Source organism: Apteryx mantelli, chromosome 4, assembly GCF_036417845.1.
Source record: "Apteryx mantelli isolate bAptMan1 chromosome 4, bAptMan1.hap1, whole genome shotgun sequence".
NCBI classification, from domain to species: Eukaryota; Metazoa; Chordata; class Aves; order Apterygiformes; family Apterygidae; genus Apteryx; species Apteryx mantelli.
The window spans coordinates 1,054,875-1,123,027 of record NC_089981.1 but is presented as its reverse complement, the minus strand read 5'-3'; the positions used below and the strand labels follow the sequence as shown (position 1 = coordinate 1,123,027).

General features: G+C 64.1%; 1 protein-coding gene and 1 long non-coding RNA gene across 3 annotated transcripts; one reads left to right on the top strand and one right to left on the bottom strand.

Annotated features, from left to right (window-relative positions):
- Nucleotides 1–16,352: 16,352 nt before the first annotated feature.
- Nucleotides 16,353–17,128, bottom strand: LOC136991880 (uncharacterized). Its single transcript, XR_010883987.1, has 3 exons — nucleotides 17,087–17,128; nucleotides 16,716–16,986; nucleotides 16,353–16,547 (listed from the first exon to the last, which is right to left on the bottom strand). It is a non-coding gene; the product is annotated as an uncharacterized lncRNA (long non-coding RNA).
- Nucleotides 17,129–32,268: 15,140 nt separating this feature from the next.
- SYT7 (synaptotagmin 7) lies at nucleotides 32,269–64,784 on the top strand. Of its 2 annotated transcripts, XM_067295374.1 has the most exons (13): nucleotides 32,269–32,338; nucleotides 44,147–44,250; nucleotides 45,313–45,392; nucleotides 47,183–47,314; nucleotides 47,891–48,106; nucleotides 50,377–50,745; nucleotides 53,624–53,749; nucleotides 57,363–57,501; nucleotides 58,574–58,844; nucleotides 59,460–59,629; nucleotides 60,247–60,361; nucleotides 60,534–60,733; nucleotides 63,473–64,784. In XM_067295374.1, exons 1-13 carry the CDS (start codon nucleotides 32,308–32,310, stop codon nucleotides 63,575–63,577), a joined length of 2,058 nt encoding a protein of 685 aa, XP_067151475.1. In that variant the 5' UTR covers nucleotides 32,269–32,307; the 3' UTR covers nucleotides 63,578–64,784. The 2 variants fall into 2 exon arrangements, with proteins under 2 accessions (XP_067151475.1, XP_067151476.1); XM_067295375.1 differs by lacking the exon at nucleotides 47,891–48,106.
- The last annotated feature ends 3,369 nt before the right edge of the window (nucleotides 64,785–68,153 follow it).

The following is a 68,153-nucleotide window of genomic DNA, read 5'->3' as shown; positions in this document are numbered from 1 at the left end:
AAAACCACTCAGCCTGACCACACAAGCTCAGACACTTCTCCCTGCCCTACCAGAAAATGACAGTCAGCAAGAGGTAGCAACTCACCACCAGGTAACACGAGGTTTTATCCTCAAGGGCAAGTAATCTCCTTCCAACCTTGGCAGTGGTTACACTTTCCCATAGAACCATTTGAATAAACCAGCTAAGCCACAGAAGAGAGATTTATAACTTAATTGGCAACACTCATAAACATTCCAGCATCAGATAAGCTGCATACACTCTATATCTCATACCTGTATCTGTTTAGCAATCGCTGCGCTGTTTTCTACCTGGTACTGGGTTAGGCACCATGCTGCATATGAGGACCTGCGGACTCAACAAGCGCTCTTTCTATATTCCAAGTGACAACTGAAAGATGTCCCAAGCGCACTGCGAGGTAACAGATCCCAGAATGGGCCCAGCATGAATTTTGGCTGAGGAGAGTCTGCCAATGTCTCGACTGTAAGATTTCAGAGCGATACAACCCTCGCTTTTAGAAGCGCACAGGTCTCTGTTGCCCTAAATGTGGATTTTTAAGGCCAGGGCTCATCACCTGCTATTGGCAGATACTTGTGGCATTAGTCCTTTCAGCATCAGCTAATTTTCTCAGACACTGGTCCCCGCGGAGAAGTGCTGAAGGCTGAGAGAAAGAAGCCTTGTGTCACACCCACCTCCAGCACACCCTCAGTTCCTCCCTGCACAACCAGGCAGCGACACATCTCTCCCCCACAGCGGGCTCGCGTTGACAGGCACAGCCAGCCGGGATGGCCTCACCGGGGACTCGGGCCCCGGCCCTGCCGTCGGTCCCGGGCGTCCCCCCTCCTGCACACCTGCCTGCGGGCCAAGGAGGGCCTCCCACCGCGCCGCACACGGCACACGCGGCAACGGGGTCTTTCCCGGGGCCTCTAGAAGCTCCCGCCGGAGCGGGAAAGCGCCGAGGGAGGCGGCAGCCCCCTCAGCCGGCCGGCACCTCGCCGCAGCACCGCTGCCCGCCGGCTCGGGCCCTCCTCGCTCGCACCTGCCGCCGCCTCCCGCGCAGGGCAGGCGACGGCGGCAGAAGGCACCAGGACGGGGCAGAGCCGGCCGCACCGGCAGGACCCCTGCCCTGCCCTGCCCTGCCCTGCCCTGCCCCGCCGCCGGGGCCGCCCCCGCGGCGCCCCTCCGCGCCCTGCGGCCCGCCCGGCCCCCACCTGCCGCAGCCCCCGCCACCCGCCCTTCCCTCAGCGGCGAAGGCCCCGCCGGCCCCGGCCCGCGGCGGCCGCCCCCGCCGCCGCCCCTCACCTCGCCGCCGCCGCCGCCGCCGCCCGCGACGCAGGCCCAGGGCCGCCGCCGCCACCTCCATCCCGGGGGCCTCGCGGCCCCCCGATTCTCTAACGCCGCCTCCGCCCGTGCCGGGGCCGCCCCCGCCCGTGCCGGGCCGCCCACTGCGTCAGCTTCGTAAGGGCCGCTACGCACCCAGCGGTCGCCATGGCGACGGCGGGCGGCGCGCGGGGACGGGAGCGGGAGCGGGAGCGGGCTGGCGCGCCCCCTGGCGGGCCACTACGGCGGCGGCGGCGGCTGAGGCGGCGCTGAGGCGGCGCTGAGGCGCCGCGACACGACAGGGCAGGGCAGGGCAGGGCCGCCCTGACGGCGGAGGTGCCCGCGTCGCCCAGCGCGGGGCCTGCGCGACGGACAGGCCTGCGTGTGGGGCGGCGGCGACCGATCAGCCCCCCCCACCCCCCGGCTTCGCCGGCAGCGGTTTCCCTGAGGAAAGCCCCCCCACCCCGGCACCGAACAAAACCTTCCTTCGTGGCCGCCTCCATCCCGGGACTCGGCCCTCACCCTGCGGCCCGTTTTGGGGGCCAGAGCCGCAACCCAGCGCGCGAACGCTCGATGCGCCTCTCCCTTTTAAACATCCAGCACGGATAACCAGCCGCCTTTCGACCAAAACGCTTTGAATCACGCTGCCCCGCTGCCCGCGCGCGGACGCGCTCGCCCCAGGCGGCCTGCTCCCGGCCGCGGCGCTGGGCGCGAGGAAGGGCGGCGTCGGCCGGCGTCGCGCGCGGCGATGGCCTCGGCGCGGCACGTAGCAAAGCGTCCGCCGTTGCTGGTTTCTCCGGGCTTCGGAGCAGAAGTGCCGCAAAGCCTTTCCCGGCGGGAGCCAGCCACGTTCCCGCAGAGTTTCGGATTTGACGAGTCAACGCGTCTGAACGAAGCCTGCCGGAAAATTCTGGTACCAGCTGCGGTTTGCAGCAAAAAGATAGGCATTCCCGTCAACCCCGTCATCCACTCCAGCAGCCAAGGACAGGACTTAGCGGGTCGTATCACAGAAGTCTAGGAAAGGCAGCAAGACCAGCCTCCTGCGGCTGCGGATACAGGTCCTAGGAAACAGCTACGTTCACCCGGCAGGGCACAGCGGCATCTGCACTCGTGCCCATTCCTCATTAGAGCAAATAGGACACTGGTCTTCAAACAGCCAGCTCAGTGAATATCGCTGTACCTTAAAATAAAATAACCCAGCAGGACTATAGGTAGTAGAAAAATATATTCTGCAAAAACTGCTTTGAAGCTCTGGTATTCATTTATGCTGAGGTCTTTGTATACTGCTCAGGCATGAAATTACGCTTATGCTCTTTTTAAGTCCTTTTATCTTGTCAAACAGGTGTAAAGTGGCTTTGGTTTAGATGAAAAGCTGGTGTAAATATACTATTTAGACAAATCATTTTATCCCATATGTGGCACTTCCAAGGTCTTCCATCAGCACAAACCCTTCTCAGCAGACCCGTACCAGTCTGGTGGTCAGAGGCCCCCCCAAAAGCTCTGAAATGTAGAACAGATGGAAGCGACGTCTCATGAAAACTGACTAAAAATGACTATTTTATTAATGAAAATACAATCTGTAGCTGTTCAAGACTTCTAAATTCAAATAGTGGTATAGAGTATATACCATCCCAGATCCTGCAAACACTGTGCCAATTAATATACACAAGTCATCACATGCAATTAGTCTCATACAGTTCAAGCTTTCCACTTGTGAATGGTCCCAGCTGTCCATATCTGTAACTCAGCTCCATGAAAGAATTGCTGGTAAAAAGGACCAGACCATATTTATAGCACAGCTAGAGCAGCAGAGTACATTACAGCTATTGACATTTCTTTCTTTCAAGACACCTGAGGTAGTGACAACTTACAAGCTCAGGCTTCATTTTATGCAGTTCCATTTCCTTTATGCTCCCTCAAATATCCTCCGTCTCCGCCCGTACATGTAGGGCATTGCCTTCTACTGAATCCATGTGATGGCAGCTGGCAGAGCGCTTGGGGTACTAACTACTGCCAAAGGCAAAGCAGGAGGGGGAAAAAAAAAAGCCACTTGATTAAGAGATTAATGGGAGTGCATGAGCAGGAGAGATGAGAAGTTTGCTAAGCCCCAGAGACCCACTTCAGACCACCTGAAATGGATCCCCACCTACGTCCTCTACAGCAAGAACATTAACTTACAAGCTTCCCAGCCCAGGAACAAGCCCTTAGCTTTGAGGGCCTAGGACAACGGTATGGCAATGCACACGCATCAGTGAGAAATCCTACATCTTAGGAGGAACACAGGAGAGGGGAGTTACAGCAGCAAAGGAAGATAGCTATACATATGTTGTCCAGGTTATCACTGCAAATAGCTTGGATACGTGCTTATTCGGGTATGCTTATACAACCTGCCTTTTCACCAGGACACCACTTTTCCTGACAGACGAGGATGGGTTCCACGGTAAAACCTTTAGCAGCAACGGTGGCTTGATAAATTGCTGATAAATTCACTGCCCCCACTCACCCCGGACTATTTGTTTGGGCAGCCAAACTCTGCTGAAAAATAACCTACAAATAAAAGAGGGCAGGGGGCATTCTTTATTTTGTTCTTTAAGTTGAATCATGTACGTGCCACGATCACCCGAACGGGTATAGCATGGAGGCAGCTGTAGCAAGCTGGTATGTCACCAAGTCCTTGGAATCACTGATAATCAGTATCCAAGACAAGTAAGTTGTGAGGAAGCTTTTGTTTATTTTTCAGTTTGTTTTAGTTGCTACCACCCCCAAGCGCAGTACATGCAATTGCACTGTTCTTCAATCACGCTCCTGCTTGCCTCCCAGGTAAAGCCAGACAGTTCATTACTCTTATGGTAACAAGCCCTTCTCCTCCTTGGTCCCAATACTGCCAGTTTCCCTGAGCTGCTCCATAAGAATTGCAATAAAATTCAAAGGAAAAAAATATTAACAAAAAATCCTACATGGGACCCCATGTCCTGAGAGCAGAGCAATCTCCTTAACAGAGTGGTTCCAATAGCCAGGCTACCCAGACCTTCTCCAGTCTCCTGTCAAGTCCTGTGTAACACCATACCAAGCTAAACCCTGTCATCTCATCTGCAGCTGCAGACTTCCCGTGCCAGGTTCACCTCTGCCTCTGAGCAGAGCCTGGAGCGTGGAGATAACTTGGGTCACCTCAGTTCCCTCAACAGCTGAGCCTCCCAGACAGGAAACCCCTTTCCTGGCCACTGCCTGTCCTAACCTGTGCTGGAGTATGTACGTTCTCGAAGGTGGAGCATGTTCTTGAAGGTGGGAGAGGCAACAGAAAACTAATGGCATTTCATATGGCTAAATTCAAAGCATTGGCTGCATGAGGTGCCCTGGCAAGACATTTTTGTAATTTTTAAAGGGAAGGTTACTAGGGACAGGGCATCACCAAAAGATGAGGGATAATATTATGTCAATACTTCCTTCAGAGGGAAATATCCCAGTACCTCACATCCATGGTCCCTCGTTCCCTAGGTCCTTCATCATCCACTGTCAGATCTCCCTAGAAATTTTCTTTGCCTTGATGTCCACAAGACATAGCTGGAATCCCAGCACACACTATGTTCCAGGCTGGCTTATGTCTCCTCCTTTCTCAACACTCACCCTTCCCTTACACTTGGACAGTAAAACTCTTAAGGGAAGGGACTAACAGGTGTTAATGCACCCCCACTAGCTGCAGCAAGACCAGCTGTTTTAGCACTGCAGAGAAAAACAGCATTGCTCAAGTCTTAAGTAAACAGCACCATCCTAAAGAAGGTGCTTTTCTTGTGCTCAGCATGTTTGCAAAGATCTCCTCCAAGCTGGGCCAGGGCCTTCTGCAGATCCTCCAGGCACTAGGACATGTCTTTGAAATATAACGTGCTGATAAACCAAGCACAAAATCACTTCTCTACTCACTTCACCCCACAGCATCTGCTCCATACTGCATTCAAGACTGGGACATAACAGAACTCTGCATCCAGCTACACCTCCTATTTAATAAATGGCTCGTTAGCATTTTTTCAGGTATGTTTACAGCTAAACTAGCTATCAGCTGTATCCATGTAAAGACCCAGAGAGTTGCGCAAATCAAAGCAGGGGTACTGCCGACCCAAATACTCCATGGGTACTGCCATCTGTCAAACCACCCCAGGGTAGATGCTCAGTTTCCACTGGGGACAGAAATACAAACTCCCACTCAGTGCCTTGCCACCATTCTTGCCTTTCAAAAGGCTAGAGGCTGGTCTAACGTGGAACACCCTGGCTGGCCCGATTTGCTCCTGTCCCATCCAGTGTGCTTGAATCTGACCCCCGAAACAAGCCCATTTCTATTGCATGCCAAAACCCATTTCAGGGATGAGAGATCTATCCAGCCTCAACCAGTCTAACTTGGAGACTGATGCTCTGGAAACATAGAAGAAAGGACAAAGTCTGCTAGATCGACACCCTGAGGTTTCTAGACTGCTCCAGGAGCTGCAATGCCTCCCAGAATCAGTCAGGACAGATCAGGAGCTCATCTACTTGCTGCAGCAAAGAATTTCTCCCATGCATGCGCTGAAGAGACAGACCTGTTACTGAGGTGTACAGCAGCAACAAGAGTGATTGCATGGGCTTGGTGAGTGGGCCTGCCCAGAGAAAGCTGTGGGCAGGTCCCAGTACATCAGGGCTAGGAGACCTAGCAGGGCTGGAGCCTGTCCCAAAGCCTTGATGAATATCTACCTTTGTAGAACTTCATCCTGCTGCCCCACAAGTGTTCAGAATAGTACCCAAGGCTCTAGCTGGACCTTCTCGTGAGTGAGAGCTGCTCTGTCACTGCTCTTTGCCACTAGGCAAGGCAAAGATCACCATCCCATTACCCATTTGAACCCTGCACCCACCTGGTGCGTGCTTGTTATCTCACACTGCTTGTGAGATGGCATATTCCCAACCAGCTTGGCAGCTCCTTGTCTGGGCCACAGCTCTTCCCTTTTGCACTGTCGCAGATACCTGCACTAGTGGGTTGCCCATCTCGTGAGCAGGCTTCCCAGCTCTCCCTTGTTGGGTGAGACTGCCTTTCTAGTCACGAAGTTGCTTTCTCTTGGGCACTGCTTTGCAAGGATCTCCACCTTCTGCAAGCAATCTCTTACACCGGGAGCCGGGGCCACACATGCCTGTACAATGCTGCGGGTTCACTTTCGGCATATAGTAAATATATAAGTGTATTCATGTGTTTATTTTACTTTTTCTAGGCTTTTTGTCAAGGCCAGTTTCCCCCTCAGGTTGCATTTGGTAATTCAGCGCAGCCCTCACTGCTAATGATTCCAAGCACAAACTCGTCCTCCAGCTGCTTTTCTAACTTTGTGCCAGATCTAACTATGGAAGCCAAGACTCAAAGACTTGCTATAAATCCCTCCAGCACTGCCCCCTCCATGAACGTTATCCAGCATTACCCAAACTGTAACTCTTCAGCCCAGAAACTTCTTGCTGGTAAATAACCTTCTCCACTGAAGGTGAACATTAAATAACATTTCACTACAGTTGTTTCACTGCTGCAAAGTCTGGTTAGCAGTGCTCGGGGCCTTTTTCCTACCTATCAGCAGCAGGTGGCCTCTCTCCATCAGAGACAAGCGAGGTGCGTGGTTAAAGCAGTGCTCCAGGCTTTAGTACCTCTGCCGTCAGCTTCTGCCTCTGTTTCACAGTCCCTCTTGGATCTTGGACAAACCTCTTGATGTCAGCAAGCCTTGCTTTGCCACATGCTGAAGTCTTCTTTTTCTCCTTGGATTGTAAAGCCTTATGGTTTTGAGGGAAAAGGAAGCAGAAAAATGATTCCTAGAGGCTCAGAGGCAAGAAGGCAAATGCAAGCCCACAGCTCACGATCCTGGGGACCTGATTCATGACTTTTTGTTTACAGTGCTGGCAACCCAGCAGAGACCCTGCCTTCCTTACAAAACTGCCTAATTCAGGTGTGATAACATATAATTCTCTTCATCTGCTCAACCTCCTTAAATTCCTGTGTGCTCTCTTACTTCTCCTCACCACCTACCTTTCGAATGCCCTTGGCTCTATCCTCATTGCTAAAACCTCATTTGAAAGAAGAGCTCTAGCCCAGAAATGAATCAGGATATTTAACAAGAGCTTTAGGAACGTGGGATGAATTCACCCCCACAAACAGGAGAGCTGGCCTTTTCCCAGGACTCTGCAGGACTTGTTCAGGTTGCACTAATATAGCTTCCATGCAGAAAAATGCTAGTCAAGATACCAAATCATGAAAAATTGCCTCATGGGATGACAGAGAAAGAGCTGTTTCTTGATTCCTAGTGGCTTGTTAACCTTCTGCTATGGGAACCACTGCAGCAGGGTAGGAAGGTTTATGGTTCAGCTGCGTTGTGCCTGTCAGTGCTGGGTCTGAGGAACACAGAAGCATCTGAGGTGGGCCCAAGAGCCAGCTACTGTTTTTCCACCGTATGCACAGGCCATGGGGACACTTCCCTTCTGAACTGGTGTTCCCCCAATGGAGGGGAAATGAAGAGAGAAGCAGTCTTAGGCTAGCACTAAGTTTGACTCTTTCTCACCAAGCAGCGCCTGCTGCCTCCCAGACTCCCTAGGAAGCAAGAGGGACAGCAAGCACCGCTGTCAGATGCAGATGCTGCACGGAGGATGCAGACACTGCACAAAGGATGCCACTCCTCCCCATTTGCTCTGTCTCCGGCCATCAGTCAGATGCAATTAAAAAGCAGCAGCTGGAGCCAGGACACTTGGATAATTTTATTAGGTCAATTGCACTACCATCTCTGTTTGCTTTGGAACCCGAGTAGTGCTTATGGAGCTTGTTTCTAGAGGTGATTCTTAACAGGGCTTCGGCAGGTGTGCTGAACCAAAAGGTTTCAGATCAAGGATTCCTCCTCCCTGGGTCTTTTTCTGCCTCCTTTTCCACACTGTTTACACAAGGCTGCAGAACAATCCCTCAGTTCTCTAGGACCTCAAAGACCTTTCTAAACACAGTTGGCTTTAGTTCAGCTCTGACCTGGCAGAGGGAGAGTCTCCGCTCTTGGCTGGAGAATGTGCTTCCCGTTGAGATCCTAATTCTCCCAACACTGTTGGTTAGAGCACAGCTCCTCCACACAGCTGTGCACAGAGGTCTTGGGATCACATCCACTCAAGCAGATGGGAGAGGAGCCTAGGGACAAAGCAGAGGTTGCTATGAAGACTGGTATCCTGGAATAATTATCCTACAAATAATTTCCCAGTTTTACATTGCAGACAGCAGTTCCCTTTTGTACAAGCCCATGAGCAGCAGGATGGTATCACATCCTCCCTCCCTCAGAAATGCAGTTTGTTGAGTACTTACAGCAGCAACAGAGACAGGTCACCACTGTGCCTTAAGTCTCCAAGATGGTCTTGGTTCTGCTAAGGCAGTTTCCCTCCTGGTGGGTCTCTCCTTCAGGACCTCTCTGGCAAAGCCCTGTTTTGCAGCAGTGAGAGCTGCAAAGCGCTGTTTAGTATCATGGTGTGCCAACAGCCTCACCCTCGTCCCCGAGGCATGAAGCAGCCCAGCTGAGATGTATGTGTCCAGGTGGCCTCTAGGAGCTTCCCTCACCGGTCAGGACCCATTTCTGATGGGAGAAGAGCAACAAAACCCAGGGTGTTCCTTCCTTATGCACCTTTGGGTGGAACCGTGGCACAGGGAAATGGTGCAAAGAGCCATAAGCAGCAAGCCACATGGGGGGAAGGTGAAGCAGCAAGGCTGTCGAGGCTAACGTGCTGCATCTCAAGGGGTGCAGAATTCCTTTGCCAGTTCGTTGCCTCGTGCCGGGAAGCAGAGACAGCATAAGGCAGGGTGAGCCTGAACAGGCGATGCTGAAAATCCAGAGCTGTATCAGCTCTGCCCAGAGCAGGGGCAGAGATGATGGGTGGGCAAGCTGCTGGCCACCTCCATGTTGAGAGGATGAGGTTATGACCCCCTGAGCCTCCAGCTGTGCCCTGTTCACCTCAGTTGCTGTAGTTCAAGCTGTTTTGTTCTGGAAGTCACCCATTTCGTACCCACATCATTAGCCAAAACAGCAGCCATCAAATTAACACATGCCCACAGCTCCAGTTCCACCTCTCCAGTCCTTACCTTCCAAAGCCACTTCCCCAAGAATTATTATTTAAATCTTTACCCTGCTGCAGCAGTAGGCGAACAAATGGGTCAGGGCCCAGCCGTGCTGCAGAGACATGAGTAGTGCCAGTTCATATTACCAGACCTGTGCATGCTGGAAAACAAGACACAGGCTGAGGAGGCAGCACTTGGATCAACATGAGGCCAAGAGAGAGGGAACTGGAAAAGAACGGGCTATAAAGAAATACTCAGCAGCTCAGGCTCAGCTGGTACCCGGGGAGGCAGGAACAGCAACCAGAACCTGCCCAGAACGTGAGCAAACACGGAGACCATCAAAATACGAACACAGATGTCCCTGTGCAGGGGAGCGTTGTGTTTCTAGGTAAGAAACCGTGCAATACCGACAAATGAGAGGGATCCAGAGAGCCAGACACAAGAGAACAAAGGGAAACGAGAGAGGGTCCGACAGCCAGGATCTGCTTTAGATACCTAATGAACAAGAAGGAAAGGATGAGTGGTTGCTAAGGGAAATGGGACAGATGGCTGGCACAGAGAACTTGCTGACTCTTGGAGAGTCAAAACTCTGATTTTGGGGGGGGGGTGGTGGTGTTTGGGGGGAGAACAGGCAAACACGCGGCAACAAAAGTAAAACCACCACCACTTCCTCCTTCCCCTTTGCCTCTAAGCGTTGAGATTGATCATTTCTTAATGAAAAGGTCACGCAAGCAGTGGGAGAGGAGATGGACGGAGCGCTTTAGCTCATGGAGAGCTCTCCCACCTCCAGCCCCTGCCTGCCCTTCAGCATGCTCTCCTTTTCACAAGGAGGCCACGGAAGCCAGCAGCATCGCCACCACCGCAGACCTGGCAGCTGAGGAGCGGTGGGTACGCCGCATGCGGATCACAGCACTGCTGCGCAACAGCAGGCCCTGGGACAGCGACAGGGCAAAGTCACAGCTCCGAGAGAGAGGAAAGCCAAGGGATGCTGGCTCTGGAGATCTGGCTGTCTGTAAAATAGCATACCTCCTGGACATACTGTCTCTGAGACACATTTACACCTCTCCCTGACATTTAAAACCATCTGAGCCTTTTTGGCTTCTGCTGCTGTCATCCCCGTGCCAGGTCTTTTCTGGCTCCAAAAGTCTCCAACTTGGTTTCCCTGCAAATGCAGCCCTCCCAACAGGTCTCAGATCTTGGTGGCAGAACAGGGGGAAGCAGGGAGACGGCGGGAGTTTCTGCCACCGTGTGATTTGCTAAGGGTGGGAAGGGTGCCAAGAGTCTGTCAAATCCTGATGGCCATAAACAAATCTCTGAAGGAAAGAGATAAAAAGGAAAAAAAAAAAAAAAAAAGAACTTGGCAGCAAAGAAAGCAGAGCTCACAAACCAAGACATGCACCACTGTGTAAGGCTGAACAGAGCGTCTCTGTGCTGGGGTTTGAGGGATGTGATGTCTAACAGGCAGAGCTCTGGGTCTTGGGGGACCTGTGCTCCCTTCCCAGCTCTGACCTGGCTTCTCCTGCCACCCTGGATGAGACCAGGTTGCCTCCCGTCATAACCCCCGCAGCTGGCAGCGCAGCAAGGGCCTAAAACAGAGAAACCTGCAAATTAAGGGAGGGCCCCGGGGCAGCGAGCATGGCACCGTTATCCAAACCACTGCCAGGGATGCCGCTTGGACTTAAAATCATCCCAGAAGGTTAATGAGGACCTGCAGATCTTAGCAGTTCAGCGAGCAAGTGCGCAAATGGGATCCTCGCCAGGTTCCCAGCAGGCCCATGTACACGCGCATATACACACACCGAGTACTCAGGGGAGAGTCCTGAACAGCAGGGACAAGATTAACCACTTTGCAGGATTGTTCTGTTCATGCTGCCAAGCAAGAGAAGAAGAATTTGCTCTGGCCTTCTCCGTGCTGTACACATCCAGCCGCAGAGCACCTTCACTTTCCTTCTGCATGGACCTGCAGCTGCACTAGGATCCATGCAAACAATTCTCCTGCACCGGGAATAACAGCAGACAATGCTATGGAAAACACCCTGGGATATTTTGAGGCAGCTGATGCTCAGCAGAAGAAAGATGCACCACCGACAAGGCAGGAGGTGGAACATGCCACCATCAGTCTTCAGCTTTGCTCTGCCCAGTGTGAGATATCCTCAGGCCACTGTGGATTAACAGGGCCTGTAGCAGGGAGGGGGAAGATGACATTAAGTGTGAGAGCCGGCTAGGAGCCGACTCGCTGGGACTGTTCAGCTGGCTGTGTAGGCAGCTACATCTTGGAGCTGCGCGTGAAGAAGCTGCATGTATTGCCAGCTACCATGCTGGGTGCCAAACTGCCACGGCTGCTGTTGAGATGAACCCACACAAACAAACAGACATTTGGACAAGCCAAGCAGATATATTATACCAGCATTGTTACCCTGCCATGGGCTGTCGCTGGACTGGCAGCTCTCCGGCTTGTCCTGGTGGTCCTGTAGGGGTGGAGAAGTCGTCAGCACATCTTGTCCCGGTACATCAGGGCGACGGGGGATTTGCCAGGGGCACAGTCTCCTCCCTTACAGGCTCTTTCTTTTGTGCCTGCGTGACACCAGCTTTAATTCAAGTTCAGGCCTGTAGCAGCAAACACGAAGCCAGGCACAGGCTTTGGGTCACAGAGCCAGAAGAGAGCAGAGCTTGGCAGCCAGGCTAGCTGGGACCACCCTTCCTTTCTCCTCTGGCCCCTAGGCAGTGGCAAGTCCCGTGCACGCAAGCCCCCCACCCCACCTGATTGACCGATGTCAGTCACATGGGACCTGCTGACTGCAGCATGGCCAGACTGATCTACACCACTGAGGATTTGGTCCACAGACTCCCGGCTGCTTGCTGGAGGAAACTCCTCCGGGCAGGAGCAAGGTAACACTTCCCACCCTGGTTTGGCATCACCAGCGCAGCAGAGACCTGGCTTCACAAGGCTGTGATTTCCTCCTTTCTGTCCCATCCGTGAAGACCCAGTGCCTTACCTGCAGGGCTAGGACTTGCCCAGCACTGGCTAGGTGCCCACCAGCCCACGTTTCCTGCTGGCCCTTGCCCAGCCAGAGGCACGTATTCAGGAATGTTGCTCTCCCTAAAAAGAAGGTGCCACTGAGGCTGCTTCCACTTACTCCTCCCAAAGCAGCCCCTTCAGCCCTGCCAGGTGGCCAATGCTGCATGCTTGGCAAGGAGCCACCTGCTTGACAAGGGAGCCTGGATGCTTCTGGAGCATGGGCTGCTCCAAGGAGCTCTGCAAGGAACGAGGGCTTTTGTTCAGGGCCACTGTCCTGACGGAGACCAAGAAGAGGCAGAGCCGCAGGCAGCCCCTTGGCTGCTCGCTCCCTCCAGAGCTCCTTACTGGGCTCACCGTGTCCTTCCACACACACCAGGATGGTCAAGCCTTGCCTCTTGGCTTGTTGTTCAGGGCCACCAGCTGACCACCCAGGCCTGGCTGAGGCAGCCTCCTCTGGAGCAAGCCTCCAGCACAAAGCACCAGGTGCCCACACGGCGAGGACCCCCATCCCCCCGTTCCCAATCCTGAAACCTCAGCCTAGGAGTCTGGGGCCAAGCAGATGAGATGTGCTTTTCTTGCATGCCCTCACCCCACCTCCTTCCAAGCAGGACAGCTCTGTGCGACAGGGACGACGTTTACAGGGACCAAACCAGCCTGCTGACTTGTGGGACGCGATGTCACTGAGGGCCACAGCCCAGCTCTTATGCCACCAGCCACAGCCATGCTTGGCCCTCACACTAATAGTCCAGACTACCCTGTCTCTGCCCAATTGATGATAGCTCTGGGAAGGCAGGGCTGCAACCCTATTGGGATAGCTTAGATAAGTGCAGCACAGAGACAGAGGGTGCCGACCCCAGCCCAGCACCTCACTGGCAGGAAGCTGCCTTAAAAATAAGGGCATAAGTGTTTCAGAAGACGTTGGGAGAGCCCACGCATGACCGGCTGGGCATTCAAGCACGGTAGAAGTTCACTCAAGCACAGAAAGGCTCAAGTCTCCTTTCTGCGACCTCTCCCCTCACCCCATTACCACCAAGGTACCGAAGACATGCGCAAAAATAAATGCAGAGCGGGAGGAAAAAGGTGCTTTCCCAAGCCCTTTGCTTTCCTCTGCCCACGTGTCCCAGAGCTCTCCCCCATATCCACAAGGACTTTGATGCCCTCCATCCCCTTCTGCCTGTCAAGCCCATCTCCTGCCAGCTGCCTGGGTGGTCCTTTGGGCAGCCCTTCCCCTTCCCCACCAGGCGCAGCAGCGGGAAGCAAAACCCCCTCCTCGCAGGCAGAGGGGCAGGCAGTTGTGCCCTCTCCATCTCTGGTGGCCCCATCCCCAGGGGCCAGCGGGGAGCACGGCAGCGGGGCTGCTGGCTGCCTGGATGTCGGCGCAGCAACACGGGCTGTGACAGGGTTGTCCTGCAGATGAGCCTGGCAAGACGTTAAGAGCCTGATTTTCAAAATTAGGCTCATGTAATTACTCATCCAAAAAAAAACGCCAGCCTCAGCTGCTCACAGTGACACCAGTCATGCAGCCAGCTCTGCGCGGTTGTAGCCTGCTAGAGCCGACTCGTCACCTGAGTGTTCTGTCGCTACGGCCGTTCACAGAAAAAGCGGAGCACAGCACCTGCCCTCCTGGCCTCTGCCTTAATAACCAGGTGCTAACGTTTGCCGAGGTCTTTTCGACAGCAGCTTGCTGCCGTCAGCCCGGGAGCCAGCGCAGGCACGAGGTGATACCGCACGGTGCTCCGGGGGCTTCTGGCCCAGCTGCTGCATCAGAGAGGGGCAGCCGTGCCGCACGCCGAGGAGCCGTGCAGCAGCGGCGGGGGGAGCGGGCTGGGGAGGGAGAAGGGGCCAGCCCCTCCTGGGGGGTTGCTCCGCCGACGCAGCCCCCAGTGCTGCGCGGGCACGGGAGCTCTAACGGAGTCTCCTCGAAGCAGTTTCTTGCCTGCTCGCCGGCCCCATTAACTGCGACACTGACTCATCCTCAGCACTCCTGCTGCCGGTCTCGCTCCAGATCTTATCTGCCGGTAATGTGATCGCATCTCTCTGCCTTCTACCCCGTCGTCGCTCTCTCTCTCTCCCAGCCCACTTGGGAAGCCGGAGCTGGGAACGTCGCTATTTCTGCAAGCCGGCTGCGTGCACCTCCAAGCTGGAGGCCGGCCTGGGGTACCAGAGGTGCGCCGCAAGGGCCACGTGCACCCAAAGAGTCCTCTTCCCAAATCAGAAGAGCACCCTTCCGGCGGAAGGGCCACAGCCTACCTGCAGAGGTAACGTTGCAGTGGTGCTCCAGGCAGCACAGCGGCCCTGTGCCATGGTTTGGTGTTGGGCCGCAAAAGGCATCGGCAAACGAGAGCAAAAAAAGTCCTTTACGGCAACGCAGCTGGGTTCTGCGTGCAGGGGCTGAACCTCCAGCAGTCAGGACAGGAGCGGTTTGGCTGGAGCTGGGGCTCCCACAAGAGCAAGCACCCTGAATGCTCTTTTATCCACGCGACTCCGCAGGCGCTCATCCGTACCAGGTGAGATGCTTGGTGCACACCCGGACCGGCAAGAGAGGGCAGCTGGATCTCTGCCCTCCCTTTAACGCATCACCAGCGAAAGCAGAGGGGAAAAACTCTTTACGGAAGGCTTACTGGCAGTCCGCGCAGGAGAAGTGAAATTCGGAGCGAGTAATTCTCCGTCCCGTGACTGCCAGACATGCTGGGTTTGGGAAAGGCTACGCAGCGAGCCAGTGCCGCAGGCAGGCACTAAACGTTCACATGCAGCTGCTGATTGCTCTGGTCCACGTGCAAACGGTTGCAACACGCAGGGAAGCCCCAAAACCACCAACAACCTCCCAAGCCCGTATCCAGGAGCGTTCAAAGGCCGGGGCGAGGGACGGGAGCCCCTCTGCAGAGCATGGGGGGGGGGCTGTGCCGTTCCCGTCAAGTCCCAAACCAAGCGGCTCCGCGTGGGGACGGGGGACGGGCTCAGCGAGGGCACTTGGAGGCTAATTTGCACGCCGCCGCCCCAGCCGCGCGTAGGTGCAATGCAGAGGCAGAGGCGGCTGATGAGGAAGCTCACGTAGCTGCTCGCATCTGTGACCTAGATACGCCGGCACGCTCCACTCCCCCGTTTTGCCACCTGTGTAATCCGGAGGGCACGAGCGGGGCTGCGGAGGGGCTTTCTGCCAAGGGGCCGTAGAGGCCAGCTTCTCCGTCTCCGGGCCGTCCCCGTGGCCCAGAGACCCCGGGGACCCCGCGGGGACCCCATGCCTCTCCCCTGCCTCCCGGAGGGGGCTGCTCCATCCGGCGCCCCCCCTCCCCGTCCCGGTGCTGGTGCTGGGATGGCAGCAAGGAGGGGGGGGGGGGGGAGAGTGCGGCAGCCCTCCCCAAACCCACCCCAAGGGGTTGCCCCCCACTCCTGGCAGGGGGACGAGGCCACCTGGGATCAGCCTGGCCCTGCCTGTAGGGTCTGAGGAACGCGGGACGAAGGTGGCGAAGGACGGAGTGGGCTGCGCTGGAATATTCCAGCATGGCCAAACTCGGTTCCCCTGTCTTTGCCCGCTGCTTTTTAAAGCGCGTTTCCCTTGGGATGATGCAGCTAATTTAGCCAGAGGTCGGTCTCTCCGGGTCAGGGCTGAGGAAGGATGCAAATGGGACAGCTTTCTATAAAAAGACACACACGGATATGCCTTTTTTTTCGTAGCCAGGTATTGATTTTTCCTTGCGTGTCTATAACTGGAGGTTACTGTGTTGGGGGGGGGGGGGCAGCTCTGCCCGCACGGGACCCAGCTCCCCCCCCTCTGCCCATGCCCGGGCGCGAGCCCGTGCTTGGTGCTCGTAGCGGGTGGCAAGGGTGAAGAAAGGCGGCGCGGCCACGCTGCCGGGTATCCCGCAGCGGAAGCGGCCCCCCCCCCCCCCCCCGCCTCAGTCCCCCTCCTCCCTGCTTTGCCAGCCGGCCATGCCTGGGCACGGCACAGCCCCTGCCGCCTCTGCCATCCTAGGCAGGGACGGGGGGACAGGCAGCGCGCGGAGCCGCAGCGCGCTCGGCACAGCGGCGTGAAGAAAAGGGGCACGGCACCGTGGAAATGCAGCCGCGCACAGCTCTGAGGGTCCCGGTTGCTCACGTTCCTCCTCCTCCTCTGCCCCTCTTGTTTTAAAAAGCCTTTGCTAGCAAGGAAAGAAAAAAAAGAAACTGCTGCCACTAGCAGAAGGGATTTTTCCGCTCTCGCTGCTCCTGCCCGACTCCCCAAACACGTATTCAACCAGGGGCCACGGCCTGAAATCATATTTCATGCATTAGCTTAATGCCTTACTGGAAGCAGGCAGAAATCCTACCCTGACGACGCACCACGTGGAGGGGCTATTTTGGGGTGGCTCTTGGCTCCGTTTACCAAGTGGCCCATTCCGGCAGGGCCCTTGCGGGAAGCAAACGTGGATGCAGCTCTGGCCCCATCGCAGGCAGCTGGGAGCAGCCAGCCCTGAGGACGCCGTGCCGGTGGCAAAGCCCTCCTGCTGTGCCGCACAGGCAGAGGGGATGTCCCAGGACAGCCCCGGGAACCGGCAGCCTCTCCACAACCTCCCGTGGGCCGAACGTGAAGGCAGAGAGCTGCCGGGGCGCGAATGAAGCAGCAAGTGCCGTAGCTCTGCCGCGGTGCTGTTGGGCGACAGCCCTCCTTTCCCAGGACATCAGGGTGCCAAGACCTCACCTGGGCTCCCCGAAGTCTTGGAGAGCAACTCATGAAAGGCTGCTAAGGGCAAAGGAAGATGCAACCCCCCCGGCTGCTGGAAGGGCCTGAGACAAAGCTGCCAGAAAAGGCTGGAAAAGCACGGAGCGGGCATGCCCTGCTCCTGTGCCCCCCCCCTTGGCTGCTGCGGGAGATGGGCACAGAGGCAACGCTGCTTTCCGGGTCGACCCGGGGCAGCTGCCGTCCCCTTGCTAAGGCAGCACGGTCAGGGCGGCACGCACACGGGGCTCCAGGGCCGGAGGGGACGGCACCTCCTTCCTCGCCCTTCCTCGTCCCTCGGCTCCCATCGGCGGGAATTCTCCGCGGGAGCCACCAGGAGGCGCCTTCGCACCGCGCCGGCTCCCGGCGCTCGCGGGATGCTGCCCGGGGCCGGCGGGAGCTGGGCTCCATCCCCATCCCCATCCCCATCCCCACCCCCATCCGCATCCCCATCTTCATCCCCATCCGCATCCCCATCCCCATCCCCATCCGCATCCCCATCTTCATCCCCATCCCCATCCGCATCCCCATTCCCATCCCCATCTTCATCCCCATCCGCATCCCCATCTTCATCCCCATCCCCATCCCCATCTTCATCCCCATCCGCATCCCCATCCCCATCCCCATCCGCATCCCCATCTTCATCCCCATCCCCATCCCCATCCCCATCCGCATCCCCATCTTCATCCCCATCCGCATCCCCATCCCCATCCCCATTCCCATCCCCATCTTCATCCCCATCCCCATCCCCATCTTCATCCCCATCCGCATCCCCATCCCCATCCCCATTCCCATCCCCATCTTCATCCCCATCCGCATCCCCATCTTCATCCCCATCCCCATCCCCATCTTCATCCCCATCCCCATCCCCATCCCCATCCGCATCCCCATCTTCATCCCCATCCACATCCCCATCCCCATCCCCATCCCCATTCCCATCCCCATCTTCATCCCCATCCGCATCCCCATCTTCATCCCCATCCCCATCCCCATCTTCATCCCCATCCCCATCCCCATCCCCATCCGCATCCCCATCTTCATCCCCATCCACATCCCCATCCCCATTCCCATCCCCATCTTCATCCCCATCCGCATCCCCATCTTCATCCCCATCCCCATCCCCATCTTCATCCCCATCCCCATCCCCATCCCCATCCGCATCCCCATCTTCATCCCCATCCACATCCCCATCCCCATCCCCATCCCCATCCCCATCTCCATTCCCATCCCCATCTTCATCCCCATCCGCATCCCCATCTTCATCCCCATCCCCATCCCCATCTTCATCCCCATCCGCATCCCCATCCCCATCCCCATCCACATCCCCATCTTCATCCCCATCCCCATCCCCATCCCCATTCCCATCCCCATCTTCATCCCCATCCCCATCCCCATCTTCATCCCCATCCGCATCCCCATCCCCATCCCCATCTTCATCCCCATCCGCATCCCCATCCCCACCCCGCGCCGCCCCTTCGGGTCGCCGCGCTTCCCGCCAGGCTCTCCCGCGGGAAGCCCCCGGGAAAGGCCGGATCTGGGCAAGAGCTTGCTCTCCCAGCGGGATTGCGGGGGGGGACGGGACGCGAGGGATGGCGGGCGAGAAGCAGGGGCGCGCTGGCTGCACGGGCAGCCCGAGCCGAGGCCCCCAGCCCTGCCGCCACGGGGCTGGGAACACCCTGGGCGAGGGGCAAGCGCAGCCCTGCGCCTGGGCTCGCGGCGCTGCCGTTGGGAAGCGCTGGGAGCAGCGGGGCTGGACGACGGTCCTTACCACGCCACGGGCAAAGAAAGAGATGCGTGCGGGTGTTGGAGCTAACTGGCGCAAGGACTTTGCCCCCGCTGCGGAAGCAAGTTATTCCCGGCAGCTTGCCACCCTCTTCGATGGCCGAGCGCGGGTCAGCGCTCACGCGGGCTGCTCCGCGGTGCTCCTCCTCCTCGCCGCCGGCGAGCACCCAGGAGCCCGAGCTGGCCGTGTGGGACGGCCGGGGGCCCGCCGCGTCTCGTGGCCCTGCCGTGCGCGGGCGCCTCGTCGCGCCTGGGCTCCGCAGCGCGAAAGCGCTGCTCAGCGGGCGGAGGGAGCGGGGCTGAATTACGGCTCTCACCGGCTCCCCACGAGCGAGTGAGAGGCGGGTGATCGGCCCCGTGGGAGAGGAGCCTGCACACGGGGGCGCGAGCCTGCTTCCCTCCCCCCCCCCCCCCGGGGCAGCTAACGAGGGGCCGTTCTCCGCCGCGGGGACCAGCCGGCTCTCAGGGAGCCCCGGCGAGTTCCCGGCCGCCTGCGCCGCGCCGCACCGCACCGCTCGGCCCCTGCGAGAAGGCACCCACCGGGGGGGTGGGGGGAAGCGTCGCGGAGCGAGACGGCAGCCCCCCTCTCCCCCCGGTGCCCGGGGGCATCTGATTTCTCCCTGACACCATCAGTAAAGCCCTGCTAAATCGGGCGCCCGGCTTTTGGGGGGGGGGGGGGTGGGAGGATTTGCGTCAGCGGGTGACACTTTTAGCCGGGGAGGGGGGACTCCGGGTTGGGAAGCAGCTGCCGGTTGAGTCACGCGCGCAGAGGGCTCCCCGAGGCGGCCCGGCACCGCCGGCAGCCCCCCGAGCGAGGCCCCCGGTGCCCGGGTACGTGCGGGGGGAGAGAGCGAGCGAGCACGGGAAGCACGGGAGCGTGGGGAGCTGCCCGAGCTCCCGCACCGCCGGAGGCGCTTCCCGCCAGCTCCCGGCTCCGGCGTGGGAGCCGCCAGGCTGGAGCAGCGCGTGCCGCCCCCCCCCTGCTCGGCCGCCCCCCGGGGCCGGAGCCTGGCCTGACCCCCCCCTTCCGTGCCGCCCGGCAGGGACAGTGAGCCCCAGCTACGGATGAGGCTTGGAGGGGGGGAGGAGATGGTGAAAATCCTCAGCATCCCAAACCACATGCTTGGTCTCGTTAGGCTTCGCGGAGCCTCCTGGTTAAGCACGGGGACGCAGCTCCTCGTCGCTCCCTTCCCCTCCCGCCCCATCCCCTCCCCTCCCCTCCTCTTCCATCCCATCCCCCCCACCCCATATCCCCTCCCCTCCCTTCCCCTCCCATCCCATATCCCATCCCATATCCCATCCCCTCTCATCCCATCCCACCCCATATCGCATCTCCTCCCCTGCCCTCCCCTCCCTTCCTATCCTCTCTCATTCCCTTTCATGCTGCACCCCCTCCCCACCCTTCCCCTCCCATATCCCCTTCTCTCCCATCCCCTCCCTTCCCCTCCCATCCCATCTCATGCCACCCTCCTCCATCCCATCCCATGCTATCTGCTCCCATCCCCTTCCTTCCCCTCCTATCCCATCTCGTGCCTCCCTCCTCCATCCCATCCCCTATTCCCTCCCCTCTCCTCCCCTCCCATCGCATCCCATGTCTCATCCCCTCCTCACCCCTCTCATCCCATCCCCCCCTTCATCCCATTCCACATCCTGTCCCATATCCCATCCCCCTTCCCACCCCTCCCCTCCCCTCCCTCTCATCCCACCCCTCCCCTTCCTTCCCCTCCTATCCCACCCTCTTCCATCCCATCCCATCCTGTATCCCGTCCCGTAGCCTATCGAATCCCATCCCATCGCCCGCCAGGAGGGCTTTCTTCTGAGCCGGTAGAGAAAATCGGCCTCGGGGCCAGCCCTGCCCGGAGGGGTGGAAACAAACCCCAGTCCCCGCGCCCCGAAAGCGGACGGGGCTGTTCTTCCTCCCCCCCGCCCCCCGAGTTCGGGGCAGGCTGCCTCTGACGAGGGCCAGGCGCTGCAGAGCCCGGTTAAACGCTGGCACTGCCCCAAAGCGCGCGCATCCGGGGCCCGAAGCGCCTTCTTTGGGATGCAGTCAGGAAACGGCAAGGAGTCTTCGCTGCTGCTTCAATTCCCTCCTCCAGCTCCTGCATATGTTTTCCGACACAGCCGTTGTTAGCTGCGCGACCGCGCTCCGTCTCCTCCCGCCGGCTTGCTGGCTTGCCGGGGACGCCGGCGCACGGCCCGGAGCTGGCTGCGGCCGACGCCAGGACCCGACCGCCGGCGTCCGGCTCCCTCGCGGGGAAGCAGGGAGAGTCGCGGCGCCGGGACAGGCGCTGCGTGGACGCTGCAAAGCCACGCTTAGGCCATCGGACAAACGGGCCCGTCTCGAGATACGCTCCCGGGCTCGCAAATCCGGTTGAAGCCAGCAGGCGCTCGGCGGCGCTGGCAGTCTAGGCGCCGTCTCCCGAAGCCTATTTTGGAAGTTAGGCAGCGGAACGGGTGCCAGGACCCGTCCGCCAGCGACGCACAAGGACGGCCGGCTCGCCGAGGAATGCTGGGGGGGGGGGGCAGGAGGCGCTGGGAGAGCGTCCCATCCGGCCCGCTCGGCGCCGGCGCCGGCGCCGGAGCCTCGCCCTGCGCTCCCCGCTGCGCGGGGAATTGCTTTTCTCCACCGCGCGGGAGCCCGGCAGGCCCGCTCGCTGGCAGCCCATATGGCGCGCTCGGCAGCGAGGCGCAGGCGGAGCGGCGGGGACGCGGGAGCGTGCTGCGCGAGCTGAAGGAGCCGGGATGCTGGGCATCTGTTAGGAGCCGCAGGGGCCTGGTGGGGGGGGGGGGGGCGGACGGACGGACGGACGAGCGTAACGGTGTCACGCACCGGCTCACGATCCTCGGAGCGGCGGGTTGCCAAAAGCACGCAGGGCTGTAACAGCCCCAGCATCTGGCGGGAAGCGGCTCGGCCGCTGGAGCTGCAGGAGCAATGCCGGCGCTGGGTCCCGGCCGCGGCAGCTGGGGACCCCCCGTCCCTCCGCGGCCAAGGGAGCATCCGGAGCAGGGCCGGGGGACGGACCCCCCCCCGCTCCCGCTCGCCGCTCGGGGGGCTGCCGGCGGTGCCAGGCCGCCTCGGGGAGCCCTCTGCGCGCGTGACTCAACCGGCAGCTGCTTCCCAACCCGGAGTCCCCCCTCCCCGGCTAAAAGTGTCACCCGCTGACGCAAATCCTCCCACCCCCCCAAAAGCCGGGCGCCCGATTTAGCAGGGCTTTACTGATGGTGTCAGGGAGAAATCAGACGCCCCCGGGCGCCGGGGAGAGAGGGGCTGCCGTCTCGCTCCGCGACGCCCGTCCCCGGCGCGGAGCCCCCTGCAAGGCGATGGGGGGGTGGCAGGGAGCTGCGGCACACGGTGGCACGCGGGGCAGGGTCCCTCCAGGCTCCTTGCAGCGCGCACCTGGGAGCCATCCCCGCAGTCCGGCCGCCCGGCGAGCGGAGCAGCCGGCCATAACGGGTTATTAGGGCCGCGTGAAGTGTCCGCTTCCCGGCGATTGCGCTGAGCGTGGTCATTACCATTTCACAGCTGCTAATCCCCTTGTCACCGGCTATCTCCGCTCGCTGGCTGCTCAGGCACGGTGCAAAGCTGCGGCCCCCCCCTCCCTCCTCCGCTCTGCCCCGGAGCCTGCAGCCGGAGAGCAGCCCCCAGCCCGCCGCAGGGACTCTGCCGGCTCGGGTCGTTCCCATCCAGTCCATCCCCAAAGCACGCGGGTTAGCCCGGGCATGGCAGCACAAGGCCGTGGGGCTACCATCCGCTCCTCTCCTCCCCTCCGGCTTCGGCCACCAGCTGTGGCTGTGCTCTCCACCCGTCCCCGAGCCCGGGTGCCCTTGGGCTCCCGTCTCTCCGGCTCCCCTCGTTATCCCTGTGCCCGCTGCAGCTGGTTTGGACGCCGCCGGCAGGTCTCCGCGCCGGCAGATCCCATCATTCCCAAGGGAGCTGGGTGTGACGCGAAGCTGCGGGCGTCCTGGCAGACCCTCCGCGGGCTCGGCCCTGCCTGCAGCCGCTCCTTGGGCAGAGGGCTCCCGGCGGGCGAGCGCTCTTGGCTCCACCACCGGTTGCTAATACATGCGGAGGCATCTTTATCTGCTTGGTAAGGGTCCAACTCCTTAATGTTTGTGCTACGGCACTGGAGAGCAACCGCCTGGCTGAAACGTACAGAGCCTCTTCGCCCCGTGCTCCCTTATCTCCTTCATCTGTGATTACATTTAAGGAGGCTATTAGGTGGGCTTGGCACGACCTGTTCTTAATGAACCTGGGCTGCTCGCCGGCTATTAGAAACCTTTCTCATAAGCACTTGCATTAGCGAGCACGCTCTTCCGCGGATGGTTATTTTCTGCTGGGGCTGGATGTCAAGCTAAACAGCTTGGCTGATTTCCTACCTTTGTCCTTCCGGTGCCTGGGACAGAGTGCGTCTCCTTTGTCCTCACCGTTTACTGCTTCTCCCTTCCTTCTGGGGCTGCGGCTTCCTGGATATCTGCTTCCCTTTCCCAGGCTGACGCTAGAGGCTTCTCCTGCCAGATCTGATTCAAATCTTGCAGGGACTCTGATCGTCCTGGACTTTGGTCCAGCATCTGCAGTAGTTAGTGTTCGATTTACACGCGGATGCGGTGGCAGCCAGCTGCAGGTGGCCACCGCTTCCCGGCTCTGCTAGCCGAAGGGATTACGTGAGCCCTCCCTGGCCTGCTCCCGTGCAAAGGCAGGGGAAAGCGCTCACGCTGCCGGAGAAGGTGCAGGCCCTGCTCTGCCTGCTCAGACGCACCAGCCCCTCCTCTGCCAACCCTCGTGATGGTCGTGATGGTCTGCCTCAACCAACTGAGCTGACCTGCTGCTGTGGGGGCGTTCTCCACGCTAGCAAGTTCTCAGTACGCCAACAGGTAGGTCCGGAGCCCGAGCTGTGAGCGGTGCCCGCTGGATGAACGCTGATTGCTGCGTATGCAGCACGTGCAGACTTCAGCACGATGGTTCTAGGCTCGGTTCTAGGCACCCTGGTCCCAGCAGGGCTGTGCAGCACAGCGTGTCCGGCTGAGACTCCTCCGCTTTGCTTTTCCAAGTGTCCCACCTTGTGCAACACTCAGCCAGGCAGTCTGGTCCCGTCACTTCAGTCCTGTGAACATCTCGGGTGTCTTAGCCTCTGATGGACATCCCAGGGCTCAGGAGACCCTCTGAGGAGCCCGGGTCCTACCAAGCTCCCGTACGCCAGGACCGGGCCTTCTTGCCCCCGCTCCTCTGCAGGACACGTCTGTGGTAGGGACAGGCATGGAGCAGGTGGTAAGCGAATGGGGGCTGCCTCCCGGGCTGCTCGTGGCCATCTCTGCCTTGCAGCCTTGCAAAGGCAGGCTTGTCTTGGACCTCTTCTCCCTGAGCTCCGTAGTCTTCGGTTCACTTGGAGGCCAAGGTCTCACGCAGCTTTTGCGAGCGGGAACTGCCTGCCATCGTGGCAAGAAGCGTCTCAGCTCTCAGATTGCCCTGGAGGAGCGCCGTCCCCAGCCCCAAAAATCTCCCACTGTGTCACTTCGCACATGCTCATTGCTCCAGACTTTGCAACCACCCGAGTCCCACTGTGAGGGCTCCTCGGCCGCACATGAGGCCTCCTCAGCAGCAAACGCAGCTTTAGGCTGAAAGACCGGGACCGGTTCTGCCCGACGGGCTACTGCTTTGAAAAGAGATTTCTCTGATGCTGGTGCAAAGCCGTGATGGATTGACACTGCTTGGATGTCTCACGGGGCTTTGGGGAGAGGACTCACCCCCCCCACCCCCAAGCGTGTGCTGATTTACCCCCGCTGGTGTCGTTGCTGGAGTAAGCCTCCTGGTGTCACCTCTCCCACCCTGAGCCAGCAGCCGGCACGTTCCTGCCTCCTCCCTGTCCCAACGGTGTCCTCCACGTGGGGACCCGTGGCATGCAGGACCAGGGTCCCTCGCACCGTGGCCGGTTCCTGGGTGCCAGAAGGCGAGCTGTGAGCCAGAGCGCCCGGTGCCCAGGCCGTGCCGGCGCTGTGGGAGGAAGGGCTGCTGACGGCCGACCTTCTCCCGCTGGGCTGGGCCGGGCCGCGACGACTTCGGGTGGCGTCAGGGCCGTAGCAATGAGAAAAAAAGCATCATCGCTCAAGACGCGTGCGCTCCAGGAGGGCGCGCGTGGGAGAGCGGGGGGGAGGTTCTGCTAGCTCAGCTCTAACAACAATTGCTCTCTCCAGCCCTGGGAAAGGGGGTGGAAGAACCTTAACTATCATAAAGCCAAGCAAAACTTGCGTTCCCTGCGGCAGAGGAAACCCCCCCCCGCCCGGCACAGGAAACAAGGCGACACGACGTGCTCAGGCCGGACGCCTTAGGGGACAACGCAGAGGAACCGTTCCCAAATGACCTTAGCGCTACCCTTGCAGCGATGCCACAGCTGAAAACAAAAACAGGAGAAGAAATTGCGAGTCACCCCCACCCATTGCCACTGGTTTCAATTAATCAGTGCCTGCAGTCACGGCAGTGATTTGTTGCTAATTGTACAGTTGCTCAGCAGAACCTGACTGCCTTTATATCCACCAAAAAAGCCCAGCAGTGTACTCTCGGAGCTCCTGGTGAGGCTAATAGCATACCTAATAGAGGTCACCACTCGTTACGGCTCCGTGTACCGCAAGCGATACAAGCATCGGGACGCAAAGAGCTATTGGTTTTTTTTGCACAGCGCAACCTCTTAGGCCCAGATCAGCCGAGCAAGAGCTCTTAGGGGGTCCCACGGGAAGGGCAGCGCGGTTACGGAGCGGCGCGCACCGCGCTCTCGCCCGGCAAGCCTGCACGGGATGCGCAAGGGCAGCGTCTGCTCCCAGCAGAGACGTCGGCTGCAAACGTCTCCCGGCGCTCATGAAAAAGAAAAGAAAAGACAACCGGGGGCCAGCCCTGAAGGGCTTTGCAAGCGGCAGGAGGCAGGCCTGCAATCAACAGGCTCTGGGCGCGCGCCAAAGGGCCCCAGGCTGCCTAAGCTACGTGGAGACCGAGCCCGTCGCCCGTCTCGGAAGAGCAGTTTGTCCCACCGGTTCCTGGCAGGGACGGCAAAAGCCCGGGAGCACCGGGCAGGCAGGGCCGCTGCAGACGCCTCCACGGCCACGTCCAGGAGAGCCGGCGTTGCCCCCCCCGGGGGGACTTGCGGGGCCGTCAGCGTCCGGAGCTGACGGTGATGCCCCGGGGTGCTGCCCTGCTGAGTCAGGTCAGCGGGGTGGGAGCAAGCGCTTCCCGCGGCCTTGTCGACCGAAACCTGACTCCCGAACCCGCGGCCGCTTGTAACGCGAAAGCCCTCCGCGACCGACCCATGGCCGCGTGTTTGCTGCATCACTTCTCCGTCCCCCTTTGGACCCTGCCGCCCTGCAGTGCTCGAGGTGGATGCAATTATTTGGGGAAGTATTAATAGCAGCCAGCACCTGCAGACTGGGGGGGGGGGGGGTGAGAGATGGTGGGTGAATGACACGTTTTTAATTTCAGGCTAAGTGCCAGAGCAGTTAAGTATCCCTTTATTTAACGGCAACTAAAACACGAGAAGACACCAGCTGCGGAGGGCTCGGGGACGGCAGGGAGGAGCCCGGGGCCTTGGAGCCAGTCCCACCAGCCGAGCAGCTGGTGCCGGGCAGGATGGGGCAAAGTCCGACGCGCAAGCCTTCGGCTTCTGCCTCCGCCCGTCGCCTCTCCCTGCCGTCGCCGTCGCCGCTGCCTTAGGGCCGTGCGGGGAGCTGGCGCCTCTCACCCCCGGGCCGGGCGCTGAGCCCCCGCCGCGGCCGGTGCTGCGTCGAGGCAGCGCGGGAGGGCGGTTTTTGCCTTTCAGCCCCCTTTAAACCCCGCGGCGAGCGGCCGGCGAGACAGCCGCCTCCGGGAAAGCAGAGAGCGTAGCAATAAGCATTTTTTGCAATTGCTCCTGAAGAGAGAGACGCAAAGCGCTCGTTAGCCTGGAAGCCAAGGTGTGCAACTCCTTCGGCTGGGGCTGCGAGGGAGCAGGAGGAGCGGGGACGGCGGGCGAATGCAGCGGGGGGGGGGGGGGGGTCGGGAGCAGGCATGGTTTCAGGACCCCCCCCCCCCCCGTGCACAGCTGCTTCTGCCTCTCTCTCGCTCATCTGCCCTTGCGTCGCGCATACACCCAGGTCCCTTCAACCCGGGGGTTTGCTTGGACGTGGGGGCACGCTTTGGGGTGCAGGTGCTCTCCCCCCCCCTGCCCCTGGCTCAGCCGCACGGCTGCCCGAGGGGCTTGGTCGGGCCGTGGGAAACGGCCCCGCGACCACCCCGGAGCGCGTTTCCCTAGCCATGCCGCTGTCTCTAAATTCGCCTTTATTACCATTCGTGTTGCTCTTTGGGTTTCTTCTGTTCTTTTAATAATAATATTTGCTGACTGGGAGAGGAGAAATAATGAATTCTAACGGCGGCGAGCAGCGGGGCTGGAGGAACGAGGCCGAAGGACCCCCCCGAGCCCTTCCTCTCCGAGTTCTTCCTCGCCGGGAATGCTCACTGGACCCGGCTGAGCAGAGCGCCCTGGTTGTTTCGGCACTGTCCCGATCACCCCAGCCCACCGGAGCAGCACGCGCCTTCCCACGCTGTGCTCCTCTTCCCGACCGCGATCCTTGTCCCCAAGGTCTTTCCGCAGTCCTTCTCCCCAGGGGAGTCTGCCAGGGATGCTCGGCTCGCCTCTCGGCACCGGGCCTGGGGAAAAACCCTCACCTGGAGGCAGAGCGTCTCGGAAAAATGCGGAAATGGGTCCGCAAGGCAGGCCTGCAGAGGGGGCACGGCGGTCCGGCCGGAGGGGAGGCACGGGAACTGCCTCCACGCGCCGGGGGGGGGGGGGGGGGTCACGCCAGCTGGGACGCCCCCCCCGTTTAACGCTAGGAAGAGCTCAGACGCCTCCCGCTCGCAGCAAGGACATCAGCACCCGCTCGGGAGGCAGGCGACACCGCGGCGGCCCCCGCGGCGCCGGCGGAGATGCCCGGCGGGGGCCGTCCCGCAGCCCTGGGCCGGGAGCCCACGCCGCTCGGTCACCGCGGAGCCGCGGCTAAGTGCCTTGGTGCGGAGCCAGCGCAGTGAAGCACGTGGCGCGGCCGTGACGGGCAGCATCCCGGCAGGCTCCGTGCAGGGACCTCCCGGCTCACGGCAGCCGTCCCGAGGCTTCAGGCTGTAGCGGCCAGGCGCACGCCGGTCTCTTTGCGCCGGCGCGGCCCTGCGTGGAAGCGCGCCGCCGGCGAGGGCCGGCCTCGCCGCGCCGCTCGAGCGAAGCAAACAGGCCGGCCCGCGGCGAACAGCACCCAGCAGCGGCGGAAATCCCCCTCGGAGCCCAAAAGCAGGAGCCTTTGGGGGTGCTCGGATACGCCCAAGCAAACGCTGCGCAAAGCGGGAGCAGCACGCGACGGCTGCTCTCGGCAATTAAAATACGTGCCAGGGCGGAGGCTGGCGGCGGCGACAGCTGCCCCGGACACCCTCGCCCGCTGCTCGTCCTGCCGGAGGCTGGGCGATCCCGTCCGCTTGGCGCCACCCCACGTCCTGCGCGGGGCTTTGGGGGGGGAAACCTGTGCTAATGCACACGCGCGTGTGCCCGGGCAGGACGGGGTGGCCCCGAGGTGCCGCCGGAGGTCCCAGGGCGCTCAGCGCGGAGCAGGGCTTGGGAGGTGCTCTAGGTCTCCCGAGGTCCCTGCGATTCTCCGCCGCGGCGTGACGGACGAGGCACCGAATCCCCGGCGGGGATGGACGCGCCGCTTGCCCGCCGGGCCGCTCGGGTGACTTTCCAGCAATGCCTCCTTTGCTGGGTAAGTTGCCAGAGCTTGTGCACGGAGACGACAGCAAGTGCTTCGGTTGCGCTCGGCTGGCCAAACTTGTCAGTTAGGGCTATTCGCACACCGAAATAATTCATTGAAGGGACGGGCATCCTTCCGAAGGGAATCGCTTTGGCAGCCGCTCGCTCCGCTGCGTGCGCGCGCGCGCGGGGCGCGTCCCGAGGGCCGGCGGCCGGGTGAGCTGGGGGCAGCCCCGGTTTCCCAGGAGGAGCCCCGCGAGCAGGCAAACGAGCCGCGGCGCCGCTAATCCCGCTGCCGCGCTGCCCGACCGGTTCTGCCCCCCACCCACCCCCCCCCCCGGCGGCTCCCGCCATCGGAGCCCGCTGCCGCGACGGGGAGCAACGACGGAAAGCCAAGGCGCCTGGAAGAGGGGGAAAGAAGGGGAGGAATCCGAGCGCTGCCTGGTTATTGCCGGGTCGTTACCGTTTTTATTAGCTGCAGCAGGTGCCAGGTCACACACTGCTCCTGCTAAAAGTCACAAAAGAGTTTGCTTCCTAACCCCCTGTAATTACTCCCGTTAGGCTTGCAAATTCCATCGTTTTTAGACGAAATTTCCCCAGGCTTGGCCTCGGCCCAAAGATTAATTTGTACAAAAGGCCTGAACAATGGGGGGAAAAAAGAAAAGAAAAGAAAAGGTTCTCCCCTCTTGGTGTAAAGGGAGAATGAGAAATACCCATTTTCTCCCCATCATCAAAATAAAAGAGGAAGAAAGAAGTGTAATGACCCTTTTTTTTTTTTTTTTTTTTGGAACAGTGTGAAAGCCAAAGCGGCTGGGAACCAAAAATTGCGATTTGGCAGGGAAAGTGGCCTTCGCCGGGGAGCCACGCGCAGGCGTCGTCGCCCGAGGAAATTCATCCTGATGTGGTCAAGCTGTGGCTTCTCAGGGAGCATCCGCCGAGCATCCGGGACGCGGGGCACGGAGGGCTGCTCGCTGCCGGCGCTGTGCCGAGCCGGCTCACGCTACGGGCACGGCCGACACGCCGGCTCGTCCTTCCTCCCAGGTGCTTTCCAAACCCGCGGCATCGCTTCCCGCCGCTGACTCGCCTCCCACGTTGCTCCCGTTGGCTTTAGCGTGGACGGGGACGGGGGGGGGGGGAGGTTCTGCCCGGCCGGCGTCCTCTCCGCCCGTGTGCACGGCATGCCCGGCCCCGGCGTGAGTCAGACGCACTTTACACCCACCCGGCCCCGGTGGAAGCGACGGCGAACACGGCTGTGTGGGTGCGGGAGGTTGTGGCGCTGCCGGGATGCCTGTGCGTGCGGGGAAGGGGGATTTTAGAGCTTGCTGAAGAGCGTGTGGGAAGGCGAGCGGAGAAAAGCGGCGCAAAAGCAACGCTTTGTGCCAAGGGTTTAGTGAGAAGGTTCCCGCAAGGGGGAAAAAAAAAAAAAAATCAAAATAAAGCCACACTGCTCCATTGGCCTGGGATGGGGCTTCGCCTGCCCCCAGCGCGCCAGCGCGTGCAGCGGGGCAGGGGCTGCGCCGGCTGTTCCCTCCGTCGCGCTCCAGGTCCCGGAGGCACGCTGGCACCGGGAGCGTTTCGCCCAGGCGCGCACGTAGAAGTTTGCCCGGCGTGCTGCTGCCGGCTGGGAGCACGAGCAAACCGCGCAGCCGCTCCGTGCCGAGCGGCGCAGCTGCAGCCTTGCGCCCAGGCGCCGGCCACCCCAGCACGGACCGGGCCCCGGGTCACGCGCGGGGACCGGAGAGAGGAGCAGCCGCCGGGGAGCTGGCAGTGTGAGTCAGCGGCATGAGACCGGGTGCTTATCGCCTCGTGGCCCCGCAGGAAGAGGCAGCGCTGATTGCACATCTCCCTTCCTCCGGGGCAGCCGCACAAGCGTGCCGGCACGGCTGCACCACGCAGTCCGGGCTCCTGGCACGGCCTCCGCTTGCAGGAACTGTCCGGACTCCTCCACGAGGCCCCATGGCCATGTCCATCTGGTCAGACGTGCAGTACCAGCAGGGAAACCCAGGCTTTCTGCAGGGATACCTCCTGCAGGGCCTCGGTGCCGGGGGCTATCGCATTCCTGACCGGAGAGCCCTGCCATCTCCGTCGTTCCTGCTAAGCGCCGGTGGGAACCTCTGCGGGCACCAGCTTCTTGCCTGGGAGACTGAGGCCGCATGGAGACCTGCTCCAGGTGCTGGACGCAGCACACACGGTGCACGAACTTGCCTGCAGCCAAGGAAAGCCGGATCCCCTGTCCCTCGATGCAGTCACTGCTGTTGCAGGGTTGCCTCCATTCTGCATTGAATGGTTGATATAAGGAATTATTTACTGCTTGCAATGCAGCCTATGGGCAAGGAAAGTCTAGGATGGTGAGTTGGGGTGCAGATAATTCTAAAAGCCTCTAAATCACCACGGGGGTGATTTTCTGGCTTTCCCCAGTCCAGGCAGGCACGCAGGAAAACTTTGGAGAGTTTGCACACTAATCCTTCGATCTCACAAGGCCAGGGTTGTGCTCTGCTCCTTAGAGCTCCCACAGGCCCCAGACCATTCAGGCGAGTATCCCACCTCCGTCACCCTGCGCTAGGGTAAGTCTCTGACCCCACAGGACTACGGAAGTGTAGGTGGCCAGGCGAATGGGTGTATTCCTCCGTCAGCCGCCCTCAGGCCCCGTTGTTTGTACACCGCAAGCATCCAGGCGTCACTCTGCAGAGCAGCTTTCCCATTTGCTCGAAGTGTGTTTGTTTTTCCCCTGGATCTGTTTAGCAAACGTTAAACAAGCAATAAAAGCGGAGACAGAAATTGCCCTTGCCCCTTGGACAAACAGTGGGAGCGAGCGCATGGCTCGGACCCGCTCCACACGTGGCAATCCGGGCCTGGTTTTTTTTGCCGCTGGCGGCGGCCGCCTGAGCCGCGGTCCCCGCCGCGCCGCCCCTGGCACCAGGAAAACCAGGACTGGATTATGCTCCGGGGAGCGGGTTACGCTGCGTGCGTGTGCCCTGCGCCCCGTATTCATCGCCACGCGTGTGTGCAGTGCTCTGTGCGTTGCCGTGAGTGTGTGCGCGCTGCCCCGTGCGCGTCACTCCATTTGCACGCGTGCAGACGAGCGTGTGCGTGTGTGTGTGTGTGCTTGCACGGGAGGCCACGTGAGCTACCACGTGCGCGCGGTGCCCTGCGCGTGTTACTGCGCGTGTATGCGCGTGGTGACCCCGTGTGTGTGCGTGTGTGTGTGTGTGCGTGTGTGTGCGCGCGGCAGCGCGTGTCCCCGCGCGTGTCCGTGCCGGCTGCGCGCAGGCGAGGCTCGGAGCATCCCTCTCGCCCCGGCGGCTGCAGTTTCCTCTCCCACCAGCAGCGAGCAGCAAGTGGATGTGCGATCGGGCGCGCACACACGCGCACACACGCGCGCACACACACACACACACGCGCGCACACACACACACCCGCCCGCGCCCGCCCCGCCGGCAGCAGCAGCAGCAGCAGCAGCAGCAGCAGCCGGGCGGCAGCTCGGGCTCCGCCGCCCCCCGCCGCATGCGGGGCCCCGCCGCCGCCCCGCCGCCGCCGCCCGCGGCCCCCGCGCCCGCCGCCGCCACCGCCACCGCCGCCGCCGCCGTCTGATGAGCCGCGGCCCCGCCGCGCCGGGCAGCAGCCGCCCCGCCGCGCCGCCGCCGCCGCCGCCGCCGCGCCCCGCCGCCCGGCGCCATGCACCTCCACCCGGAGGCTGCCAGCGGAGGTGAGCGCCCTGCAGCGCCGAGCACCGCGGGGGAGGAAGGTGTTGGGGGGGGGGCCGGGACTTGGGGCAGTTTGGGGAGAAAGTCGCCGCCGCCGCCGCTTTCCGAGCGACTCGTCGCCCCGCGGAGCCGCCGCGGCGCCCGCTGCTGCCGGGACAGCGCCGGCTCCCCGGGCAGCCCCAGCCGCAGCCGCAGCCCCGGGGCGAGCAGCAGGTCCCGGTGAGCCCGCGGCCCCCGGCAGAGCAGCCTTGCGCCAGCCCGAGGCGAGCGCGGGGCCCTGGGCTGCTCCGCTGCCAGCGGGGCGCCCGGCACCGGCAGGGCACCGGGGGGGGGGCAGCCCTCGGTGCGGACCCCGAGGCGAGCCCGCCGACGGGGGCCAGCACCCAGCCCTGAAGCAGAGAACATCGCCGCCTGCCTCAGCCCTCCGCTTCCGGGGCTCCCCCGAGCCCTGATTGCCCCCCCCCCCCCAGCGCCTTCCCACTGCGCCTCTGCCCACCGAGGACGGTTTGGGAAGGTGCTTCAGCCGGCGCCGTTTTGCTGAGCTCATGCTCGGAAGGCATCGGTGAGCCCCGTCTGGAGGAAGCTGGGGGGCTCATCCGGAGGGCTCGCGGCGGCCCCGTCCCTGCGCCGGCGTGACAAGGAGGCGCAGGGGAAGGGATGCTGCCGGCGGCGACATGGCTCGCCGGGCCTGGCAGCCGCTTACCTGCGGGGTCCTGGGGCCGAGGGAGCGGCTGCCGCCGGCTCGGCGGGCAGAAGGACGGCGTGTCCTGCGGTAGCGTGGGGACGTGCCGGCGGGAGACGTGGGGGAGCCCTGGCGCTCGGAGAGCAGGCGCTGCCGGCACCGACCGACGTGCCTGGGGCGCTCGGCGGAGCGCGGCCTGCGGGAGCCAGCGAGCTGGGGCAGCGCCGGGCAACGCGTTCCTCCGGCACCTGTTTCTGGCAGCGCTGATGCTGCCCGGCAGTTGGCAGCTCGGGACTAGCTGCCTGTGCTGGGACGTTTCTCCCTCGCTGGACGCACAGCAGTCCCCCTTGCTGCAGCGGCGGAGTGGCCGGGTCTCATGCCCCCGCGGAGGTGCCCTTACGGACAGGGAAAGGCAGCACAGCGTCGCCGAGTGCCCGGCCCAAGGTCACCCCACAGGTCCGTGGCAGAGCGGGGCTGCGAGCCCGTTCCCAGCTGGCGGCATCGCGGCTGGGCTGCCCTTCCTGCAGCCCGAGGGGGGTGAGCGCCTCCTGCCACAGCGCCTGAGCTTGTTTCCCCTGCAAGCTGCGTGCCTGCTCCCGGTTTGCCGCCGGCCTCCACCTGATGGTCTCCTTACCTGCTGCTGACGGCGCTGCCAGGGCTTGCGGTGCCTTCGCCGCTCCCCGGGCTTGCTAGCCGGCAGCAAGGTTAAACGGCAGAGCCTGCGCCGTCCCGAGCCCCTGGGTTTCGGACCAGGGTCGGATCCCTTCGCCTCTCCTTTTCCCAAACCAGACATCCCTGCCTGCTCCGTCTCCCACCGAACGGGAGTTTTCCCACGTCTCCAGTGACCCGGCCGTGATCTGGGCCGTTCGGCTCTGCGCCGTCGGCAGCGGGGTGCCCTGGCAGGGCCCAGGCGCACGCGGTACAGCCACGCCGGGTGGCTCCCGGCTGGCACCGGGACGCTGCCTGCTTGATTCGCTGTTTCCCTTTTGCCCTCTGCTGCCTTCGTGCCCTAGCGCGCTGCCTCCTTTCCTTCCGTGCCGCTGCGGAGCCGAGGCGGGGCCGTGCTGCCTGCGGATGCCCGAGGCTTTCCTCCGCTGGCGAAGGCCAGGAGCAATGCCGGCAGGGGCCTTTTGTCTGACCCCGTCCCCCACGTGGCGTTGGCCCCGCGGAGCTGCCCGGCGCGGGAAACGCATGCCCGGGCCGCACCACTTGGCGGGAGCTCGCAGCACCCTTGCGCCGCGCATCCCCGCCGTCGCACCGGGACCCCGCGTTGCCCATGGCTGGATGCGGAAGGGGCCACGGGGCAGCCTGGGTGCTCCTCAGCCTGCTCCGCTCGGACCCGCAGGACTCCAGCGCGCCGGGAGCTCGGCCCCCTGCTCCCGTGCGGTCCTTGGGCAGAGCAAGAGCTGGGCGTTTGTGCCCCCGAGGCCTCCGGTGCCGCTGGCTGTTGGGGAGAGCCGGGGCACAGGGGTCTGGGATAGCCACGTGAGGACATGGGGGCGTCCTCTGGATTTGGCAGGGGAGAGGCCCTTCTGCGGCTGGAGGAGGGCCGCGCTGGCGGTGCTGAGCCGAGGGAGGGAGGCGCTTTCGAGCACCGCGCCTCGCTCCTCTGCGGGCAGATCCCACCCGGGCGAGATCTGCGTGCAACGTGGCCACGTCCCGGCGAACCCGCCGCCTCGCGCTTCCGGCTGGCAGGAATTCCTGCGGCCGCGCACGGCACTGCCCTTTCCTGCTGCTCTCTGTGCGGCCGTGCTGGGGACGGCGGTTTGGGCTCCCCAGCGCTGGCTGCATTTCGTGGCAGGGGGAAAGAGATGTTACGAGCTAATTTGGGAAACTTTGTTTGCTGCCACCTGCAAAGTGCTTTGTGATCCAGGGCAAAGGAAGCCTTGCAGCCCAGGGTGTGAGTTTTAGTTAATTATAGGGAGCGTGAAGCCCGGCTCCGCTAGGAATGGGGAGACGTTGCAAGGGAGCAGGGCCTTGGGTGCGGAGAGGTGTTTTGGCACGGCTGAAATTGGGCCCAAGCCGAGGTGCTTTGCAGAGCATCTCCCCCACAGGTGGGTGCAGGCAGGGTTTGGCAGAGGGTGCTGCGGGGGGGCCTGTGCTGCTCACAGGACCGCTGCCTGCGGTACCCGCGTCCTGCAGCGTGTCAGGAAACCCATGACGGAGTGCGAAGCGGAGATTGGCTTCGGAGCAGAAGGTGCCCTCCCTGTCACAGAGATGGATCTCCCTCATGCCGGGCCGGCTCCTCTGGAGCCAGATCCCTCCCTCCTCGCCCGTGCGATGCGAGACCTCCTGTCCTGCCCCTTCCCCGTGCCAATGCCAGCTGTCCCCTCTCCTGGGAGGCAGTTTGATCCCTGCTGCTCCATCCCCCTCCGTGCAACGAGCAGGTGCCGGGGCACCGAGCCTCGCACCCCGTCTCGGATCCCCTGTCCGCCTCGGGCCCTGCTCCGTCCATCTGTCTGTCCGCTGCCGCCGCGCATCCCTGCCTTCCCCTCCCTGCCAGGCTCCGTTTCTCCCGGCAGCCTCCCGCTCGCAGCCGGAGGGAGCCGAGAGCGGAGCCGCGAGGGCCCCTCCGGAGGCGGTGAATAAATAACCAGGTGGCTGGGCCTTTTCCCCGAGCGCTGTCTCCGGGCGGGCCGCGGGGAGCGGCGGGGAGCTCCGCGTGCCCGCGCGGCAGGCGTCGGGAGGGACGGCGGCGCCGGTCCCCAGGGCCGGGCCGAAAGCCGGCAGCCGGGTTAAAAATAAGCCGAAACGCCATCGGGGGCAGGTCGCAGGACGGGGCCGGTGGATAATCCGGGGGGGGAAGGCAGACAAAGAGCCGAGGGTTGTGCCGCCGCGTGGCCTTGCGGAGCGCCGGGCACCTGCTGCAGCCGTGCATCCCGCGTGGGGCTGCATCCCTTCCTGCCCCCCCCCGGTGCCGCCGGGCCGCGGGCTCAGGCGCAGGGGGTGGCTCCTGCCGTGCCGCGGAGCGTCGCCCCGTCCCATCCCATCCCATCCCATCCCGGCGCCCCGCTCCGCCGCATGCCTTGCAGCAGCAGCGGTGCGTGCGTGCGGCTAAGCCCCCCCCCCACCCCCCCGGCTGCGCCTCGCCTGCTCCGCCTGGCCCTCTCCGGCGTGTCCTGCCGGCTTTGGCTCGCTCTCCGCCGCCGCGGGAGCAAGCAGCCCTCCTCCAACGCGCTCGGGGCCGCTGCCTCCCGGAGTAGCTCCGGTGCGGCGCGCGGGCGGCACGCGTGGCCCCGGTCCGGCGGCCGGGGGCGGCAGCGATGGGGAGGGGGCTAGCGCTAGGCTGGGCGGCCAGACCCTGGCTTTGGGCTTCGGGGGGGGGGGGGGGAAGGTCTGGACGATCCCCCCCACCACCACCACCACCACCACCACACCGAGGAGCAGGAGAGGAGCCGGAGGCGGCTTTGCACCGCCTGATCTCGCGGCTTTTCAGCCTGCCGGGGAAGGGCGGGGGAGAGGGGAGTGAAGACAGATGCAAGATAATATCGCTGCCACCCCCCCCCCCCCGGCCCCTGGGGGCTCGGCTACGATATCTATTATGGATGAATCCGGCAGGGGAAGGGCTTTCGGCGAGCAGGCAGCGGGGCGGGCGCGCGGGGGACTGCGTGCAAAGGCAGAGCGCCGGGGAAAGCGTGGAGCGGGGGGCTCGGGCTCCCCGGGGCGGCACGCGGTGCCCGGTGGCCGCGGGGGCGTCGGGGCCGGCGCAGGGGCTGCTCCGTGCCGGGCGGCCGAGGGGCTCGCCGGGGCGCCCATCCGCGCAGCTTCCCGCTGTGGGAGGGCAGGCGAGCCGGGCGGAGGGTCACCTTGTGGGGGGGGGGGGAGTTAATGAGGTTTGAAAGGGAAGCGGCCGATGTCGCTGACGGGAACGAAGCCGGGGGTGGTGGAGGGCGGCGGGGGCGCCGGAGGAAGGACAGCGCGGACCGGGGCGCGCTGCTGGGGGAGCCCTGCGGCTGCAGCCCCCGGGGGTCCTGCGTGCCGCTGCTGGGAGCTGCGCCCGTGGGACACCGGTGGTGGCAGTGGGGGGCAGGCGTTCCCGCTCGGTGCGACCCCTTGGTGGCTGGGGATCAGGGCCCGTGGGAGCGCGGGAGGATTTGCACCGGCAACGGGTCCTCGAGATGCCGGCCCCTGCCCGGAGCGCGAGGCCGAGCAGCGTCGGCGGGCACCGCGGGAGCTGGCAGCGACGCGCGCCCCGGGCTGGAGCGGCACCCGGAGGCAGCGCCGTGCCGGGTGGTGCCGCCGCTCGCGCCTGGCGTGCGTTGCTGCCGATACGGGCGGCGGGGCAGAAGCGTGCCCGCAAGCCCAGCCCTCGCCTCCCCGCGAGCAGGGGTTTCGTGAGCGCGGTCCCCCCCCGCCTCTCCATCCTCAGAGCCTTCCTCCTCCTCCTCCTCCTCCTCCCACCGTCGCTCAGCTAATCCGGTTGCCGCTGGGCGAGGACCTGCCAGCGCTGGGGCTGCACCTGGGCAAGATGCTGCTGCGCCTTCCCTGGGCGGGGGGCTTCTGGCAGGGGCTGCGTGCGTGGGAGACGAGCCCCGTGCTCCTGCCCACGTCCACGTTCTGGGGCAGGGACAGCCTTCACGGCGTCGGGAGCCGTCTAGAGAGGGCAAAAAGGCTCGGAGCGAGGAGGGAGGTTCTTCGCGTGGCGGATAAGAACGCTGTGGGACCGGCTGCCGAAGGATGGCATGGCTGCAGAAAGTCCTGGGCGTTCAAGGGGGGGACCAGACCCTCCAGGGAAGAGAGATCCCTTGGGGACCACTGAGCGGAGAAACCACGTAGTCTTGGGAAATCCCGAGCCACAAACAGTCGGAGACTGGGAGAGCGTTGGGGAAAGGGCCGTATACACTTGCCAAATTCCTCTTCTTCTGCCGTAACTTTGTGCTCCCGGTCCCTCTGGGGAGCGGCGCGCGTGCTGGCTGGCCCTTGCCCGGTGCGCTTGTTGCGGAGAAGCGTCCGTGTGTTCCCAGCTGCGGGAACGGCCACCTGGAGCTGCCATGGGCGCACGTAAATCCTGCCCCGCGGCTCCGTCCCGGGCTAGGATGAGGGGAAGAAGCCAGGCAGGCTGGGAGGGCCGGGCAGGGGGGCCGCTGCGGGAGGGCTGCCCTCCGAGCCGCCGGCGCTGGGCGCGTGGCCCGTCTCTGCTGGGTCCCTGGCGCAGGGAGACCCGTCGGCGAGCGGGATTCGGGAGTCCTGAGGCAAAGCCACCGGGGCAGCGTGGACAGGCAGCCAGCGCCGCGCGGGGGAGGCAGAGACGGACAGATTGACAGCTCTGGGGGATGGACAGATGGCTGGATGAGTAAACAGATGTGTACGAGGGATGGATGGATGGATGGATGGATGGATGGATGGATGGAGAGATTGATGGATGTATCTGAGAGGGGGATGCACGGGTAGACAGACAGATGCACAGATGGAGAGCAGGCGCCTGTTCCCTCTCGCCCTGCGCGTGCCTGGTGCCTTTGGATGCAGTGCTCCTCAGGCTTTCTCTGGAGAGGGTCAACCGCTGGGGTCCGGCTGCGTCCCGTGCGCCTGTGGCCGGGGCCCCTCTCCTGCCTCTGGAGTCTCCCACTCCGGTCTCTCCCACTGCCTCCTGCTGCCTGCCCCGGCAGGGTTTGGGAGCCCTGCCCCGGGTCCTGCTGTGGCTCCCACCCGCACCGCGCTTGGGATCCTGCGCAGGAGCCTCACGTTCACAGCTTCTCAGCTGCAACCTAAAAATAAGAGGTTTGGGAAATATCTAGCAAATGAGTGGGAGGAGGCGAAGAGGAGGAATTAACGGCCCGGCGCCAGGCAAGCAGCATCTGGGAAGCCCCAGCGTGGCAGCGTGGCCGCCGCGCTCCCCACCGCGTGGTGCCCGGAGCGTGCGGCGTGCCCCGGGGCGGCGCGGCTGCGGGGCGCCCGGCGTCTCGCCTCTCCGTCCCCTCGATCCCCCAGGGAACGGGGCTCAGCTCCGCAAGCACGCCTCTGCGTCCCTGCCCGCTCCGGCACGGGCCGGCACGCTCCCCGCCGGCGCCGCAGCGGAAGGCGAGCTTGGCACGCAAAGTTTTCCTGCGTGGCTCCCTAGCATCCTGCCTCCGGAGCGGCTTTGATCGCTGCTTCCAGGGAGCACAGCAGGCAGGCTGGGTGTTTTCGGCGGGGGGGGGAGGCTCTGTGCAGCTTTGATTTCTCCCCGGGGTTGTCCGTACGAGTCCTTTCCGGCATGGGAGAGCCAAGGAGCTGCTCCTCGCAAAGCCTTTGCAGGCGGATGGAAACTCCCCGGTCCGCAGCTGCAGCCCTGGAGCGTATCGGGTACGGGCTGCTCAGGCGTGAGCCGCTCGAGGACGGTTGTAGCCCGCCTGGGATCCCTCCCGGCTGGGCCTGGGCTCGGCTTTTTCGTGCCTTGGACCCAAAAGTAGGGCTCTAGAGACCAGCCTGGGGAGGCTCGTACGGCTGGGACTGGGACGGGGAGAATTCCTGCGGCAGCTCGCTGCGGGGGCTTTTGCTTGCCCCCTTTGCCTCGTTGGGGGGGGGTTTGGGCTGCTGCTGTCAGTCCCGGCGTCCTTGCGGGCAAGGGCAGGAGCTTTTCCTTGCGTCCAAGTCCCGGACGGAGCCAGGGAGGGAGGGCAGGGCGTCCCTACGGCACGGGGCAGCCGCGTGCCGAATCCGTTGGCCTCGCCGCTCGGCCCCCCGGCGCCGTCGAGAGGCCGGTCGCGCGGGATCGCCGGCTTACGCGGCGCTCAGAAAACAATAATCCACGTCGGATGCCTCGGCAGGCCTCGGCCACGCTTGGATCGGGCTCGAGGAGTTTTCTGCACCGTCGCGGCGGCCGCGAGCTCGCTCGTGCTCTCGCCGGGCGATCGCTCGCCTGCGGCCGCGGGGGCTTGGGGGGAAGCAGCGCAAAGCGTCGCGGCCCGCCGACAGAGAGGGGACGGTGTCCCCGTCTGCCCGCCGGCCCCTCGGAGGGACCCTCCGCTCCCGTTGCAGGGACCCTCTCCTCCCGGAGCAGCCAGCTGGCTGCCGCTCATGCGGCGCCGAGCAAATCCCACGCGGCGAGCCGCAGCGCTAACGAGGCAGGTAATCCCGTCGTCGGTAAGCGGCGGTAAAAACGGAGTTGCTATATCCCACCGAGTCGCAGCGAACGCTGGCGCGAGAGCTGCGGGGAAGCGCCGCGCCGCCCCGCTCCCCGCCACCACCTCCTTCCCCCCTCGCTCGCCCCGGGGTGTCCCGCCGTGCCCGGCACGGGGACACCGCAGGACGAGAGGCGCCCGGGTCCCTGCGGGGGCCACCCGGCCTCGGTCACGTCACCCAGCCACCGCTAAGCGTGGCGACGGCGCGCACGGGTCCTTGCGGGCTGCCAGCCGCTGCCTTGCCTGCAGCACGTGCGTGCGTGGCTCCGTCCGCGCCGGCAGATAAGGAAGAGATTTACGGAGAGCGCTGGGGTAGCAGAGGGGCAGCGGGGAGAGCAAGCAAGCGCCGCATTTACCCTGCGCTCCCGTCCCCGCGGCCTCGTGCGCGCTGCCTCCCGCCGGCAGCGGTCGGTGGCCCAGAGGCGAGCCCTGCATCGCCCAGGAACCGCTGGGCACCACCACCAGCACCAGCACCACCCGCGGCGGAGCCCCGGTCCCCGGCCCCGGCGCTCGCCGGCCTTGCTCCGTTGGAGGCGAGGAGATAAATCGGTGCCGCAGCGAGGCCGCTCGTTGCCCGGGGCTGCTCAGGGCTGCGGCGAGCTGAGGCGCTCAACCCCATGCCGGAGCGCCTCGGCTTCGCTCTCTAATTAACCAGTGCTAATTGCCCGGAAAACAAGCCGTTTAAACCTGAGCTGAAAGCGGCCGGCCGGTGGACTTTGCAGCCTGGCAGCCGGCGTTTCTCCGTCAGCGCTGGGGCTGCGGGACTGGGTGCCGTGCCGTGCCGTGCCGCGGGGCGGGAGGCTGGCGCAAGCGGGGTCCGCGTGCACGTGCGTGCCGTCGCGGGCGCACGTACGTCCTAGAGCAGGCCATCCCGCCGGGCCGGGCGTTGCCCCTCGGAGAGGGCTAGTGCGGGTGGGAAGCGGCCGCAGATCCGGTCGGAAAAGCCTGACGCTGCGAACCGTCCCGACCCCGCGCGCCGGTGCACAGGGCCCGTCTCCTCCGCGTGCCGCGTCGCTGAGCAGCGGGAGCGCCGGGGGCTCGGAGCGGAGCGGAGCGGGCCGCGTCCCGGCACGGGTGCCCCTCGCCGGCGGGCGATTGGCGACTGATGCCAGGAGGGAATTTGGGACCAGTTCGCCCGGATGACGTCCGAGATGAACTTGACCCTGCGAGGACGGAGGCGTTGCTGGAAACTCCAGCTGAAGCCCGGCAGGGCTCGCGGCAGCCTCCGGCACGCGGGGGGGGGGGGTCGCGCTCGCCTCATCCGTTCGCGAGCCAGCGCTTTCCAGGCCGGCCGGGCATCCCGGAGCGAGCGGCCGCCCGCTCTCCGAGGCCGCTGCCCGTCCCGCCAGGCTGCCGCCTGCCTTGCGGGTCCTGCGGCCAGCCGGGGCCGCCCTGCCTGCGGAGCCCACCGGCACGGCTGCTTCGCTCCCCCCCCCGCCGCCGCCCCCGCCGCTTCTCTGCCTTCCCTTTATAAATGCTTGAAATTAAGGGCCGGTCCCAAATTCCCTCCTAGCAACAGTCGCCAAGCGCGTTTTATACACAGGCTCCTCGTGACGGTGCCGTCAAGCCTCCCCCCCCCCCCCCCCCCGTCCTTTTCTGCTTTTGGGAAGAGGAAAGCACGTGCGAGCGTTTGTCCGTCCGCCCGGCGCCGAGTGCCGGCGCCGGCGGCTGCGTCCCGAGGGCTTTGCGGGGAGCAACCCAGCCCCGGCCTCGCGCCGGCTCCCCTGCGTCCCGCGGCAGGCGGCACCTCCCTGGCGTGCCCCCCCCCCTTTAAACTCCTTTTTTTTAATCATTGTCATCTTTTGCCGCTTTTTTTTTTTCCCCCTTTTTTTTTTTCTCCTTTCGGTTACGTGCTTTCCGCACCTGATTCAGGCAAAAGGGGCCGTTTCGCCGCCCGCCGCGGAGCTGGCGACGGGGCGACGAGTCGCGGGGCGGGCGAGCGAGCGGCCGTGGGGCCGCGGGGCCGATAGCCGCCCGGGGCAGCTGCGAAGGAAGCAGGAGGGGTTATCCGATGCCGCGCGCCGGAGGCACCGGCGACGGGCCCCGGTGCCAGCGCTCGGGCTGCCACCCGTGCCGGGACCTGTGGGTCGTTCCCCTCTTCCCCTGCCCCAAACCAGGGTCTGGGCTCCCGTGGGTGCATCCCCTAGGTGCCGCAGGCCGGCGGCAGGATGCTCCATCCTGGTCCGCAGCCCCATCAGAGGAGCGTCCAGGAGTCCCACACCGGGCTTTGCACCCCTGCGGCAGGCAGAGGGGTCCAGTGCCCAGATCTTGGCTCGCAGGGAGCAAGGAAGGTATTTTTGCCAGCCTCACCCTGGTGTCAGAGCGTGGCAGAGGCTCCTGGAGGTGCTGGGGGCCCCGAGAGCTGCATCCCAGGCATTACTGCAGCTCAGCGGGGAAGCAGCTCTGCGGGGAAGGACCTGGGAGTGCTGGTGGACACCAAGTTAAGCATGAGGCAGCAATGTGCCCTTGTGGCCAAGAAGGCCAATGGTATCCTGGGGTGCATCAGGAAGAGTGTTGCCAGCAGGTCGAGGGAGGTGATCCTCCCCCTCTACTCAGCCCTGGTGAGGCCACATCTGGAGTACTGTGTCCAGTTCTGGGCTCCCCAGGACAAGAGGGATGTGGCACTACTGGAGCAAGTGCAGCGAAGGGCCACAAAGATGATTAGGGGACTGGAGCATCTCTCTTATGAGGAAAGGCTGAGAGAGCTGGGCCTGTTTAGCTTGGAGAAGAGAAGGCTGAGAGGAGATCTTATCAACGTGTACAAGTATCTGAAGGGAGGGTGTTGAGAGGATGGGACCAGACTCTTTTCAGTGGTGCCCAGCGACAGGACACGAGGCAACGGGCACAAACTGAAACACAGACAGTTCCATCTTAACATGAGGAAGAACTTCTTTCCTGTGAGGGTGACGGAGCACTGGCACAGGTTGCCCAGAGAGGTTGTGGAGTCTCCTTCTCTGGAGATATTCCAAAGCCATCTGGACGTGGTCCTGTGCAACGTGCTCTATGCCTCCCTGCTGGAGCAGGGGGGTTGGACTAGACGATCTCCAGAGGTCCCTGCCATCCTCGACCATTCTGTGATTCTGTGAAGGAAGAATATGCAGCAAATGGGCTGGGATGTCCGCTTTGGTCTTGCCCTTGTCCAGAGGCTGGGTGAAGAGCTCTGGCCCCGGATGCCCAGGTCCACGGCCGAGGGAGAGCGATTCCCAAATGCGTTCCCGCATCCCGTCCCCGAGGAGGCCCCTGGAACAAGCGGGCCGTTGGGTGCCGGGCTGGGCCACCAGCTCCCGGAGACACGGGAGCAGGGCATGCGCAGCCAGTCCCTGCTGAATTACCCCCGGGCCGTCCCGACGTGCCCGTCGCCCCGCTCCCTGCAGCGGTGACGGGCGCCACCAGCCCGGGGACCCCTCTGCGCCCCGGCTCCAGCCGCCCGGGCCGCTCTGACTCATCCCGGCATCTGCGCCGCCAGCAAATTTCATTACAATAACAAGGGCTGCGGGTGAATTAATTATTAACGATTATTGTTTAATATTTATACGGCCGCGGGTGGGCTCGCTCCGGCCTCGCTGCTCGCCGCCACGGGTGGCATCCCAGGACACGGCGTGGGCCAGGGGGGCCCCGATGGCACCGTGGTTTCGGGTCGCTCCCGGAGCTGAGGGGTTGGGAGCGGTTCGGGTGGAAGCAGCCTGCCTTTGGCACCGGGGGGTTTTTTCGGCCCCGTAACCTTTCCCAGATGATGCCGGAGCCGCTCCGAGCAATGGACGGACCTGCTCTTGCTCCAGACCCGTGAATGGGGGCATGGAACCGGCACGCGCTTTTGGGAGGAGCAGGGGATGCCGGTGCCCAAGCTCCCCTCTCGCCCGGCCAAGCTCTCGTGCTCCCATTCGGGGTGAATTCGCAGGGTTTTGGCTAATCCAAAAAGAGAGTCCCTAAGGCGGAGGTGGCTGCGGCTGGAGCGGACACGGACACGGACCCGGCCGCCCTCGCTGTCCCCCGTGCTCAGCGGCGGCTCTGCTCTGCTCTCCCCGCAGGGGCTCCCTCCCGCGACGTCGTCCTCGTCTCTGCCATCATCACCATCAGCCTTAGCGTCACCATCGTCCTCTGCGGGATCTGCCAGTGGTGCCAGCGTAAACTGGTGAGCGTCCCCGTGGGATGGGATGGGGTGGGATGGGATGGGATGGGAGCGTCCCCCAGGGGGAGCGGGGAAGGGGGGGGGGGGTCCCGTGTCCCGCCGTGCCCCCCTGCCCCGGGGCATCGCATCCGTCCGCACCCCGCGCACCGCCATCGGGGGCTGGTTCGTTAAGTGGCGTTAATTAAGCAGCCGAGGCCAGCGCTGCCCCCGGACGCCCCTCCTCGGAGAGGCTGGAGGGAGGGAGGAGAAAGGAAGGGAGAACGTCTTTTCCCGAGCGGTTTGCTCCGTGGTGGCCGGGAGAGCGCCAGCCCGGCTGCCGGTCCGTGCCGCCAGCCCCGCTCCCCTCCTAGCTCGCGCGCCGAGCAGCCTCCGCTCCTAATTGGTTGCTAATTGGCGTTAACGGAGCCTCCTGCCCGCCCGGGAACGGAGCAGCACGTCGGACCTGCCGTCGGAAATCGCCGCCGAGCGCCCTGATTGCAAGCCCCAGTTAGGAGCAAGTGCCGGCTTCGTTGCTGCGTGGCGATTCTCCCCTTTCGGGGCTGGGGGGGGGGAAGGCGAGCTCAATTAACGCGGGCTCAATTAATCCTAAAATTACCCGCTCCTCCCCTGTTGAGGCGGCGCTGGGGTAGCGCAGGAGGCGGCAGGCGGCTGCTCTTCCCCTGCCCTTGGAGCCGTGCGGGGCGCGCGCCCTAAATCCGCCCTCCGAGCCGCGGAGGAGCCCTGCTCCGAGGCGCTTCCCTGGTGCCCTTGCCCCCTTCCGAAGGGCCCAGGGAAGGAGCGCGGAGAGTTTTTCCCGGGCTGCCCAGCAGGACGCAGCCCGGGCGGCAGCCGCAGCAGCGGCGAGCGACAAACCGGAGGCTGCAAGGGCGAGGGCAAAATCTAGGTCAGCGCCAAACTTTCCCGCTGATCGAGGGCGCGAGGCGTAGCCGTGAAGTCTCCGGAAAGCTGGCACCGTTGCCACCCGGCTGCATTCCCCCCCCCCCCACCACCACCACCGCCACGGGATCGGGCCGGGCTGCTCCGGGCACGGCTCTGGCCGTGACCGCGCGTCTCCTCTCCGCGCAGGGTAAGCGTTACAAGACGTCCCTGGAGACCGTGGGGACCCCGGACTCCAGTCGAGGCCGCAGTGAAAAGAAAACCATCAAGTAGGTGCCAGGCTGTCGGGGGGAGAGGGACGGGGGGGGGGCTGTGGCCGCCTGCCCCCCCCCCCTTTGCACGTGCCACGTGCCCGCTGCAAGCACCGACGGGCGTCCTGCCCGAACGTACCTGGGTCTCCGCCGGGGCCACCCCGTCCCCCCGGGTAGCGGGATGGTCCCTCCTTGGGGACAGCCGTGGCCGTCCTCTTTGCTCTGCGCTCCCCAAGGCCTGGCAGGGCTAGCGTGCCCCTCGCCGCAACTTCGCCTTCCTCCCCGGCATCCTCACCGTCCCCTTCGCCGGGGCGGAGGTGTCCCCCGGTCCCCTTCGCCCCGGCAGCACGGGTGCTTTGGGGGCCGCTGCTTGGTCCGGCACCAGGCTCCAGCATCGTCCCGGTGCTGCTCCCCGAGCTCCGGGGCTGCCGGGACGGAGTTGCGGGGATGCCTCCAGGCAGGGCCTGTTTCGTGCCGGGAATGAGCCAAGAGCCGTTCCCCGGGGCCGGGCGCCACGGGAAGGGGGCAGGTGACAGCGCCGGCAGGGCAGAGCTGGGATGCAAACCCACGGCAGCGTGGGGCTGGGCTGGGAGTGTGCACGGTTGGGGGACGACGAGCAAGGGCACGCGTAGCTCCCAGCGCTCCAAGAGGCTCCGTGCGGCGCTCCGTAACGCTGGAGCCGTGGGAGGGCCCGAGCAAGGGCCAAGCGCGCACACGCGGCCCGGCAGCGGCGGCCTTTGAAGTCCCCGAGCCGCTCGCTCGGCTTCAGAGCCTGCGGCTTGTCGGCTCCCGGGGGCGCCGGGTTGCACGTGGGGATGCTGAAGTCGGCAGGCAACGCGGATGGGGAATCGGGCTCCCGCCTGATCTTCCCCGCGGTGCCGAGGGGCCTGTTCGGAGCAGGAGGAGACTTGGCCGGAGCCCAAGCCTGGCCCGGGGCTGGAGGGCTCGCGCCTGCGTCGGAGCAGGCGCCGGGAGGGCAGCGGCACATCTGGACGCTGGGGTGGCAAGACGGGGGCTGTGCACGGCGGGGGGGGCAACAGGAGCACATCTGGAGCACATCTGGAGCAGCCTCCTGCAAGCCTCGGAGCCTGCTGGGAGGAGCAGGGTGGAAGCAGGCCCGCCTGTGGATGCTGGATCCCGCAGCAACCAGCCCCTCGGCCGGAGGGATTAACTCGGCTGCCCGGGAAGAGGTCCCGGTGCTAGACCGTGCTGTGCGGACGACACCTCCTCCTGCATCGCCTCCTCTCTCAAATTGCTGCTCGAATGCCTGGCGGCAGGTGCCGACCCTGGGAATCCAGCTGGACACGGCTCTCTGAAAGGTGACTGGAGCGTGACCGACCCGATGCGCTCCCAAAGGCACCCCGGAGATCCCGGCGAGCCCGGCGCCAGCTGCACCGGTGTGTCAGGTCCTGCCGGGCTGTTTGCATCCCGCTCCGGCAGCGGAGAGCCCCAGCAGCCGGCGGGGGTGATTCGCCGCCGTCTCCGACCTGCGCCGCATCCTTCTCCCCTTCCCGGCCGGCGGAGGTGCCGGCTCCCCGCGGCTCTCCCCGCTCTGTTCCCCTCCGTGTGCGTTTGCGTGTGCGTGCCCGTGTGTGTGTGTGTACACGTGTCCGAGGGCTGTGCGCAGGCGTGCGAGCGTGCCCGGGGCGGCCGGGTGCCGCCACTTCTCTTCGCAGGAGGACTCGGCTCGGCGCCCCGGCGGGAGGAGGGCTGCCGGACGCTCGCTCCTTCCTCCCCTCGCAGGCGTTCAGGTTCTCTCTCTTGTATTTCCCTTTTCTTTCTCCCTTCATCTCCGGCTGCCGCCGTAGCGATCTAGACAGAGACTTTTGGAATAACAATGACAACACAGTGCAGCAGAAATGGAGCTCCTACCCTCCCAAGGAGTTTATCCTAAACATTTCACCCTACGCCCCGTACGGTGATCCACGGCTTTCCCTCAAGTGAGTCTCTCTTTGCCTGCTCCGGTCGCGCCTCGTGAGTATGCGAGCAGCCCCCGGCGGCGTGCCCCGCTCCCGGCCGCCCCGAGCCCTCCCGCCCGCTCGGGGGGGGGGACCGCGCGCCGGCGCCCCTCCGCACCCTCCCCGCCGCGCCGCGCCGAGCCACGCCGCGCCGGCCCGCTCACTAACACGGCTTTTCTCTCCCCGGCGCCTCTGCTGAGCAGCTCTCTCCGCCGTTTGCCCGGTCCGCGACGAGCGAGAACCTTTTTATTTACGTCCCCTCCTCCCCGCACCTTTTGTTCTTTTGGGTTTTTTTTTTTCCTTTTTCCCCCCCCCTTTTCTTTTGGTTTTGCCACCGTCACGCCCTCCCCGCGGGGCCGAGGTGCCGCCACGCCAGGGCCCCCTCCTTTTGCAGTGCTGACGTCTCTCTCTTTCTCTCTCTCTCTCTCTCTCTCTCTCTGTCCGTCTCTTGTCCGTCCGTCCGTCTGTCCGTCCGCCTCCTCCCCCTGGCTCTCCCGCCCCCCCCCGCCGCCCCCTCCGTGTCTGTCTTGGGGGGTCCGGCCCGGCGGCCCGGCCCAGTGGCTCTCTGTTGTCAGGGGCCAAGCTGACGGCATCGGCCGCGGCGGGGCTGGCGGGCGAGCGGGACGGCCGCCCCGGCGAGAAGCAGCGCCTCGGCGAGGACGGCATGAAGAGCAGCGTCTCTGCCCACAGCGAGCCCGGCGCGGGCAAGGCGGGCCGAGGCCGCTGGCACACGGTGCAGAGCCACCTGGCCGCGGGGAAGCTCAGCCTCTCCAAGTGAGTGAGCACGCACGGCTCGCCGCGGGCCGGCAGGACTACGCGGGGCCGGGGTGGAGGAGCGCGGCCCGCCGGGGCTCGGCCCCCCCGCGGCGTCCCGCACGCTCCTCTGGCGTCTCCCCGGCTGCTCCGCTTCCCCGGGGCAGGTTTTGGGGGGCAAGCAGAGGTTTAGGCGATTCAGGGAGCGCACGGAGTTGTTTTGCCGTCTCCGCTCAGCTGGGGAAAACCGGCATCGCTCTGCCGAGCGAGGCGGAGTTGGTTTATCCGCCGGCGCTGGGGGCCGTGGCACGCCGCGGCGGCGAGGCGCCGGCGCGAGAGCATTTCCCGCGGAAATGCCAAGGCGAAACCCGACGTACCTCTCGCGCCGGACTTGTGCTGTTTAGAGGGGGAAAAAAAAGCGGCGTGAAAGGCGGGAGCTTGTCGGATGAAGTTTCCCGGGCCTGCCTTCCCTGGCTCGTGTGCCTGTGGGGTCCTCCCCGGCCACGTCCCGCGGACCCCCCCCCCCCCCAAAAGTGCGGCCTCCCCCTCCGCAGCTGGCGTTGCTCGCCTGCTCCGGCACGGCGGGCGGGAGGCAGAGCACGAGGAGGAGCCGGGAGGCTCGCTGCGTCGAAACGGGACGTCTCCCAGCCCTCCGGCGGCGGGGCAGCCGAAACCCGCCGGGAGGTCCGTGCCGCTCCTGCGGGCCGCGCGGAGCGGGGCTAGGAGAAGGCGGTCCGCGGGTGCCGTGCGGGCGTCCGCAGATGGGAAGCTCGGAGCGCTGCGGTGCCTCCGCTTGCTGTGACTCCAAGCCAGCCTGAAATCCCCCCGGGGCCGCGGCGCGTGGTTTCGGGCCCTCCATCCCCCTCCAGCGGGTGCAAAGGCATCCGGCTCGGAAAAGGCTCTTTCGGCTCCAGGCTTGTAACGCGTCGCTGCCAGGAGCTGGCTGGCCGGAGCGTGTTTCGGAGGGGGCTGGAGAGCAGAGCCCCGGGGATGGGGGAAACCGCCCTCGACGCCCGCTGTTGCCCATAGGATTTGGGCTCGATTTCTGTGGCTTTCGGGCTTTCCGGGCGTTCGTTTCCGCGCCTCGTGAGCCGGTCAGGGCGGGCGCGCTCGGCCCTCCCCGGGGCTGGCGTGCGGGGGCTGGCGGCGCGGCGGGCGGCTCCGGACGGGTCGGGCGCCCGGGGTGCCGGCCGGGCTCCCGCGCGGCGCCGCCCGCCGCGTCTCCAGCTGGCTCTGGGCCGAGCGGAGCCAGATTTAGTTTCCTGTGACTGAGAGGTTGTAAATTGAACTAATTTTGGAGTTGATGGAGAAGCGAAACGAGGTCGGCGGCAGGCGGAGGGGGGAGGCGGGGGAGGCGCAGCGCCCGGCCGAGGCGCTCGCCCGCCGCATCGGCGTCCTGGCCCTGGAGCTGGGCCGGGGCCGCGGGGCGGGAAGGCTCTCTGCTCCTCCGAACTCCCCTCCCTTCTCACTCTCATTCTCGCTCTTTTGTTCTTTTTTCTTTTTTTTTTCCTTCACCTCTTTTATTTATTTATTTTTTTTCCCCTTTCTTCCTCTCTCTCTCTCTCTCTCCGTGCTCTTTGCCACGTTTGGTTTCAGCCCTTGCCGCGGCCCGGTCCTGGGGGCAGCGGAAGGAGAGCGGGCTGCTGCTAGTGAAGGCGATTCCCCCCCCGTGCCGGGCAGGGATGGCGGTCCCGGGAGGGTCCGGCAATGCGTTTTATCGCAGGCCCCGCTCCAGCCGCCGCGTTGCACACACCCCCCCCCCGTCCGGCTGGGTTTAAGCGGTCACGCCACACGCCCTGCCGCGGGGCCGCGCGACGGAGGCGGGAGGGACGGCGGCGCGGGGCGGGCGGCACGTGAGCGGGAGCCGCGCGGCCGCCGAGGGAGTCGCCTTCACGCAGCAGCCTAGTTAGCTAGCTCTCAAACGAGGTCGGCCAGCCGGCGCGCCGGGAAGGCGCCGGGCGCGCGCGTTCCAGCGGCGGGAGCGGGAGGGCGCCCAGCCGGACGGGCGCAGCGGCGCCGCGGACCCGGCCCGCCAGGATCGGACGGCGCCCCGGAGGCGCAGGCAGGGCAGAACGGGGCGAGATGGCCGTGGCGCAAGAGCCTCACGCTTCCCGAGAGGCCGAGACGGGGCCGAGAGCCGGAGACGCCGGTCGCTGCATCCGCTGGCCCCTGTCGGAGCGCTCCCTGCGCTGGGGCATCTTCTCTCTAACGCTCTTCTTTTCCTTCCTCCAATTTTGCCCCTTCACCTTCTTCTCCTTTCTCTCCTCTCCTCTGCCCTTCCTCTCCCTAAGTTTCGAGGACTCCACCTTGTCCACAGCCACTACCCTTGAGTATATCCCCACCTCAGCAGGCGACCCCAAATGCCAGAGGCCCTGCACGCTCATGCGCCAGCAAAGCCTGCAGCAGCCCCTCAGCCAGCACCAGCGGGCCAACCACAGCCAGCCCACCACCAGCCAGAGCCTGGGCCACCTCCAGGCCCACAGCGGCTCCTCCTCCGGCGCTGGCAACCCCCGGGGCTACCGCAGCGGCCAGGCGCGCCCGGGCATCGCCGCCGGCTCCAAGCATCGGACGGCGGCCGGCCAGAGCCGCTCCAATCCCGGCAGCTGGGACCATGTGGTGGGGCAAATTCGGAACCGAGGCTTGGACATGAAGTCCTTTCTGTAAGTCTTCTCTCTCTCTCTCTTGTTTCTCCATCCTTTGCTCTCTCCTCCTCCCTGGGGGGGGGGGGGGTCGGTCCCTCAGCTAGCGGCAGCGCCCCGCGTTGTGGGATGGGTCTCCCCCACCATCCGTGGTCGGGGAGATGTTTGGTGCGCTCCCCTCGTTAGCCGGGTCTTGCCTGCTTTGCGTGGGGGACTCGGCTGCGAGTCGCCCGCCGCGTCACCGAGCAGCGCGGCTGCCTTTGCGGAAGGGGCTTGGTGCTCTCGGGGGTCCCTTTTGGTCCGTGGTGGGGCCAGGGGCGTCTCCTGGACTGCGGGACAAGGTGTGGAGTCCTCACCCCGCGGGCAAAGCGGGAAAGGTCTTACCTCGCCCCCCCCCCCCAGAAAACAACAGGGAGGCTCAGATCTGTCCTCAGGCTCCTTGGCTGCCTTGGTAGTGTGAAAATGGGACGAATCGCAGCCCGGCAGGGCGTTCGAGCTGCGTGCCCAAGAAGCCGGGCCGTCCCTAGGTGCCCTTCCCGCAGCCTTGCCCGTGGCGGGGTGAGACGTTGCCCCCGGGGAGGAATTTTTCCGCCTCGTGGGGCAGCCACCGGGCACACGTCCCCGGGGCTGTGAAAGCCGCGTCCCTGGAGCGGGAGGGGGAGGCAGCCTTGCCGGCGGTGCCCCTAGCGCCGGGGTGGCTGCTCGGCCCCGATATCGCTGCCTATCGGCCTCTGGTCCGCCTCTGCTGCGATCTGCAAATGCCGCTTGGCTGGAGCTGCTTGAAGCGTGTGATCTTTAATCTGTCTTAAACGCATCTCCTATCAGCGGCGGCTTTTAAATCTCAAACGCTGGGGGCTCATCTGGGTCCCTTGCTGTCACCGTATCTCAGCACATGACACTGTCGCTCCTTCCCAGAGCGTGTCCTCCGCTCCCCACCCTTCCCGCTGGCCTCCGTTCGCTCCCCGGGACCGCAGGAACGGAGATGCCCCAGGTCACGGTTGCACTTCTTGCAGGGGTGAGGGGCAGCAGGCCAGATCCCGTCCTCGTGTCAGTCCGCGCAGCTCCTTTGGCAGCGGGGCTAAGTCGGAAAGACGAGGCGCTGGGAGGCGTGCGTTCGGTTATCCACCCTGCTACTGACTCCCCCGGGCAGCCCTGGTAAAAAATCATTTAACCTCCCTCCTGTCTGCGGGGACGGCCCAAATCATCCCGCACCGGCTATCTCTGCCGTCGCGCCGGCCTCGCTAACGCTAACGCTGGCAGCCACCTCCCTGGTCGTTAGCCGGTGCGTGATTAATCACAGCCCCTTCCCGGACTGTTCGCACCCCCTCTTCTCCTCCACGTGCGTGTCGCGGTGGAGCCTCTGCCTCCCGGCCTCTCCCCGAGAGACGTTCATAGCAAGCTCCATTTGCTGCCTTCCTGCTCTGTGGTTGAATCTCATTAGCCATCCTGAGGGTCATATTCCTCTCTGTTTACCCAGCGTCACCGCCGGTTCCAGCCTTAATTGGTGGCGGGGGGGGGGGGAGCAGCCGCAGAGCAGGGATGTGCAGAGCGCTTGCACCGTTTCCCCGCGGAGGAGCCGCTGCCGTTTACCACCATCGCTTTCCAAAGCCATTAACTTTGCTCTTGCTCTTTATTCTGTTTACCAGCCTGCCTCGCTCCCCTGTGCTGCGGTGCAAATGCAGCCGCGAGCCCGGGGAGGCCGCGCTAGCTGGGTGGCGTCATCCGCGAGGCGCTCCTTGGGGGCAAGGCCGTGTCCCAGAGCCTCCGGAGGGTGAAAATAGGGCAGTGCACGCTCCAGGAGCGAGGGGGGGGGGGGGAGCCGGGTGCCTCCAGCCCCTGCCCCATGCTCCGTCTGTGGGAGGAAAGGGGTCGGGTGCAGCCCCGGCGCTTTTTGCACCACCGAAGCAACCCCTTTGCTAGCGGGTCCTGCATCCGGCCTCCACCGGCAGGCAGTGAGGATGCTTGAAGGAGAAGGGAGAGCGTTTGGGAGGCGCCTGTCCCCGATATACTCAGCTCTGCTTCCCTCTAGAGCTGGGAGGAGGGCCTCTCCCCCGGCTTCGCTGGCTGCTGGTAGCCATCTCCACCAGGAATTTCCCTAGTCTCGCTACGGCGCTGCCTCGGAGCCCTTCGCAGCGCCCTGCGGGGAGGGATCCCCGGTGCTCCTGGGGGCCCCGCGGCGAAGCCCTGCCTTTCCCTTGCTGCTCCTTCGCACCGCTCCGCCTTCGTGTCTCTCCCGTGTCTTCCCACGGCTCCTCTCTCGGGAGGCGGACTCCTGTCCCTCCTCCGGCTTCATGCGAGCATCATCCCTCATCCCTGGTCACGCTCCCCGCCTCTCTTGGCACCGTTTCCCCCTTGGTAAAACTCTGGCATCCCCTCGTCCCAGTGACGTCTCCAAGCAGGGCAGAGCCCACAAGTGCCGTTCCAGGGCTGAGGAACGCGGTGTGCAGCCTTTCCAGCTAGGGCAGCGCCTGCCCGGATCCCGGCCGGGACTCGCCTCCCGCCACGGACGCTGCGGGCAGGGCAGAGGGGTGGCCGCGGGCACGTGAGACCGCGAAACGCTGCCGGGGGGGGGGGGGGGGGGCTCGCTGTCCTGCTGGGCCGGGGCCAGCAGCCTCTGGGCATGCAGCCCTATCCCGTGCGGTCCAGCTGGGTCCCGGGCATCCTCGCCTCGGGGGGTGGAGGAAGGGATGTGGCTGGCCCGGGCCCCTAACGCTGCCTCCTGGGAGCCTCCAGCCTTCCTCCCCGCCCAGCCTCTCGCACGCTCTCCCCTTCCACCCTCCACGGTGAGGCTTTGCTGCTGGTGCTCCTCCGGCTTCCCTGTCTGATGCTTTGTTCGCCTCTTTCTCTCTTTCTCTCCTGTTTTGCTTCCTCCTCCCCGCGTGCGGGACCGCCTGGGCAGGGAAGGCCGGATGGTCGTGCTATCCCTGGTTTTGGGACTCTCAGAGCAAGATGACTTTGCCAATATCCCCGACCTGCAGCCCGCTGGGACAGAGCCGAACCAGCTGAACGCTCAGGGGGACAAGAGGTATGAGTAAGGAAGAGGGCAGTCCTGCAGGAGGAGGCGACGAGGGCCTCACCCAGGGTTGGAGGAGGAGGAGGAGGAGGAGGAGGCTGGCCTCACGGAGCGCGAAGGTTGGAGCGGCAGAGGGTGGCACATCAGGCAGCCCTGGGCACCGGGCACGGTGACGTTTGCAGACGCTGGCAGCTCCCCCCCCACACACCCCGACCCGTCGGTGCCCGCGAGGGGGAGGCGCTCCTTCCTCCCTCCGGAGCCGCTACGCCGAGCAGACCCCCCCCCCACCCCAACCCTCTCCTCCCTCCCCGCCTTCCCTTCCTCCCTTCCCCGTCCTCATCCACCTCCATCTCGCCCTGCGCTGTGTGCATGCATGCTGGTGGGGATGCGTGCCTGGGGGCAGCACGGAGGGGAGCGTGGAGGGAGGGAGCGGGACAGGAGCGAGATCAAGGGACAACCTGGCCGCGGGCTGGCTGGTCTTGCAGGAGACCCCCCCCCCCCCCCGGCCTTGAGGTTGAGTCGTGCGTTGTCCCCCCCAAGCGTTGCACCGTGCTTCTGAAGCCCGGTGGAGGCTGTCTGCCCCTCACCTGCCGTGGGGCCGGGTCTCCTTCAGCCCCACGGAGCTGCCCACGGCAGCTGCTTGTCTGCCCCGGGGTAGCGGGCGGCCGCCAAGCCCCACGCCTCGGGGCCCTTGCCTTGGGGTGCCGTGAGCCCCCCGGGCTGCTCCGGCCACTGCCGGGGCTTGCAACGGGAACCCCCCCCCCCACACACACACACACACACCGACACCCCGGGGCAGCGGAGCGGCCGGCGCCGGTGGCAGAGCCTGGGGAGCCCACGAAAGGGCTGGCAGGAGCCGCGGGGCGCCGAGCCGCGGGGAGCGGGCGCTAAGCCCCTCTCGAGCGGGGAGGAGGTGCGAAGCAGGCGGGCGCCGGCTGCGCCCCGCGTGATCGGCGTGTTAACGAACTGGCACCGTTCTCGCCCGCCGACTATTTTTACCTCGCTCGCTCGGGTTGCGTTTCGCTCCATGTTTTAGCGCTTCCCTCCCCGGCGTCGCATCGCGCAGCCTGTCCCCCCCCGCCGGGAGCACCAGGAGCCCGCGGAGCGCGGCCCCCGTGTGCCGGCACGGCCGGACCTCCCCGGCGCCTGCGTCCGGGCCCCCGGCACCTCCCCGGCACTCGGGGGGGGCTGGACGGCGGTGGCTGAGGGCTGCAGCAAGGCCCTGCTTCCCTTTCCCTCCGCTCCTCCGCTAGTCCTGCTCTCTGGTTTGAAAGGTCCCATCCCCATGCGGACCCTCAGCATCTCAGCGTCCTCTCCCACCTTCCTCAGCCCAAGCTTGTCCCCACGCTCCCATCTCCCTCCCTGGTCCCCACCACCCCAGCCCCCTGCGGCCCAGCGGGATGCGGGTGGGATTCAGCCGGCGGCGGAGGGGTAGGCTGGGCTCCGAGGACGCGGGGCTGGTTTCAGCGTCCTCCGCGCTCTCGCCTCCCTGCCTAGCGCTCCTGGTCACCGTGTGCTGCTCCGCTGTGGAACGTCTCCTCTGTCCCCACGTCTCTGCTTCTTCCTTGCAGCCCGGCCCCGGTGGCTCCAGCCACATGCCTCGTCCTGTCTGTCCTCCATCGACTAACCTCTCTCCATCCGCCCTGCTCCTCTCTTTTTCTCCCCTTCCCTCCCCGCAGGCGGCGGGCTGGTGGTCCTGCGGTGGACGGTGCGGCGCCTCCTCTCTCGCGCTCTCTTTCTCGCGCGCTCTCTCCCGCTGTCCCGTGACCTCCGCCGACGCGCTCCATTTCCCAGGCTGCTTCGCAGACAAATCACCGAGCGGTCCCTGCCGCTGGCCATCGTCTCCTCTGCGTTTGCTCTCGCTCTGTTTCTAACCTGACTTTGCCTCTCCAGCTAGCTCGGTCTCCTCCTTTATCTCTGTGCACCATCCCGCCTGCGCGGGCAAGCTGCGTGCGTGCGTGTGGGTGTGCATGTGTGTGCACGTGTGTGTGTGTGTGTGTGGGCACTGCTGCCGCTCCTGCGAGCATCTCGCTGCGTGGGTCACCCCCGTGCGTGCGCGCCTCGGGGGGGGGGGTGCCGTGCGTGTGCCGCCGTCCCCCATCGCGCTGAGGGTTTTTTGGTGCGTCTCCACCAGCGTACGCGCGCGCTCGTCGTGCGCCTGGCTGCAGGTGTCTTGCGTGTCTCGAGCTCGCTGTGGGAGTCTCTGCGTGTGTCCTGGGTCCGTGTGCGCTCGTGTCGGTCGGAGGCTGTGCCTGGTGCTCAGTGTGGCGTCTGTGTCGCGCCAGCGGTGCTCTGCCACGCCGTGGGTTGGGGCCCTTGGATCCTGTTGGTGCGCCTGTCCGTTGACTTGTCGCTGCCTTGGCTTTTGTGGGAATGTCGGCTGAGAGCTGTCCGAGCACCGGAGCGAGTGCACCTGTGAGCGTGGGCATCTCTCCTGCGTTTGTGCATTGGGGTGTGTGTGTGTGTGTGTGTCCGTCCGTGCCAGCTGCGTCTGCGTGCACCACGTGCCCTCCTCTCTGGGGTGAGTTGGGGTCTGCCTCTGCCACGGGAGCCGGCGAGGGCTGTCCGGGTGCGCGTGCGCTGCCCTCCTCCCCGCCGGCGCGTGCCTGCGCGTCCCGTCGTCCCCACGCCTTGCGGCAGCGCGGCCCCCCCCCCCACTCTGTGCCTGCCCATCTCCATCGCCGCTCTGCCATGCGGGCCAGCGCGTGTCCCCCTCTCCGCCTGCCCCCCCCCCCCCCCCGCAGGGCTGCTCCCTCCTCCCGGCGCATTGCACGCAGTCCTCCCGCAGCACCGCGCCTGCCGGACCCCCCATCCCCGCCGTGCGGGACCGCGAGCCGGCGGAGCAGCCAGGACCGGCACCGCCTGCCCCTGCCAGCCCCGAGCCCCGGCTCCAGCAGCGCGCTGGCGCTGGGCGATGCTGCGGGCTGAAACGTACGGGGAAGAGGAGACGGCCCCGGGCTGACGGAGCAAGCGAGGAAGCGGGGAAGGGTTTTTAGCCGTGGTGCGTTGAGCCACCACCGCTGCAGCAGGCAGCACCCGAGGGTCAGGGACGGGCAGGTGGATGCAGAGCTGAGCACGGGGAAGGGCTGGTGGGCTGGCGAGCTACAGCCAGGCCCCCAAGGGAGAGCTGACGGGTCGGGGCAGCCCGTGGCTTTCCTGACGTCGCCCTGCGGCTGCAGTACGGCACCGCCAAGGGTGCCGCAGCTGCCAGGTGGCGAGGCGGTGGGAAGCGGACGTGGTTGCAGGCTGCGTTGGACCTTCTGTGCTGGCCTGGAGGTTTGCAGGCTGTAAGCTGCGAGCCGGCTGGTTGGTTTGGGGTTGCGCTGGAGCTGCTGTTGGATGCCATCACGGCTCCAGCCAGCGTGCCCCGGGCGCTGTGCGCACCCAGGCTGGCGGATGGGCACCCAGCCCTGCCCGTCGGCGAAGCGCACGGCAGCGCCTGGGGAGATGCAGCCTGAAGGCCAAAGGTAGAGTGGCTCCTCGGAGGCGCAAAGGATGCTCCAAGCTCTTGGCTGGGTGGGTGCGAGCCGAAGCCTCTGCAGGGCTCCAGGTGCCTGAGGGAGACCCTCACTGTCTCGTTCGCTGCGCTCAGCCCCTCTCTAAGGTGCTGCGTCTCTTTCCCCAGGGTACCGGCCGGTGGCAAGGCGGTGAACACAGCCCCCGTGCCAGGGCAGACCCAGCAGCAAGATGAGTCCGACCGGAAGACCGAGCCGCGCTCCTCCGTCTCGGACCTCGTCAACTCCCTGACCAGCGAGATGCTCATGGTGAGCGATGGCTGGAGGTCTCGCTCCTGGCCTCAGCGCAGCCAGACCACCCACGTCCCGCACACCCACGCCGTCCCACCAACTGCCCTGGCTGTCCTGGCGAGCGGGACAGCCTGTTCCTGCTGCTTGCTTCCCTTTCTGATTTGTTTTGGAGATGTTTTAGGCTGACACTACTCTAATGAGGGGTGGGCAGCTCCTCCCAGGGTCCTGGCTTCATCCTCGGTCATCACTGAGCCCTTCTGGGCTATGGCTCAGCGTGGGGTGGGGAGCAGGCTGTCAGAGCAGGCTGTTTTGCTTCATGGCAGGTCAGTGCCGAGGTGTTCTGAGTTGCTCCATCTCCCTGTGCCATCCCAGTTGCTTTGATGCAATGGTCTAGACTGGCAGTGCCGCTGGGGCAGGTTGCGAGTATCGGCTCCCAGGTCTTTCTGGGATGCTGGTAGCATGTTCTGGGCAGCTGTACCCTGCGGGATGGCGGCATCTTAGACCCCATCCCCGCTGCGAGTTGGTGCCAGGATGGTTTGAGCTCTCCCTCTCTGCGCACAAGCCTGGGCGTCCCGCTGCACTCCCCCTTGGCTCTTCCTTGCTCCCATCCTCTGCCACGGGAGGCTCGACACGTCCCAGGCCCGCTCCGCCGAGCCCCCGGGCCCCCTTGCACCCAGGTGCTGCGACCAACGTGCCTCTGGGTCGGCCGAGGCACCTGCGAGATGATGCAGCCCGAGGGCGCGAGGGAGCCGACTCCAGAGACGTGACGGACAGGCTGTCAGCAGGAATTTGGCTAATTGGTGCTCCCAGTCCCTGGGAAGCGGACGCGTGGAGCGGAGCCAGGAGTCATCTAAGGAGATGCCCGTGGCAGGGAGACAGGGAGAAGCTGATGCCCTCTGACAGCTCCCCAGACAGCTGTGAGGGCCTGAGGCCCGGAGTAGGTTGGGATGGGCTTGTTTCTTCCACGGAGCGGAAAGGGGGGGGCATGACGCTGACCGCCCCATGGCACGGGCGGCACAGCCCTCTGTCAGGGCACGCCGCGTCTGCGCTCGCAGCCCTGTGCTCACAGCCCGTTCTGTCCATGCCACAGCTCTCCCCAGGCTCCGAGGATGATGAGGGACATGACAGCTCCAGCCGGGAGAACTTGGGCCGCATCCAGTTCAGCGTTGGCTACAACTTCCAGGAGTCCACCCTCACCGTCAAGATCATGAAGGCCCAGGAGCTGCCAGCCAAGGACTTCAGTGGCACAAGCGACCCCTTTGTCAAGATCTACCTGCTGCCTGACAAGAAGCACAAGCTGGAGACCAAGGTGAAGCGGAAGAACCTGAACCCGCACTGGAACGAGACCTTCCTCTTTGAAGGTAAGGGCAGGCTGGGTTGGGCTGGACTGGGCTTGTCCTCGTGGCCTGGGAAAGACCCTCCGCACTGCCATTTCCCCTTCCCGAGGTGCCCCCAGCTAGCTTCCACCTCGCACCCGGGCTGGAGAACCCACCAGGGATGAGGTGGTCAGGGCAGGACTGGCTCAGCCTGAGCTGCCAGTGCAGGGGCCACCAGTGACGAGCAGAGTTTGCAGAGCCACAGAGGCCAGGCTGTCACTGAAGGTGTTTGCTCTGTGTCCAGCCAGTGCTGGGGGGGGGGAGGCTCCTTCCCAACCCGGGTAGGGCCTGATGTGTGCCTGGGGCCACACGGGCACCTGTGGAAGCACATGGGTGACTTACTCTGTTGTGAAGAGCTACAGCAATGGCTTGAAGCCATGCAGCTCCTCCAAAGCATGATGAATGCCCAGGGCCGTAATCCGTTCTTCATCCGCTGTCTGATGCCAACATTCCCCCCACCTAAGCACCAGCAAGGCAGAGAGGTGCTGGACAGCCCTGTGGGCACCAGCACGTGTATATGCTGCTCGTTTTGACCGGGCTTGCTCTCCAGCCCCTTGCCAAGTTCCCTCCTCATCTCCTCTGCCTCCGTCTTCGGTGCAGGTTTCCCCTATGAGAAGGTGGTGCAGCGAGTGCTGTACCTCCAGGTCCTGGACTACGATCGCTTCAGCCGCAATGACCCTATCGGGGAGGTGTCCATCCCCCTCAACAAAGTGGACCTCACCCAGATGCAGACCTTCTGGAAGGACCTGAAGCCCTGCAGCGATGGCAGCGTAAGGCCCTTGCTTGTCCGCCACGGCCTCCCGGGCCAAGGATGTGGCGGGAGTTAGCTATGCCCCTCGTCCTACCCCACTGTCCTCAGGGACAGTTCTTGAGGAAGGAATACCCCAGGTTGCCGTGATATCCCAGCAGAGCCGGGCCTTTGGGCCACACCGGGAACGCATGCTGGTGAGGGTGGCCCTATGGAGTTCCCAGGTGGGAGCGCTCTGGCCAGATCCCCAGTCCCCGGAGGCCTCACCAGTCCGGGAATGGGTCGCCGGTGAGCTCAGCTGCCTGACGTGCTGTCATCTGGCAGGAGCCCCTGCAAAAGACGGCTCTGAGGGAGCAAATCCACCTGAGCTCGGGTGACGAGCGCTGGGGCACAGAGGGATTAACATGCTGTCCCCTTGTGTTTGCTGTCCTGCCTGTGTCATCTGCTTGTTACCACGACAAAGAAGGCTTCTGTTTTCCTGTTTATTCAAGGAAAAGGTTTGACTTTTAAGGAGGAGCTTGTGTTTTTCTTCCCAAATCGATCGCCACTTTTTACCTGTAAATTAAAGAAAGGGTTTAAGTATCCCAAACAGCCCGTCCGGGTGCTGGGCTGTGCCCTAATGGCCTCTCTGTCTCACAGGGAAGCCGGGGAGAGCTGCTCCTGTCCCTGTGCTACAACCCCTCTGCCAACTCCATCGTCGTGAACATCATCAAAGCGCGGAACCTCAAAGCCATGGACATCGGGGGGACCTCAGGTACGAGCACCAGCCCCCGCCTCTGGGCATGGCCAGTGTCCTGCTGTCTCGGTCACTGCCGCGAAGTCTCCTGGGTGGGAAGGGATGCCGCCCTGCTCGCCTGCACATTGCAGGAGTCAAGGAAGGGCCTGGCTAAGGGCCTGAGAGCAGTGTGCTGTCCCCCCCCGCCCAGACCCCTACGTGAAGGTGTGGCTGATGTACAAGGACAAGCGGGTGGAGAAGAAGAAGACAGTAGTCATGAAGCGGTGCCTGAACCCTGTCTTCAATGAGTCCTTCGCCTTTGACATCCCCACTGAGCGGCTGCGCGAGACGACCATTGTCATCACTGTCATGGACAAGGACAGGCTGAGCCGGAACGATGTCATCGGCAAGGTGGGTCCTGCCGGGGCTTGTCGTGCTGCGCGTGGGGTGAGGGCACAGTTTGGAGGGGGCCGTGGCGGGGAGGCAGGAGCTCATGGCCCAGCTGCCACTGAAGCAAGGCACCAGGAAGGCAGGAGAGACTGCAGCTGGCTGCCACCCGAGTTCCCACGTTGGGGGCACAGGGAAAGGGGCTTCGAAACGCGGTGGTTGTTTGGAGCAGGGTGGTTAGTACGAACCAGAGGGAGGCCCGCTGCCCTCCCTGCAGACACCACGTGCAGTACAGGTCCATGGTAGCGTCGCTGCTGGCTGCGGAGCCTTATCTCCCCTGCGAAGCAGCGCTGACTCGGGCCACGGGCATGCCCACATCTCATGCCGTTCCTCTGCCAAAGCACCACAGGGTCACACGACGATCACAGGCCACGCGCCTCTGCCGTGCTCCGGAGCACGTGTCACAGAGGTGGGTCGTGGGCAACGGCCCTCAGCTAGACCTGCCACTGCCAATGGACACAGGCATCGCACTACCACCAGCATGTGGTGGGACGGGAGGTCTGAGCCTGGTGCAACGCCACAGTTATGGTGACCCAATGTGCCAAGCATTTTTTTTTCCTCAAACTCTCTCCACCTGGACATGCTCAGCACCAGTTTGGCCATTCACCCGTGTGGTCTCTGAGCAGGAATTGCATGGCCAGCAGGATTCAGCACACTGCAGTCCTCCTGGAGGCTGCAGAGACATCCCACAGGTCCAGCAAGACAACGCCAGGCACCATCAGCTCAGCATAGAAGATCAGGCCCCTAGACAATACGTATCCTGCCAAGGGGCAGCATCTGGGGAGCATCCAAGACCACACGTTGACCTGAAGAGCGCGGGCAGATCTGTTGGATACAACTGGTGCTGTCTCTGTGGGCTCAGCATCACTTGAGTGAGGCAGTGTGGTCCAGAGCGCGTCTGCCAAGAGGAAAAAAAAGGGCAGCAGAGAGTTCCTGTGTCTTCCCGGAACTATTCCTGCATGGCCTTTCCCCATGCTCACCCTGCTTGTTGTCTGGATGGGGATTTAAAGCACCCCTCGTGCTCATCTAGCTGTTCTTCCACCTTCCTTTGGCCACCACTCCAGGATTTTGGACCCAGGTGCTGGGTTAGGAGCTGCTTTGGATTTTGGCAGCAGTCAGGATCTGCCTGAGAGAGGAGCTCTCATGCTGTGGTGAAATCTGGAGCAATCGTTCCTCAGTCAAGGGGGAAGCAGCAGGAATTGCCATGTTGGTGCTCTGGAGGAAGGTTGTTGTGAAGGACCAAGCCCCAAGGCTGGGCAGGCATTAGGGTCCCCACTGCTCTGCTCTGTCCCCATCCTGCCTCTCTGGAGAAGGCAAGCTAGAGAGGAAGATGGAGCCCGTATGGATCCCTTCACGGTTGGACTTTCCCTTCCGTGTCTGGCCCAGGCTGAGACTCTTCTGAGACCACCACCAGCTGTGGTGTCTGGAGCGAGGATTCCTTCATCAGAAGTGAGGCGGAGGCCACCAACCAGCTCTCTGGTGAGAGTTAGCTGCCGTTCCCGGCCAGACAAGGGCTGGTTCAAACCCTGGTGGAGACAGGCCGTGGAGCTAGTTAGCACGAACAACAGTTCATCAGCCGGGAGGTGGCAGCAGAGCCTCGCGGTCGCAGCGCCCAGCGGCGTGGGTGCCCGTGCCGCACCGCGTCCCGGCCCCGCGGCTCCCAGCTGGGGCCCCAGTGCCGTTCTCAGCGGCGACAGGATTGCACGGTGCATCCCAGTGACAATAACGACGGGAAAATTAATCCGCTCTCGATCTGATTTACGTTAAATCCATACCGCTCTCCACTCGTTATCGTAACGATGATAAACGAGCGCAGTAATCTCCGTTATTACCGCTCACCGCAGAGAGTCAATTATTCCCAAACGCAGCGTTGTAATAAAGCAAACATGTACATTGAATTAAACCCGGGAGGAGGCAGCCGGAGCGTTTCGGCACAGTGCACGGCCGAGGGGCAGAGGTCCCGGCCCTGCCGCGGGCACGGCCCCGGCGGGGACGTCGCGGGGGGACACCGCCGGGCTGAGCCAGCCCAGGCGCCCGCCACCAGGAGGTATTTCTAGCACCACGCTGAGCGCACCGCTCTGGCCGTGAGGACAGACGGACAGCGTCCGTGTCGCCTTGACTTTGCATTAACCCCGCTGGCAGCGTCACAGCGGCGGAGCAAAGCGACATTGCAAACAGCCGAGTGCGGCAAGCGGGAAGGAGAGGAGAGTGCCCTTCACGGGCCCGGCCGCGGCACCGCGGCTGGCAACGGGCTAATAACTTTCGAGTGAATAATTACCAGCGTCGTGCAAGCTCAGATCAGGCCCCGCAATCCCCTTAGCCGGCGCGGCAGCCACAGGCTCCATTAGCCGCCCGGGTGACACGCGTCTCGGCTTGTCAGCTGCGGAGAAGGTTGACACGCGCGTTTGCTGCGTCGCCGTATGGAAAATCGATGGATAAAAATAACCTGCCTTGCGTGGAGAGGCTCGCGCCGGCTGTGCCTCGTGGCTAACTAACGCACGCGGGTGCCACCGCCGCCGGCCGTGCGGCCAGTGAAGCTGTCTGCAAACGGGGCAGGGGCAAAGCGGAGGGTGCAAAACGGGGAGGCGAGAGGCGCCGGGTGCACGTTGGGAGCGGCATGCGGAGGGACGGGGCGGTCGCGGGACACCGGCACTGCAGTGCAGGTCCCACAGGCCCTATGTCCATCCGTCCCCCCCCCTGCAGATCTACCTGTCCTGGAAGAGCGGCCCCGGTGAGGTGAAGCACTGGAAGGACATGATCGCCCGCCCGCGGCAGGCGGTGGCTCAGTGGCACCAGCTGAAGGCCTGAGCGCCGGCGCCTGAGCGCTGCCCGGACCCCGGCTTGCGGCTCCGCAGGGCTCCCGGTGCGGGCGAGGAGCCGAGGCACCGGCGGGACGCGGCAGCTCCCAGAGGCTCCCAGGACCGCGGCGGCCGTGACGGCACGGTGCTTGGGGACGCGGCGCGAGGAGTGACGCCCCCCCCCACCCCCACCCCGTCCCTGCCGCCGTGCAGGACTTCTCCGAGTGCTTCCAGCCTCCGCCCGCCCCCCACCCCGGAGCCCCTCTGCCCCCGTGGTCCCTCCCTGCATGAGAGGGGACCCTGTCCCCATCCCCTTCCCGCTCCGTAAAACCTTGCCGAGCTGCCGGTGTTAACCCCAGCAGGGCAGCCGGAGCCTGCGTCCTGCTTGCCCGCGGTTTGGGGGGGGGGGGGCACGGTGGCAGCGGTGCCCCCCCCGTCCCGGCAGGACGAGCCGGGCGGCCCCCCGGCAGAGCCGGCAGCCCCAGCCGCACGGCGGCTCCTGGGATCGGAAGCCATGACACACGGTGCGTTAGCCAAAGCGGGCTCGTTTAGTTATTTCCCTCGGTCGGGTTTTGTCGCTTTACTTCTCTCTTCGGGCTCGGTGAGAGCAGGACTTCGGGACACCCCCCCCCCCCATCCGTCCGTCCGTCCGTCCTCGCCCGGCCGGCGGTGGGAGGCGAACGGCAGCCGTCCCCGGGCCAGGGACCCCGCGCGCCCCTGGGGATGCCCGCTGCGTCCTGCGCCCTCCGCAGCCCCCGGGCAGCCATTCGCTATCCCCACGCCAGGCGCCTCGCCGGGCACTGTGCCGGGGTCCCGGTGCTGGGCGCTGCTGGAGGAGGGGGACAGCTCCGGCACCGTTGCCCGTGTCCCATCCTCGCCCCCCGCTTGGTGCCAGCCCCCCCTGTCCCCCACACCCCCCGGTTCGACTCCCACCTGGATTCGTGTGCCAGATCCCCGTGCCGAGGGGGCCGGCTGCCGGTGGGACAGGTCCAGCGGGACCGCAGCAGCGCCGGATGCGACACACGCCTGCCCGGACCCGTCCCCATCTCCGGCGGGTGACATCGCTGCCTCTTGCTTTGCTCCGCGATGCTCCGCCAGGACCGGCACCCGGACAAGAAGGATGCTGTTGCGGATGCCGACCAGCCCTCGCGTCCCCCACCGGGCATCGGCGGGGGGGACACGGAGCCGGACGCGGCTGGGGAAGGGGCACCCGTTAGCACCGGGCCTCGAGGATGGAGGCACGTCGTGCCGGGGGTGGGGGGGGCATCCGCCGAGCTCTCGCCGGGGGCGTCCGGATCTCAGGGGATCTCAGGTAGGGGCCCTGCGGGGGTGGGGGGGGGGGGGCACGGACACCCCTGCGCCCTCACCGGCGGCGCCGGGACACCCGGAGCAAGCCCAAAGCGCTCCCCCCCCCCCCAATCACTAGTCTTCCTGCTCTCCCGGGCCTCGCCGGTGGCAGCGATGGATTGGGGAGGGGGGGGTCTGCGCATCCCGCAGCCTGGAGCAAGCCATGGGCGCCCGGCGCGAGGCGAGGACGCCGTGTACAGTTGCAAGCCCGTTTTGTTTTTGGTTTTTTTTTTTTTGGTTTTTGGGGTTTTTTTTTTTTTTTTAGAGCATAAGAGCCTTTTATCTCGTCGCTGTCGTCCCTGTGCTCCAGTGTTTTCGAGCCCGCGTGCAGGGCACCTAGCGCTCTTTGTGATAGGCACGTTTTTACAAGCATCGCCGTAGCTCTCTTTGGGGCGACGGGGCCTCGCGGCGCCGCTTCCCCCTGCCGCGGGAGCAGCTGGGCAAGGGCGAGGGGGGGTTTTCTCGCCAAATCCCCCCCCCCAAAAAAAAAAAGTGGGAGCGGAGCAGCCGCCTCGGAGAGCCGTCGGCACCCTCGTGAGCTAACCGGGCACCGGCCTGGGCAGCCGGGGACGGCTTGGCCAGCGACAACCCCAGCCCCTTGCTAGAGAGTTCCCGACGACCCGGAGAGAAGTAATAATACCGCTACTACAGTAATAATAACGCTTTTAGGGACATTTGTATTTTTAGCCTATTCTCTCTCTTTTTTTAACCTAAAAGAAGAGATTTGTGACGCCGGCGCTGGGCTCACGCGCCAAACCGTGGCGTTCGGCTGCGGCGGAGCGTCCCCGGGTCGCCCTGTCCCACCGCGTCCCGCTGGGCGGGGGTCCCGTTTCCCTCGCCCCCCCTGCCGCCGCAGCACCCCCGGGTGACCCCTTCCTCCGGGCACCGTTTCTTTTCTACGGATGGCCGGCCGGCTTCCCGGGAGTTGTGTGTTCATTTTTAACCTCTAGAGATCTTAGCCGTATCTTGTTCAGGTATCGCTCTTCTTCTTCTTCTTCTTCTTCTTCATGTGACGGTAACATCCAACTGGTGTACAAAAACACGGGAAAAAACGGGGGGAAAAGCAAACAAAAGCCACACGGAAAAGGACAAACCCCCCCGGACTGAACTGCGGACGGCAGGCGGCCGGAGCAGAGGCAGGGCAGCCCGGCTGGCGTCGGCTGCCACCTCCTTGCTGCTGGCTTTGCTCACACGACACGACGTGGCGGCCTGGTGCATTTTATAACTAAAAAACAGAGGAGAAATTCCACCCCCCCGCACTCACATGGCACATGCGAGGCGCGGGAGGGCAGAGGGGGCGACCCGGCCCGGCCGCAGCGGAGGTGGGGGGGGGTTTCTTCGCAGAATCCTATTTTTGGGGAGCGGGGCCCCTCGTTTTCTGGAGGCAGCCGCCGCTCTCAGTAATAAAGGACAGTCAGCATCTCCCAGCCTGCCTCGTCTCTGGGGGAGGGGCGGCGGCGGGGGGGGCACCCCCAGCACTGAACATCCCCAGCACTGAGCATCCCCAGCACTGAACATCCCCAGCACTGAGCATCCCCAGCACTGAACATCCCCAGCACTGAACATCCCCAGCACTGAGCATCCCCAGCACTGAGCATCCCCAGCACTGAGCATCCCCAGCACTGAACATCCCCAGCACTGAACATCCCCAGCACTGAACATCCCCAGCACTGAACACCCCCAGCACTGAGCATCCCCAGCACTGAACATCCCCAGCACTGAACATCCCCAGCACTGAACACCCCCAGCACTGAGCATCCCCAGCACTGAGCATCCCCAGCACTGAACATCCCCAGCACTGAGCATCCCCAGCACTGAACATCCCCAGCACTGAGCATCCCCAGCACTGAACATCCCCAGCACTGAACATCCCCAGCACTGAACATCCCCAGCACTGAACATCCCCAGCACTGAGCATCCCCAGCACTGAGCATCCCCAGCACTGAACATCCCCAGCACTGAACATCCCCAGCACTGAGCATCCCCAGCACTGAACATCCCCAGCACTGAACATCCCCAGCACTGAGCATCCCCAGCACTGAACATCCCCAGCACTGAGCATCCCCAGCACTGAGCATCCCCAGCACTGAACACCCCCAGCACTGAACATCCCCAGCACTGAACACCCCCAGCACTGAACATCCCCAGCACTGAGCATCCCCAGCACTGAGCACCCCCAGCACTGAGCATCCCCAGCACTGAGCATCCCCAGCACTGAGCATCCCCAGCACTGAACATCCCCAGCACTGAACATCCCCAGCACTGAACATCCCCAGCACTGAACATCCCCAGCACTGAACACCCCCAGCACTGAACATCCCCAGCACTGAACATCCCCAGCACTGAACACCCCCAGCACTGAACATCCCCAGCACTGAGCATCCCCAGCACTGAGCACCCCCAGCACTGAACATCCCCAGCACTGAACATCCCCAGCACTGAGCACCCCCAGCACTGAGCATCCCCAGCACTGAACACCCCCAGCACTGAGCATCCCCAGCACTGAACATCCCCAGCACTGAACATCCCCAGCACTGAGCATCCCCAGCACTGAACATCCCCAGCACTGAGCATCCCCAGCACTGAGCATCCCCAGCACTGAACATCCCCAGCACTGAACATCCCCAGCACTGAACACCGCCAGCACTGAACACCCCCAGCACTGAACATCCCCAGCACTGAGCATCCCCAGCACTGAGCATCCCCAGCACTGAACATCCCCAGCACTGAACATCCCCAGCACTGAGCATCCCCAGCACTGAGCATCCCCAGCACTGAGCATCCCCAGCACTGAACATCCCCAGCACTGAGCATCCCCAGCACTGAACATCCCCAGCACTGAACATCCCCAGCACTGAGCATCCCCAGCACTGAACACCCCCAGCACTGAACATCCCCAGCACTGAACACCCCCAGCACTGAACATCCCCAGCACTGAACACCCCCAGCACTGAACATCCCCAGCACTGAGCATCCCCAGCACTGAGCATCCCCAGCACTGAGCATCCCCAGCACTGAACATCCCCAGCACTGAACACCCCCAGCACTGAACACCCCCAGCACTGAACATCCCCAGCACTGAGCATCCCCAGCACTGAACATCCCCAGCACTGAGCATCCCCAGCACTGAGCATCCCCAGCACTGAGCATCCCCAGCACTGAACATCCCCAGCACTGAACACCCCCAGCACTGAACATCCCCAGCACTGAACACCCCCAGCACTGAGCATCCCCAGCAC

Excerpts from the sequence above, each read along its gene's own strand:
- SYT7 (XM_067295374.1), top strand. The coding sequence starts at position 32,308 with ATGCACCTCCACCCGGAGGCTGCCAGCGGAG. Across the intron at positions 50,746-53,623 it reads TTGGACATGAAGTCCTTTCT|GGAAGGCCGGATGGTCGTGC; the intron begins GTAAGTCTTCTC and ends CCGCCTGGGCAG. Across the intron at positions 59,630-60,246 it reads AGCCCTGCAGCGATGGCAGC|GGAAGCCGGGGAGAGCTGCT; the intron begins GTAAGGCCCTTG and ends TCTGTCTCACAG.